This window comes from Medicago sativa, chromosome 7 (assembly GCF_051527215.1).
Source record: "Medicago sativa cultivar Bolivia chromosome 7, Bolivia_mono, whole genome shotgun sequence".
Classification (NCBI taxonomy): Eukaryota; Viridiplantae; Streptophyta; class Magnoliopsida; order Fabales; family Fabaceae; genus Medicago; species Medicago sativa.
Window position 1 is genome coordinate 84167678 of NC_140755.1, and position 72089 is coordinate 84239766.

The window sequence follows — 72089 nt, forward strand, 5'->3', positions numbered from 1 at the left end:
TACATATTTAATCTCCATAGTTCAAATATAGATTTTTAAAATATTTTAATTACTATTTCTAGTTGGCTCTGGTGAAAATTGATCTAGCTTGGTCATTAGTTTAAGTTTTTTAAAATTCATATTGATCGGTTCGATGACAATCGATGAATCCAAGTGGTTGTCCACGGTGTTCTGGTACGGCGAAGGATGAGTCTTCACGGTGGAGATGAAAGGTGTTTGCAGGCACGTTAACACTCCAACGCTTAAGTCAGAATCTGAAAGAGGTGATTAAGTGCAGAATGTGCTAAAAGTGAAGTGTAGTGAGGAAGAATCACACTTATATAGGTGCGAAAGCGCATAACTACCTCCGTGAAATGTGGCATGAATAGAGCGTCTACGTCGTTGTCCGCGTAGAGATTAGCGTCCTCCCTCGTTGTGCTTCCTCTTGTTCCTTTAAGTGTGGGCCATATTGTGGGTTTCCAGCCGATCTGGAACAAATATGTTTGAGAAACTGAACACCAAGGGTGGATTTAACACTAGTATTTTGGGGAAGAATAATTTTTCTTCCTTTAATGTTAGCAAAATATCCTACATTACTCGGATGGTTGACGACCTGATTAAAATATTATGACCATTTATGTATCTGTAATAAATATATAAAAAAGATACCTCCTTTGTTATTGAATTTTTTTCTTCTATCTTTACCATTCGTTTAAAATATTTATCATTTCTTTTATAATTAATACTAAATTGAATGTTGTATTACAATTGTAAAGACTTATGGCAATTAATGGTAAAGCTCTCGGTCAAAATTTTTAACACAACTACATTTCTAGGGTTGCATTCAAACCTTGGACCACAAAAAATCATTTACCATCTCATTCAATTGCTCTTGGCAATTTCTTTTTTTCTCCTTGATTCATAAAAATAACTTCAATCAAAATTTATCTATCTACAACAACAACAATCAAACTTTATCACACTAAGTGATATGATCTATATGGATCAAACAAACAATAATATTCCATCATTTACCATATTTATATCAAACTCGTTAGTATCTAGATCTTTCATAATAATTTTTCTTATAGTTTTTCTATGTATTCTTGTCTCTAGTGATTTGACTACCCTCAAGCTGATCAATTCTCCTTTCAACGTAATAAACATGTCTTATATATCTACCCGAAGTCTAGTTTCCACCATATTTTTTATTATATATGCTAAAATAATACATGGTATTGCGCGGTTTTTGGATTATTTTTTAATATGTTAGTGATTTTTATTTGGATTGATTTGGATATTAGGACAAGTTTTTTTTTTTTTTAAGCAAAGGACAAGTTGTTTTAATATAATCTAAGACACGATGACATGCAATTTACAAACTTGAACCCAGCTAGCTTATAAGCTGGAGAAATCAACAAACCATTACATTATTATAGTGTTCTCTCTGGTGATTTCTATTATACACATATAGTTTAAATATAGCAAATGACACTGGACATTTTGACCTGAATACATCACACATTTGAAAGATTACCAAATTTTTAATTACGACCGTCATGAATTGCCTCAGCATACTCAAAATGGAACAAATAGTGATCACCTTTAACGCACATATTTACATATTCATGACACAAACCACTAAATAATATTGATGCTAGCAAGAAACCCTTGTGTAAGAAAGAAACAGATCCAAAATAGTGTTGGATTCACACAACATCAAAACAATATAAAAATGAAAAACAAAATAATTTTTCCTTTATATGACGAAGTGTTCGAGGTTTGATGAAAGAGGCTTTACCATTGTTTCGTTTATTATAAAAAAAGTTGCAGAGAAAGGGGAAGGGTGGCAGAGGCAGAACCATTGTAAGACTGTGTTTGTTTAGCGTCATGAATAATAAATTATTGCACGGTTTCTTGACCAACCCTTTGGATTGTTCCCTCTTTTTTTATTGCTTTCTAACATCATATTTCATTCATCCTTTACTGCGTCCCACCTTTCCATGCATATCATCACATGCACTTGCTTCCCAAAATCATAGAATTAAAGCTTCTCCTAATAATTTCATTTTAAAAAAATTGTTCATCTTTGATTTGCATTCATACCATATCAACATTCATGATTACTCTTTTTTCCTTTTACCTTTTTTTATGGTGATTTCTTTGATTACAACAACCATCTTAAATTTTTTGGTTATAGTTAACTCAACTTTACAAAAAGTTTGTAAGGCAAGAGATACTATTAATTGACAAATACTAAGGTATAGTAGGTCTTTGTCCACAAAAAAAAGGTGTAGTAGGTCGGCACTTCACAATGACCTCACAAGTATAGGGGGAAGATGAGGAGATAGTTGACATCAAACAAGCATAATTGAACCGATGAATGTTGTAGTGAAGTTGATAAGTCGACACCAGTAGTTACTCATTCCGGTCACATTTATAAGCAAAAAACACCTTTTTAGATACATTGAATACTTAATGTATGCAGTCACATTTATAGGTCAGATACATTAATTATTCAATGTACCTAAAAAGCTACCTTTTGCTTATAGGTCAGGTACATCTTCATTTGTTAACCTCCTATGCTTAAAACCACTAGTTTTAGTAAAAAAAGAAATAATAATATCGTGATCTTTGACATTAATAACAAATTAGTTCTTTACCTCTTCTTTGTTACAAATTGGTCATTTAAGTTTTTTGTTACAAATTGGTCTTTTAAGTCATAAGATGGTTACATTGTTAGCTATTTTTTCAACCAACTTAGTTAAAATGTGTTCATGGATCTTTTTATATTGAGGTGGTAGGTTCAAAAGTGTTTATGACATCAAAATTGATTACGAACACATGTTTTCTTCTTCTTGTTTTTGAATTCAAGTATAATTTTACTAATAAATATTCAATCAATAGTATTATAAATCCAGTAAACAATCAATTTTGTTTCAAGTTAAGACTCAATAATACACATGTGAACTCATGTTTTGATAACGGTGAATTTGGACAAACCAACTTAATGTTAAATGTCTACATAAACATTTTTTTAACCGATTTTGATGAAAATAAAATAATTATGCATATATTTTATAAGTTAAAAGGACTAATTTATGACAAAAAATTAAATAACTGATTTGTTATAATCATATAATTTAAAGGATATTTGACCTAAAAAATAATAGACGTGAACGTGGCTTTTCATGTAGTTTATATTATTTTTATAAATACTATTTCAAACAATGTAAATAGGGTTAGATATTTACATTCTGAAGTCTACTTCTAAAATGAAAATAAATTCAAGCTATCAAAATCTAAGTATGTCTTCTAGTGTCTTTTTGTATTTTACGTTTCAAGGGATATGGGACAAGCCCGTAGTCCTGTCCCATTTTCTTTCTTTCTCAATTTACCTTTGGTCATTTATATTCTAGACTTTAATTTCTTTGCGAATTTACCTCCATTTTTGTGTCCTTATAAGCTTTACAGTTAACACGGTTAACATAAATAATTATTTAAGCATATACTACCTCCGTCCCGGTATAATTGACCTACTTTGGTTTTTCACACAGATTAAGAAAAGTGTATAAATAAAGGGGAAAGTGGAATATATTGTATTGGGAATGATAAAAGTAGTATTATTTAGTGTTATATTGTATTGGGAATGATGAAAGTTGTATTGAAAATTGAAATGGGTCAGTTATTTTGGGACACTTTTTTTTAGAAAATGGGTCAGTTATTCCGGGACGGAGGGAGTACCTTTTACTTATAAACACGGTTTATGATCATGCTTGATCAAATGTGTGACTCTCGATAGAACCAATAACATCTAAGATTAAACATGTAGACCGTGATTTGCATGACCTAATAATAGATGATCAACAAATCTTACATAGACGTTGATATCATATTAGAAAGTGAAGGATATATATTTTCTAGTTATAATTTTTGTTTTTACGGTGTATCATCCAATCACTACCACAATTTTGGCTTTTAATAGCACATGTTTAATAGCGCTTCTCGATAAATGCTATTGAAAATGCAACTCATAGACATGTTATAGCACTTTTCAGAAAGCGCTAAGAAAAACATGTTAAAAACTAGGTTAGATAGCGCTTTTCTATAAACGCTATTATTTTGATTCGCACTAATAGCGCTTTTCAGGAAACGCTATTGTTCGAGAGGGTATAGATAGTGTTTTATTGTTTGGGCTTTATGAAAATTAAAAAGGGTGGCCCCACAGAACAGAGTTCTTTTCTTTGTAAAATAACAAAAAAAGAACATCGTGCTTTTCTCACGCTTTTCTCCTCCGTCAACGGACATTGTGCACAAAACCCTTTTCTCCTCCATCACCGACGAATTGCTTCCTGCTTCTCCTCCATCACCGAACTCCTTCAACAACCTCTCAATCGTGTAATCTTCTTATCAATCGTCGTCTGACTCTCCGGTACTGTTCTTTTACTGTTCACTCGCTTTTATTTTGAGCGTATAATGATTGTGTTTTGTGTTGAACTGTATAAGGATTTTGTTCACTGGTTTCATAAAAGATGAAGCTTTGAACTGAATTATGGGCCTAAAGATTCGATTTTTTTCGGATTCAGCATTTTTTGGGTGAAATACAAACATGGGTCGAACTGTTTTTTTTTTTTTTTGAAATGAAGGTTGTTTTGTGATGGGTTTTGTAATTGAAATTAGGGTTAAGCCTTGCGTGTTTTGGTTTAGCTAAAACTGATATCTTCTTTGAGTAATTTATTTTGTTTATTTGTTGATTTTCAATTTTATTTGATTTCATGAAATTGTATGGCGTAGATTTTAGATTATTTTTTGTTATTTTTCTTAAAGTAATTGAAATTGTAGTCTATGACTCTTGTAGCATCAATACAAAATATGATCTCACTTCAAGAGTAAGATCGATAGGATAGTGTGCCATTGACATGTCATTTAGGTTGAGTGTTTTATGTTTTCATGTATTTGAAGTAGTACACCATTAGATACTTTGTTTGATGCTTGAATATCATATAATTCTGGATGGAGAGTTAGAGGTTTTTTTTATTGGGAATACAATCTATAGGATTCTGATTGGCCATGTTTTGCTTAAAATAGGAAATTTGAAATTACAACTTATAGAATGTGGAAGCTCAGGCCTAAGACAGCTGAAACCCAATGTACGTACATAAGAATTTTTCAGCTTAAACTAGTGTTACTAGTATTGTGTAATTTTTTGTTATTCACATGTGTAAGCATCTCTAATAATTACTTTTATAATGAATACTTGCCACTTCATTGTTGGCGTCTCTTCTCAAATAACAATAAGTTGTGTGATTGTTGTCCAACAATCACATTAGTTATCCAATACATATGTCTTCATTGAACCAAGAGTCTCTTCATTTAAGATTCCAATCATCTTCCCCTTCATTTATTTGCTTTTGATTTTACTACTTTGTCTGCAATCTGATTTGGATTTTGTGAATATGCTTTTATTTAATTTGTGGCTTTTGTGACAAATTGACATGAGCATGGTATATGGGCCTCGCATGGGGATGATGTGAATGGAACGTTGGGAGCGTGCAAGGAAGCTTGGTTCAAAACCCCAGTAGGAAATCGATAGTTGGTAAAGTTAAAAAAAAAAAAATTCCTTGTTGGACACGCACATTTAGAATAATCGTGTTTATTGTTCCTGAAAACTACAAACAAATTTATTCAAAAAGTAATAAAAATACAACCAAATTGCAATCTCTTGTTGTAGCTTATAGCATGACTTATTTGCTTTGGTTTTGGTTAGGGAAATCAGCTTTTGGATGTGTCCTTTTTTATCGATATTGTGTTTTGTCATGTGACTCTAGTCTTGTTCTTATATAGTATTATCACTATTTGTTTTGTTAATTGGTTGTTCTGTTCCCATGATGTCAAGTGAGTGTGAGTATTTTAAGGATTGATTTGTTGAGCGAATATTGGCAGGACTTAGTAACCTCTATGTGTTTAGCTTGTATCAATTTTGGGTTTTGTAGATTTAATTTCAAATTGCTCAACCCTTTTTTTTAAAGTAAAATTGCTCTACCTTGTCAGCTTAGTTTTATAACTACACTATGCCACTTTCTTTGGGCATAAGATATTTATTGATGATGGAAAGTATGAATGTTTTGACCAGGTCTTAGTAGTGATGATCTAACTTATATTTGATATTTTATATTGTACGGTGTCCTTGTATATAATACATGCTATGGACAACTAATTATATAAATTATAGATGAGTGTCATCATGAAATTTATTAAAGTAATATATGGAAGAAAGAAAACAAGTCGTTGCTTTTCTTATATATTATATATGTCTATCCAATTTTCATTCTATGTTGCTAAGTGTATAAACAAGCACCAGATGCCATATTATTATCAACATATATACTCTATCCTTCATTATAAAGAAGGTTCACCACATCAATACATCTCCGATTTTGTCATCTCTCTTATGTTCTGTTTCTGTTTGCTTTTTTCTTTCTTTCTTTGGTTTGGTATTGGACATAGTTACATAATTTGTGTACTACGTAGAGAACCGCGAACCAATTTGCAAGTACCGAATTCAGGTACTTCAGCGTATTGGTATGCGTCAATTCCCGTCGAATTTGCCTATTTATGGACAACTTTCATCTATAGTTTCTCAAATCTTCTGATGTGAGACTTAGCTTGTGGGTCATTTTATCCTATACCATTGGGCTTATATTTGTTTAGCATTGGTGTTACAGAAGTGAGTTTGTGTTCCTTGATGCCCATTTATTTTCTCGTCCCTAATTATAAGCAAAAATTGGTTGTCTTTAATATTTTCCAATTAGTTTTAGCTGTTTTGTTCTACCGTAACGAGTTTATACCGGACTATATCCAGCTATTTGTGTACTTTCATGTTTGTTAACCATTGATTGATACTCACGCTTATATATTTTTCCATTTACATTCTTCTTTTTTCCCAGATTTGAGTGAATGTTACTTGTGGTTATAGGGCAATAATCTGTATTGTTTCATGATTTGCACAACAGCAAATTGGTCACAAAAAAGATCACCTTGAATTGGTTCATTGGCTGATGTTCGACTTATCTCACCCTACCGCTCAATCGCACTTTTGGTGAATGTATTTCTAAAGGTATACATTCTTAATTCTCTTTCAGTCGTTAATCAACACAAAGTTATGCCATATGATATGATATCATTCTTGGTTATATTTAGCTAAACACTAGATTAGTTGTTGGAATTTTTATATTGGAACTGGATAGTTTGACAGGTTAATAGACAAACAATGAATTAAATAATGTTTGAATGTTTTGTATTGTATTGTTTGTCAACTGAGATTCTTTTGATTTTAAGTTGATTTTATATGCACTTGAGTACTCTTTGAGTTATTTTTCATTCCATACGACACAGGAGAATATGCTGGAGGTAGATCGATTGAGTAAACGTTGGATCGCTTGTCATGAGTTCTCTCATGTTTGGTGTTTTTTGTGTGGTAGTGGCTACTTTTCATATATATATATATATATATATATATATATATATATAATCTGTTTATTATGTAAGGACCTTGTTAGAAATTTCTTGAAATATTGTAAATTATGAACCAACTAGACAATATGAATTGAAAATCAAGGAATAGAAATAGCATGCCTTTTAGCTTCTGAACAAGCTTAGTTTCATATTATTTTTTTTTGAACAAAACTTAGTTGCATATGTTGGTCTCCTTCATGAAGTACACGTGCCTTTTTTTTTTTTGTTAGCCTTTTACTTTGTGTCACTTGGAGAGTTCTTCACTATATTTGAATATTATATTGCTTAAGCATAACTAAACTTTAGGCTTTTAGACATTTACTTCCAAATTTTTATGACTTGTACATGCAGAACCTATCTATGACTTTTTTTATTGGAGAAGTTTGTGAATCAATTGACTTTGACTAAGCCTGGGTGATTAAGTCTATCTAAGGTTTATCTGGTTTAGGAGTTTTCCGCTAACTGGGATCTTGGTTTCTTGCGAGTTTGCAGGTTGTTGTGATGCGCTTGTTTCTGCAGTTGGTTCCGGTTATTTTAACTCAAGGTCTGTTTTTCGCTTTTGTTTCTGCCCATGATCAGATTAGATCACATCTGCTTCATTATCAGTTGGAAGGTTTTTGAATGTAAGCTAGCCCCCTGTTTCAATTTTTGTTCTATTAGTTTTGTTGTTCTACAAATCTGAATCATTTTGCATTTGTTGGTATGCCCTTTGTTTCTTGCCTATAGATGGTTTGATGTTATAAGGTTTTCACACATCATTGTAACTTTGTGAATTTTTTAATGGGTAATTTTAATTTAGTTATATATTTTTACTTGTTTTGATTAATAATATTATGACATTTGTAATTAAGTTTATGATCAATTTGTAATGATATTATCATGAATGCAATTTGCTATATTTATATTTCAGTATTTTATTATAGCATTTTAACTGTAGATTTAATTATAGGGTTTTTGGTTGTTGATTTAAATATAATAATAAAAAAAAACACAACTTTTATTAGCGCTTTCAGTAGAACGCTAAGAAATGCCAGTTTGAGTAGAAAGGATACAATAGCGCTTTTTAGAAAGTGCTAAGAAATGGCTGTTAGAAAAGGACTTTAATAACACCAGAATAAGGCTATATTAGCGCTTTTCTGAAAGCGCTATTGAAGCATTGATATTTAATAGCGTTTTAAAAGCGCTATTATAGGGTTCTGACCTATAATAGCGGGGGCTTTCTTAGCGTTTCAAAAGCGCTATTAAACGCAAAATTGAATGCTATAAAAGGGGGTATTTTGTAGTAGTGAATAAGGGAATCTCAAAACATCCCATCATTCCCTAGACGTGTGACTAAAGTAGTTTTTTTTTTTTTTGTTACAATGTGACTAAAATAGTTTGATAAAAAACATTTAATTAAGTTGTTTACTCAAAGACACTCGATGTATATCCGGTCGGGGGTATATGTGGTAATGACACAAGTGATTACATTGTTAATTAAGTTAATCAAAACAAATAAATGTGGTGGCAAAAACGATCCATTTAATTTCCTTTTTACCCAAAACTACTATAATGGGTTGATGTGGAAAAGAGTGACACAAATTTAAGGAAGAAAGATTACCAATTCTGACCATAATTTGGCTACACATGCACAAGGCAAGTATACCTCAACGGAACATAAAAGCTACATTGTCAGAATACAAGCTACATGGTCAAAGGAACTATGTTTTTGTTTGTCTCTTTGAGCTTGGTAGATGATTATAATGTTCCTGAAAACAAGCGCTCTGTTAGAAGGGCTATTAAAATTAATAATTCTAATAGCCCACATAAAGCATGTTCATGATAGAAAAATGTGAGTGTCGTGCATGTTGCAAAAGCTCAAATGTTTCAGGTGAATATTGGAGAAAACAAGATCATATTTACTTCTACTAGTGTCAACTCCACATAGCAACTAATAGAGTAAAATTGAAATAGATTTTAAGGCAACATTAACATAGAATACCAACCACACATTGAAAACCACATAGACTTGAGAGTAAATATAACAGTAGTCACACAAAATGTAATTCAGATTGAAAGGCACACCACAAAAGATATCATTTATATTGCACATTACAGTTCTTCAGGAAAAAAATATATTTTAGTTCGTTTTTTCGATTACAATTTATTAGATAAAGAGATAATTACAAAGAGTACGTACTTAAACCACAAATCAGGAAAAGTACAAGGGATATTCGCCCGGCAAAAAAACAAACACCCTACATCAAGAACTAAGACAATGAGAGGGTTCGAAAATCATTCGTAATACAAACAAGGACCCCTAATGTCCTAGCAATAAATTATCTCTAAGAGGTGAGTTTGATTGCTTATACAATCTCCTCAGCCTCCTAAGTTTTGGAAGAAAAAATAACCTCAATCCGAGCATCTCAATTTTTTTTAAATTGTTGCATGCCAAATGAGTGTAAGCATGTTTCGATGTTCTTTAACCAAAGAAGAGGATGGAGAATAGTCAAGGAGTGAAACAATATTACTTGGTAAAATCACACTCGTTCCAATCCATTTTAAATTTGCGTATCAAATCCTTCCAACAAAGCTACATCTACAAAATAAGTGATCTTCCACCTCTTGAATACTCGAACACCACACACAATCCGAAGTCACACCAACGAACAAAGCTCTTCTATGATATAAGCTTGAATGAGTAAGTCTATCTAAAATTAATTGTCAAGGGTAAAATGAACTCTTATGGGAGCCAAACTAATCCAAATTTCACTTGGTCCTCTTCTAAACTTTTCGGATCCTGTTTTTTTTTTGAGAGAAAAACTTTTCGGATCCTATTAAATATCAATGTTCATCGATGGGTTAATATTTAGACTTTTTACGTGTAAACCAATGAAAAATCTTTTTTGACACAAAAATTAAAATCAGCAGCATATTTTTAATCGAGTGAGTTTTGCATTTTATATATTTTCTCTCCTGTTGTGTCAAACATCAACACTTATTCAAATATATTTCAAAAAATGAAGATGAGGAACAATCGAAAAAATGAAGATGATCTAAACCAAAATGAAGATGAAGAACAATCGAATTACTTTTATTTTAAAAAATAAGGAACTCAAATATTATATATGGAGACACCAAAATCAATATACGTCAATTCATATGTAAAATTTAACCATATTTACGTGTACTCTTTAAAATTTGGATCTAAGCGGCTGCACCATGCAACTTTGTAAAATTCTTGGATCAATATTATTTCACACGTTTATCCAATTTTAGATTTTATGTACATCAAAAGATTGATAGTATTCTATTATACATTGTTATTGCACATCTTGTCTAGTTTCTCTCTATCAATAAAAGTTTTTCTTATAAAAAAATTGATAGAACTCTTTTGTATTATTTTATAAGGTGAGGCCTAGGTTGCCTTTGAAATCTCATGGGTAATTTACCCAAACCAATCAAAAATAGCCATGTGTTATTATTTTATTTTGCAAAAATTTAGCATGTATTCTATTATTTGCATATTCACCCCATTTTAAATTAATGATATTTTACAATTAAACCATCACAATAATGGCTTTGCATAAATCATTAAAAATAAAAAAAAAACACACCTGGGAATCGAACCAGGGTGCTCTCACTTACATGAACCATACTCCCAAACCACTTGACCAATACATCTTTTATTGATCAAAATGGAATGCAAAATATATATTATTAGTGAGCAATATTTTTTTTTGAAGTGTCTTATAACCTAGCTTTAGTAAAAAATAAAAATCATTTTATATGTGTATATTTATGAAATAGAAAATCTTTCTTAAAAAAAATGAATTCATTCATTTGATTTTTTGTATTTTAAATATTATTCTTTTATATAAATTCGTACTTTTATCTAGATTCGATGAACTACAACAATGTTTCATTTGTGATCAACCGAATTGTGATTTATTTAAGGTCCTATCTTTCGTTTGGATCAAATAAATTATTTAAACGTATTAAATGAAAATTGTCAGAATAAATATAATGTTTCTATTAAATATTTTTGCATTTTATATGTAAAGAAATATGTTAAATATTTGCATTGCGCTCCTTGATGTTAAATATTTGCATTGCGCTCCTTGATGAATATTTTTGCATTTTATATGTAAAGAAATATAATGTTTCTATTAAATATATTAAACTGTCGTTTTGGTATTTTAAGGGAATGATTTGTCAATTATACCCTTTGTTAGTTAATCTTATCTTTTTTCAATAAAACTAATTAATGTTATATATTTGAAAAACTAAAGTTTGGTTTTTTAACAAAGTTTGTTTGTTTTTTTAAAACAAAGTTTGTTCCTTAATGTCTTAAAATTTAAACAAAACTTTGTTACCTATAATAATGGTTCCATGAATAGTTAAAATCCGGCTAAACTGCACTTTTGGTCCCTTAACTATTTAGGTAGTATCGTTTTGGTCCCTTAATTAAAATTCGATTTATTTTGGTCCCTTAACTTCTCTCCGTTACACATTTTGGTCCTTTCTGTAACGCCCTCCTTTTTATTTAATTATTTTTATTAAGTTAGAGTCTATTTATGTGATTTATTTATTTATATGAGGTGTTAGTATTTTATTATGTGGCATTATTCTATTATTTATTAGAATATGAGAATTATTAGAGTAAGTAGATTTGGAGGTAGTTTTGAGATTAGACGTCTTTTTATGATTTAGTCGATTTATTTTGATGAGTGATATTTTGTTATGTTATATGTTGGTATTTACTAGAATAATATTTGTGAGAGATATATTTAATTTATAAATAAATAAGATTATGAGGATTATTAGTGTGAGTGGAATTGGGGGTTAGAATAGAAAGAAGAATAAGTTGTTGGGCCTAAATAGATTTGGGAAGAATATTTTAGTATTATAAATAGAGAAGCTTAGGTTAGAAAGAGTTTACCTTAAACCGCTTTTTGGAAAAGAGGAGAACAAGAAAGAAGAGAAGAGAATAGAGAAGTCAAGAGAAGAGGAGAAGACCTTAGGAAAGAAGAACGCTGCTGCTGATTCAGGAATTAATCTAAGGTGAAGGTGAGACTATCTTGCATTAATATTAAGTTGTTAAATCATTAGATTACATCTAACAAGTTTGGGGAGAGTTTGTGAGATTAAGAGGATTAGGGTTTATGAGCGATTTTGATGATTAGATGATGAAGAACTGTAGAATTGAGGAGAGAATCATGAACAGACCTTAGATATCCCATAGGGATGTTGTTAGAAGTAGTTGATGGTTAGAAACATGAGAGTAGATGAAAAGTTGAGATTTTTAGGATTCTGGCCGTACTGACCTTCATCGCTCGCAACTGCGAGCAAACCAACTCCCTTATAAGATTTATATTCCCCTCCCTTATAAGATGCTTGAATTACAACCACCTCCCTTAATAATTAAATATGCACTACACTTTAATCTTTTTTAACATAAATAAATATTTTTATGATATATATTGATTTTGAACAACCATTTAAGAAATATTAATTCATTTCTTTATAATTTAAATGTCAATGATAATTAAATTTAAATATTTTTCTATTGATTTTATAATTTAGAGTATAAAATTAACTTTTAAATAACCATGCTTTATTGTCTTTAGTAATTTTTTACATATTTTAATTTTAGTTTTGGTTGTTTCATATTTTATAATAGGGTTTAAAACTATATGTTAATGAAATTGTGAATAAAAAATAGTGAAAAATATGTATTCAGATTTTTATTATATTAAAATAGACCCGCAATACTATTTTTTTTCAAAGTGTGTTAAATTATTATTTTTTGCTAGATTATTAGAAATAAAAAAAAATATTGAGGGAGTAAAATGTAGATTTTAACATAAGAGGGGAGAGGAATGTAATTCAAACTTCTCTTAGGGGAGGGGAGTGAAAAGTTTTCTAATATGTTTTGAATAAGAGGGGAGGGGAGTGTATATTTTAACATAAAAGGGGAGGGGAGTGTAATTCAAGCATCTTTGAGGGGAGGGGAATGTAATTTACTCAAAAGAATAATATTTAAAATATAAAAAATCAAATGAATGAATTCATTTTTTTTAAGAAAGATTTTCTATTTCATAAATATACACATATAAAATGATTTTTATTTTTTACTAAAGCTAGGTTATAAGACACTTGAAAAAAAAATATTGCTTACTAATAATATATATTTTGCATTCCATTTAGATTTTAGATTAATAAAAGATGTATTGGTCAAGTGGTTTGGGAGTATGGTTCAAGTAAGTTAAGAGCACGCTGGTTCGATTCCTCCAGGTGTGATTTTTTTTTAATTTTTAATGATTTATGCATGGTTCAGCTTAACTGGAATGAATGCATGGTTATTGGCATTAAATTCCCAGATATTGCGGTTTCAAATGTTCATGAACCCATGTTTGAATGGTTGAAGAAGATGAATGAAAGATGAACCAAGATTAGAAAAACAAAAAAAAAAGGTTTGGAGAATGATTGGATTGGAGGGGAAATTTAATTAATGCGATGGGTTAAATTGTAAAATATCATTAATTTAAAATGGGGTGAATATGCAAATAATAAAATACATGCTAAATTTTTGCAAAATAAAATAATAACACATGGCTATTTTTGATTGGTTTGGGTAAATTACCCATGAGTTTTCAAAGGTAATTTAGAAAAAACCATTTTATAAATAATATAAGTAATTTTATCAATTTATACAATTCAAAAAATAAATTATAAAAAATTATTTGATATCAAAAAAAATATTAAAATTTAAAATAAAAACAAAAACGGAAATTATTTTTCAAAGTGTAAAACCTGCTATAAAGTTTTTTTTGGATAAATTATAAAATTTATTTAAATTACTAAAAGTAATAAATATTTTAAAATTTGTTTGTTATTACTTTAAAAAAGTATTTTGTTAATATTTTTTTTTTTTGGTAAATAGAGATATATTTCATTAACCAAAACAGAAATTACAAACTTCATAGAATCAAGAAACAAAAAACCAAGGAAACTTTAGGCATGTTATGTAAAAAAAAAAATCAAGAAATGCCTACAACCTTACAAACTGAACACTAGTAAAACAAGGCACTAATGTGGAAAATAAAAAGGAAAATTCTATGGTGAAGTCATGAAAATGACTTTTCTGGTGAAGTTAACACTATAACATCAAAATTGTAGTGAGTAACACCCACTGTTTGTACAGTGGCATCAAAAGTTCAGTCCCTATAGTATCATCAATTCATCAGATTAACAAGACTACATTTGATCTAATTATATCCTACCTTGTTTTAAGTGTAACACCCCACAAAGTGTAACACTTAAGACTATCATATAATATCATCAACTCTGTTTGCATGTTAAAGATGCCAACGAAAAAAGAGTACATGTAAGTCCAAGATGTTGCAAGCATTACTAGATGAATTACTATTGATCATTAATCAGTAATCAACAATTTAAAAATGAATCAAACATTAAGATCAAAATTAACTTTTCCAAAAAAATCAGTTTCTTGACTGCACCATAGATGCTCCCAAATAAAAAAAACACCGCACAAAGATGAGAAAGAAACAAAACATCATGCTAAGACGGTAAAATCACAAAAACATATGGAGGAGAAGGAGGAGTGGTGAGGCTAAGCATTGGCGAAGAAAGAGGTTAGCAACACAATTAATGACATCTAGCCTTCTTCAAAAAAAACATAATGACATCTAGGGTTGCAAGTCAACTAGTGCATCTTGTAACAAAGAAACTCGATAAAAAATATGTATGTAAATTTGGTTGGTCGCTCACATATTATGATAGTAAATAGTTGGTTTAATATTATTGTCAATAATACGAAACCTACATGATCAAACACATAAAAACATATAAATGAGAGAATAAATAAATGAGTAAGACTCGTTATGATTTAGTGATACGCTTCTTTTAACGATGCACTTGAACGAATTAGAGAAACGCACTACACCATAACTTATTGTGTGCATAACTAATTCTATCTATACATATAACTCCTATGTTGAAGTAATCGTCACTCACACATTTTAGAAACCCTAGCCCGCATTAGTACAATGTGAGTTTTCTCAAAGCTTTCGATCGTTCAGCTAGCACTGTTGAAAAAAGCAACTTTCGCTTCAATGTGGACTAACTAACAATTTAAGAATATACTCTCACACTGCCTGATTTTCCTTTGACTATGGCTCAAAATGAGGAGGGTAGGAAATAATAAAGGACTCTTACGTAATTTCATTTCTTAATAACATTAATCTCCACCTCTTCATAATAACCCCATTTCCAGCAAAGCTTAATACTGTACTCCACGTACTTTATTTTTATATATAAAATACCTAATAGTATTAATATTTTACCTAGGTTTCAGTTTCATTTCAAGTTTCAACAAAACATATTTTGTTATTTCTTCAATAGTGCATTGGAATGGAAGATAAGATGCAACATGACCCCCCCAACAACACTCCAACCCAACATGGTTCCGAGAAAACTGAACCGGTTAGGTCAAGGTGGACACCAAAACCAGAACAAATTCTCATACTTGAGTCCATCTTCAACAGTGGCATGGTGAATCCCCCAAAAGAAGAAACTATCAAAATAAGAAAACTTCTTGAGAAATTCGGCAACGTCGGTGATGCTAACGTCTTCTACTGGTTCCAAAACCGCCGGTCTAGATCTCGCCGCCGACAACGCCAGATGCAGCAGGCCACACTTGATCAGCAAAGAAATCAGATGGCTATGATGCAGCCTCAGCAAGTTGTTAACGATGGTGCAAGTGCAATTCCTTGTGATATGGTTCAAACCAACCCAACCATGGTTTTTGGTGGTTCCTCCTCTTGTTTAAATGATTCTTCTGGTTCTTCCTCTTCATCATGTGGTGGTGTTCTTAGTGGTCAACAAGGCATGGATGGTTTGTTTTCAGTTTCTTCTCAAATGGGTTTTCTTGGAGTTGATCAAACTTTAGCTGCACCATCACTTTTGTGCCCTCCTCTTTCTCCTAATTTCAACTATCACTCTGGTAATTGGCTGCATGTCTTTTATTTATTTATTATTTATTTTATCACTAAAAAAATTATTTTAAAATCCATGGAGCAATCCAATTCATACTAAAATCACAAGAGATTTGTTCAAAATCATTTAGAATCTCCACAAATAATTTTGTATTATTTCATTTAGAATCTCCACAAATAATTTTGTATTATTCAAAAAAGCTAACTTAAAATTATTTTTTCAATATTTTTTTATCAACACACAAGATATAGTCCAACATATTAACATCAAAGCCTAATCCAATTTAGATAAATTTCAAACTCAGTAGAAATTTGTTTATTATATGCATGGTTGTGTTTCTCAATTTTATTTTATTTTTTATGAGGTTTTTTAAAAAAATAAAAAAAAAATAAGATTAGAGAAGGCATATACAAAGGTAAAAGATCATAATTAACAATTTCATTGGATATCTACAATGAAATTTACATATATCAAATCAATTGCAGAATTTCGACTTTGAACCAAATTTTACATATGTGAATGGAAGATCCAATCATATGTGTCAACTACGATCAATCATTTTTTATGAGATTTGAACACGTATTTTTTTTCCATAAATTGCAAATCTGATGTTACAGATTTTTTTTTTTATTAGTGTTATTAATGCATATTTGAATTCATAGTTGGTTTTTCACAAAAATAAAATAAAATAATTCATCCATGCACTTAGTTTAAAAAAAGTTCATGTTTATGGAATGATTGATTAGGTTACAGGATGGGTACAGAATAAAGTGGGTAGCTTTTCCTTGATTTGACAGTTCCGCGTTTGAATTGTTGCATGAAAGTTGTTCTTTCCGGAAAAACATGAACGCTACTTTCCGGCTGCAGTTTCTGTTCCTTCCTTTTTATTCTCTCACTTTTTTCGACTTTCTTCAATAGTAATACTTCTGCTTCTGCACAAAAATTTCCAAACCCTAGATTATGTTTTTTTTTTTTAATCATAAATCATCTCATCTGATTGTTGGTGCCCTCTTTGGAAATTATTCACCATACATCACTAGTTTTTACCAACATTTATATAAAATTATTCAACTTTGCCGTTAAAAAAAATTACAAGTTCTTCTTATAATTAAAAAAGAGAGAGAAACACCTTGTGCAAAATCAATAGATCCACCAACTTAATTGAAAATTTACAAGAAGTTTATTTGTAATTAACTAATCAAGAGCCAAATTTCAGACTTTACCCCAAAATAAAATCTGCTATATATGTTAACCGCGACGACATTTTTTTTAACTCTTCAGTTCTCATGAGAAGTGAGTTTCGACAATCTAAAGTTTGTTCGAGACATAAGTAAAGTATTGCCAAGAATTGTTAATCAAATTTGGACTCTCCTCAAACGTTCGTGCTTGAAAAAGTTCATTAATCACTTTAACTTAATTGTTTGGTTATCTACGATGGGTTGAAAGGAACCTATAATTTTCATATCTGTACAATTGACTTCTTAATGATAACGTGGTCATCAAAGAAAACTTGCTTTGTTCATTACATGCGTTACATACTGTTTTCTTGCATTTTTTTCAGTGATTGTGATATGAAATTCAGGAGTAAATTGAGATTCAAAACGTTTGCTAAAACATTAATGAGATCAGCTTCTTTTATGCTTTAATATTTTTGTATTTGACCAATGTGTATGGTGATGTTCTAATAAATAAAAAATTGGTCAAGTTCTAACAATATTTGGTATTATTAAGGATATGGAGGTGCTAGTACTGTAACAGGATTGGCAACAGTGTTTATCAATGGGATTGCAACAGAAATTCAAGCAGGGCCACTAGACATCAAAACAGTGTTTGGAGAAGATGTGATGTTAGTTCATTCCTCTGGTGTGCCAGTTCCTACAAATGAACATGGCATCTTGATTCAGAGCTTGCAACATGGTGAAAGCTACTTTCTGGTACTTGGCACATACCATCATACATTTTCAAAACAATTTGTTTCTATTCTAAATATTGTGTTGTCACATCTTTATCATTGTTCTTCATTTTCTTTTCTCTCCTTATGGTTACTTATTTGAAAATTAATTCACACACATGTGCACATATGTGTACTACTTAAAAATAAAATTTAATTAGTATAATCCGTTGTGTACAATTATTTTGCACATGTATCCAATGAAGCGTTGCCACATCAATTAGAATATGAAAACACATGGATTTTCATATTCATTAATTGATATAGCAACAGATCACTTGATGCATGTGTAAAATAATTTTACATTTACAAAACATATTAATTAAACTCTTAAAAATATCGATCAAATCGTATGCACTATAAATGTAAAACAATTTTACATGTATATCAATAAAAATCTACTATTGTGCCATATCATTTCACTTGAATATGGTTATTTAAAAATTATTTTATAATGATACATGAAAAGACGATGGTGTTTTTCATTGGATATCAGTGTAAAATGTCTAAAAAATAAAGTGTAAAACTCTTTTACACTAACAATGGGGGAAAACATTATATAGTTATTGTATATAAACATGTTATATGAAAACATTAACTTCAAAATGTTTTCGGAGTGAAAACATTGAACTAAAGCTAGTTAGGATTTATCTACTCCTGTATTTTAATCATGTCAAATAAAAAATAATCTACTCCTATATTTTAATTCACTTAATATAATATTTTTCACTTACATTATTTTGAATTCCTACTACTCCAGTAATTAAGGAGTTTTTTTGTGTATCATGATTATCAAACTTTGGTTTACAGGTATCAAAGTCAGCACAAGTTTGAATAGACCAGGCTATAATGCTGGAGTGGAAGCTTCCTCTCTTTTTACCTATTATTACCAATGTCGTAATTTCATATATGCGGTCAAAATAATAAATATGTAGCTATGTGTGATAGATTTTAAGAAGTTTATATCTATATATCTTAGCAAATATGTATACTGTTTGTTCTTATATATCTTGGTCGTCCTAGTACAAAAACATGTACTTTTGAAACTCAAGTTGTTCAATCTATATATATTTCATTCAGTTTCTTCGATATATGCATATATATCTTATATTTTTCTTATTATTTTGTTTCAAAATGTTGCATTGATAGGTATAAGCAACCCATCATTTTTAGAAAAATAGTTGGTTCGGTCAACAACAAAGAATGCGATATTTTACTAAGAATAGTTCCTATCCTTTTTTCTTTTACCGTTCCTATAATATAGAAATCTGCACATGAATGCGATATTTTGAGTTTTTTACTCCCCCATGGTTGTCCATCTTGTCTTGTAATGGGTTTGAGACTTTGAATATTCCTTGTACTTTTTTTAATACATATCTGCTTAGCGTTTAAAAATATATATTAACCCTAAACCACTAAGTGCAACAATTAAACATAAATTTCATGGATTGCAAGTAGTAATCCAACTAATCATGTATCAATTCATAAGGTCAGAAAATATTAATTCACAAAACTTGATTAACTTGATTTAAAGATTTATTTTCTAAGCATCACAAATTTTCTTCATTGGCTGTTTAATTAGAGAGTGAAATACAAGTAGTGCATCACCTCAAATACAAAAGAGTATTGTCAACAAAAAAAAAAAAAGGCTACAACCACCATACAAGAGAAGCAAAAGAAAGTAAACCATCGGAGAGAAACCACATATGATAAAATCACAAATCACTCGAACAACTCCACACTAAAACATAACCCACCTAAGTTAAACAAGAGGCGCAAGAAAAAGAAGGAATATAAATCAAACCTATAGGAGCCCCTAGCCCATTATAGCAAGCAAGATAAGAGCATCCACAATATAGCTCTCCATTTTTTTGTACTTAAATGGATCACACGTGTATACATCACTTATTTATAATTTTTTAATAATAGTACGTAATAAAATTCATTCTTTCCATCACAACACTTCACACAAAATTCTTAAATGTGATCCACTAATAACTTTATATCATATATCAATAACTCTTTATCATCACATTTTAATATTTTAATATATAAATATGTGGGGCCCACAAAGAGAGGGTTTAATACGAGACACTCTTCTCATTAAGTACTCTTTTGAATGTCTCCACAATGGGGGTATCTATGAGGTACCAATGCTAATTGACATAAGACATCCCTATTGTGGATGGTCTAAGAGTTTCACCACCAACTCGTACCATGTCCAGAAGGTGCCTTTTGACCTAACAGAAAAACCTTCTATAGTGGAAAATTGAATATGATCTACCAATTTCTCAACACTTACAACCTTATCGAAGAAGATATAGTCAACATTCCAGACTTTTCAAATATTTTCATCACCGCATGCTGAATCGGTGCTAATCATTTCCTATGGCGATGATTAGAGCTAATCAAAACTAAAACTAATTTTGGTTTATGAAAATTTCATGACGAAAAAATCACCCCAAATGAGGCTTTCATTAATTTTATTTGTTTACAATAAAAACATAAATGATAGATAAGGCATAATCTTAAACAAAAAAAATTATATATAATAAAAAGATCACATGCATGGAAATGTTACTTTTCACATATATCCTTGAAGGAATCATAGAAAGAGCGACAAATAATTGGTGTGGGGAATTAACAAACAAAAGTGCAAGGAATATTTGAATTAGTCTATGGTTGGGTTGGGAACATATCAAACTCTCTTTGACTAGTGTTGTCTATCTTTTTCCCATCTATATGTATTCTTTTCTCAATGAGCAAAATAGGGGAAGCCTGACAAATGTTAACCATCATAGAGACAGCTATTTGTCTCTCTTTTAACAAGACTCCGTACCTTCATTGAACCTTCACTTCCAAGAAAACCATTTTTTAAGGCATAAATGGTCTTTTGTGAATATTGCTTATTCACACAAGAGTTATAAGCTGTTTACCACGAGGAAATCATTCACACAACCTGTAACAAAAGAATATAAAATGAGAAAATCTATGCAAATATATATATGAGTAGGCAAACTAAAAGAATTTTATTTTCGAAATAATTCTTTTGAGGAATAGTTTGGATATAGTTGTACAACCAGTGATTAGATTTTCTTTTTTTGCAAATTAAACTTGGTAGGTTCGCTAAGGTTAGAGTTGGGTTTGAGTACCCTTGCACTCTAATTAGACGGAATCTTCTCTTCTCTTTCAAACAAATATATATATATATATATATATATTGCGTTTGTAATGATAATTATCCAGTATCCACCATCGATGACACCTTGCAAGAGAAAATTAACAAGTATTTTCCATAAAATATTAAAAAAAAAATCTTCTAGTACATAATCTATTTTATTGAAGGGACAGCTTTTTTGTTAACCCTTTGTCTTTTGGTTTCAAGGGGAACAAGACTCTCATACTCTAAGATTCGATCATGAGATAAATACAGTCTAATAAAAAAAATTAAAAATTGCTTCGTTTTGTCAAAAAAATAATGTATGTTTTCTATTCCCCCACCATTTATGGGAAAGCCTTTACATTTATTATTGGGCTAGACTACTTCAATCATGTCTTTTTTAATTAGAGAAAGAAAAAAAAAAGCTCTTTTAACTTCTCAAATTGATCTTTTTTCAACTGTTGTTGGCCTATCGGCAGTTAACTGATGCTCGACACTTTTTAAATGGGTTAAACCGATTTAAAAAAAGTGATTGAATCCCTCTAAAAAGTGGCTATTGTTGTACCAACAACGGTTGAAAAAAGAGCAATTTAAGACCAATGATAGCCGTAATAATACTAGTTACTAACATGGTCTTTTTACTTCTTAAAAAAACATAGTCTTTTTATTGAAGAGTTATTATAAGATGGTCATTTAATAAATCTCTAAATTTGTACAATTGATCAGGTCGTAACTTTCGTTCAGTAATTTTGTTTAAACCCCGAATGAAACGTAACTACTAATCAATTTTGAAGAAAAAAATGTGAGCAATTTTTGGAGGTCTATTGAGCAATCATCCTATAATAATGAATTGCCTTCACTAATTCTATTGGGCTTGGGCCTCCATACAAATATGGAGTACTAGAGCTCACATGCACGCTGTTTTACTTTCAGTTTCGTTTTTTATATTATACATCCTTTTTTTAGTCATGAAAAAAATTACATGTTAAAGGTAGTTATTGAATTAGTTCAACATAAGTAGTGAATTCTATAAATAAGGGGTTCACTGTATCTCATGATCATCTTATTTAGAACTTATATTCTCAAGAGGAACTACCATTTTTTTGATGTTATATTCGCACTTCTTTTGCCTCTGAACTGTCAGGTTTTTGAATGAAAATTTATAGGTCAAAACTGGTTTTAAATAAGCAAAACTCCGCACATTGCATGCCAAGGGCGCAAGGAACCATGCACAGGGAGCATGTTTTCATGTACAATGTGCATGAGCCATATAGCAAAACATTTCCCAAACCATGAGCAACTCACTCCAAAACATATCTATAATTTCTTCAAATGCATAGAAAAAGACACCAAAACATAGTTAAAAACATCATGTAGTGAGGCATCATCACTTCCCATTCAGCAGTTTCTTCGATAGGCATGTCTCAGGCCCTCCAGCATATCCACAACGGATCAACATGTTGTGCATGTTCCTCCTCGATGAAAACATCCCAATTTGCAGGCCTCGACGGATTTCTCTCAATAGGTGGTGTCATTCGCATACAACGTTGCGTTGGTCCAATTTTTGTGGTAAACTTCACGAGGCCATCCAAAAGAAATATGAGCCCTATGAAAGTTAACACATTCTGCAATGACATCATCTAGTTCCACTCCAAGGAACTCAATCAACCATTCAGCCCTTTCATCTTTCGTCATGGACACATGATTGAGAAGTCTAACTTGCATGGACAATATAAAACGCATGACATCTCATCGAGAGTGATGGTCATTTCACCATAATTTAAAATGGAGCAATTATATTGTGTAGAGCTTCAAAGTGAAGCCCAATTTAGATAGATCTTGTCCCAATCCTTTTTTTTCTTGAATAGTAAAGATTTTTTTTTATTGATAATAGATGACAATAAATACAAGTGGTAATAAAGGAAAATGCTATTTATCTAGAAAAATAGCATCAAGAATTTTTCAAGACACATGTGGCAAGTTTTAATTGCATGATTTATTTGTCCACTTCCTATTTTTCAGCCACACCTCCTTGAATTGTGGCAAATAGTGCATTGTGATTGGTTGTTTTTTATTCTTGAAGAATTCTTGATGTTTTTTTCCTAGAGATATAGCATTGCTCGGTAATAAATCCGCGTAGCATAATGAAATTACTTTTTTTTTGTACAAAAAAAATCCTAATACATATACAAAAATTCCTTCGTAAAAATATCCTAATACATATACAAAAATTCAACCACCAATGTCACCTTAATTAACATACAATTTAAATCAGCTTACAATTTTGTTATAAGTGCATGGCTACTACGTGCATTTTTCTTTGGATAAATAAGGAGTACTCATTCTGTAATTAACTTGATACTCCCACCGACCAATATAACCAATGCAAATTAGACGGATGTTTGTAATAATTGTGTTGGATTTCAATAATATCGCAGAAATTCAATTGGTTGACATGTCTATTAAAATTATACAGATATTAGATTCGATGTTCTATATAGTAATACGGACTTATTTTCAGGTCATTATTTAAATAAAGGGTATAGTACTAACTCCATAGATAAAGTTGACTAGAAACATCTTGGTCATATCCTTGTTGGGAATTTCAATATGTGCACGTGGATTGGTAATATAATACTCTCTCTGTCTCTATATATAAGCACCATTTTATTAGAGATAAAGGGTGCCTATATATAAAGACGGAGGTAGTAGTATTTAATTGATGCTGGCCTGACGAGGAAAGATAGAACTCCATTACACACAATGACCAAAAACTATACTGCAGTACCAATCCAATAATATGGTGCAGAAAATCGCAATATATTACAACATTGATAGCAGTAGATAACAATTATGTAGTAAAATTGAGAGCAAGCATAGCATACTAAATGAGTAAAATCACAACGTGTATGGCATCAACCTTAACAAGAAATTAAATGCGAGATTATCAAACACTTCTAAATCAAAGAAATAAAAAGGGATAAAAGAAAGGAATTTTGCTCTTTTGGCCTCCAAAGCGGTTCAGTTTGTAACTCTCGATTTTTCCTTAAAAAAAAATAAAAAAAAAACTCGATTTTTTTTTTTTTTTTTTTGTGTTTACAAGTCATTTGGTAGATACCTATCGAACATTGTTTAGACTTTTTGAGCAAATAGGGAGGCCAATAGAGCAATTATCAAAAGAAAGACCCCTTAAAAGTGACTAAGCCCACACTAATGAAAAGATCGAACATGAGAAAAAAGGCCCAATGTTTTAAATCTTACTTTAGAGGCGTACTAGCGGAGTTAATGCTGAATTGACAAATACCAGCAGTCACATTGAATTGAACTCTAATATCACGTTTTTCATGATGAATGAACGTAAATACAAAGATTTATCTTTCACAATCAAACCGACTTTCTAAAAAAACTTAGAACCTTACAAATCATTTCCACTTCTAATACCACCTTTTTTTGTATGAATTGTTAAAGCTTACAAGTTTGGATAATGTATTGCACCAAGAGAAGAGTATGGGTAATGTAGTAATTAGGTATATCATCAAACTATTTAAGCACCCTTCTCATTTTTCATGGAAAATTGTTAATGCAATTAATGTGTCTATTTTATGTGTTAATATTAGCAAATTGTCCTTTGTTTGTATCTTTTCATATTTCAAGACAAGTTAATAGTATTAATTAAGGGTATGTTTAGGAAAAAATAATGAATGCATCAAGTAATTTAAAAAAGGGTTTATATTTAGAGACATATTTTTAATCAAAAAAGTGTTTAAATATAGGGACGGAGGAAGTACATATATACAAAAAAAGTTAACTAATTGCGATTGGCACACATAGTTAGACACTTAGCTCATGACTTGGGTTCTTGTAGATAATTTCAAAGTTAGTAGGTCATAGTAGTAAATTTCATTGTAATATCTAAATATTTTCTGAAAAGAAATAAAAATGGTATTAAAGCACATAAGTGTTTCTTTCATATTTCCTCCTCACCAAATTTTTGTTGTGTACCATTTGTGCCTAATTCTTCTTTATTTCGGTAACAATAACAATCATCAACTGATCTATGTCACGTTTTCCAGAAAATGGTACCACCCCTTCTCCAATTTTCGTGTGCTTGCCATGCCTAATATACCCTTTATTCCTCTTCAAGCACAATTTCAAATCTCATTTACTATTAGACTATTAACATGACTGACATGATTGATAATGATATGTGAAAACAAGGAGTGTGTCCGATTTGTATATGAGGCCGAGAAATACATAGTCGGACATAACCCGAAATCAATAATATTTGGACACACACATATGATAAAATTTAAAAGAAAAAAAAATTTAGTTATATGACTTAATATCATTTTTCTTTTAAATTTTATAACTCGTGTGCGTCCAAAATACTATTATTTAAGGTTTAGTCTATGTAAGAGTTGCCCTATGAGGCCAAACACTTGGTTATACGTAAGCACGTGTCTAAAAATTATGCATCATCACATTTATTTTTGAGTGTACATAATTTATTTTAGATGCACATACATCATACATGCATACTTGTATTTTTGACACAACATGCATACTTATTTTTTTTGACACAACATTCGATCAAAAAAAATCTTAATTTTTGACACAACATTCGATCAAAAAAAATCTTAATTAGAGCAAATGTTCAATATAAATTGTCATAATCTAGTATTCCCTCAATCTCTCATAAGTCCCATGTTAGAATATTTCTGTCTAAAATTATGTAACTTTTAGAGTATCAAAACTTACTAACATTTTCAAACAATACTCTCATTTATATTTGACAATGGTTGGCAGAGTCTCTCCAGCTTGACTGTGATTCTATGCTGGTGATTCAAGTTTTTTCTTTACACTCTATTCTTCTTTGACAACTTACAAATAGAGGGGAGTATTGTCTTTCATTGGTCTGTTTTTATATTTGTAGGAATGTAACTTTTGTGCTGATAGATTTGGCTGCCAAAACTTGCTATCCAAGGTTTCTTTGGTGGAACACCATCCCAAAATGTTAGTTGTGATTAGTGATGATTTTTGGTGCAATAGGATAGGGGAGGGGTCCCTAGTTATGACTTTCTATAATTCTGTGGCAAGGGTTTTGATTTGTTTCCTCTCACTCTTCTGTTCTTTTCTCCTTCTAATTTTTTTTTTTGGTATGCTAGCTACATAATATAATTGTTGATATCTATCATTAATTTGAACACATTTTATTATACTAAAAGTTAACAAAATTAATAATTTTTTAAGAAGTAATTACCTTTATGAACATCTATAATAAGATTAAAGTAGTACTTGTTCATGTTAGAGTTAGCCAAAAACAAATTTGCATTAAAGATGTAAAAGTAAATTAATTGAACAAATATAGACACAAAACAATTGCCTTAAGCCAGTAGCATGTCAAATATGGTCAAACATATAAACAGCAAAGAAATAGCCAAAAGAAAAAGCACAAAAACCAATGACATGATTCAGCACTGAGAAGAGTAATTCAAAGGCAGGTTAGTTGGTTGATTTATGTAATAAAGAAGTGTACATCCATCCATCCAAGTCATAAAACTTTGGCTTCTGTTTAACAAAATGCCAAAAGTACCACAGCATAACAAACAAGGCCCCTAGTATTCTGCTATATGAGAAACAGTCCAAAACCAGGAGTTTATACAATTATTATACTTCTTTAAATCTTTAATTCTCATAACTACTCCTAAGTCATCATCACTTTCATAACAGACACACACTCTCTCTCTCTCTTCTTAACTAATGCCTATTTTTTTCTTCAATTCATTTTTTCACTTTTTACTTTTTGCCTTTTATGGAACAAACTGTACACAAGGGAATACACTACAGCAGACTCATTTTCACCCAACACAAACGGTTCCCTTGCATCTGACTACCCTCACTTTCCTAACCCATGATCTTCCTGTATCAACCATTTAGCTTTGTATAGCTCCTACTCCAAGAAAATCAATGAATGGTAGTAACATGTTTATCTTAACACCAACATTTTCACTTTCACCAGAAATTGAGATATTGGACCTATTGGTGGTAACTGACTCAGATACTGATACTTCAGAGTTTGAATCTGAAAAATTGGACTGGTCCACCACCACATCTATTAGCTTTAGCTTTTCCACTTGTTCATTCTTCTTACAAGCTCCAAAATACTTGTCAAAATTCACATCCCTAGTTGCCACCACACTTTCTCTAGATTTGTCTGCAATTACACATCACATAATGTAACATATGTTATGTAAACAATTCAGTTTGGACATGAGAAAACTAATAGTAACTAATTTCGTGGTTTAGAATCATGACGCACCACCTCGTCATGATTCTAAACATGCACTTATAGTATATACAAAAACATCACAATTGTAAATGCGACGGCATCGGCCCATTTGCCTACATTTTACCGCAATATAAATATTCGTAGCGGAATCATAACCGCAACTTAAAACCATGTTTTATACTATTATAAGCCTAATGAGAGATTATTAAATATTGCATACCCATTAGTGATCCATAGCCTTGATGATTCTCAACTGGAACAACTAGTTTATCAAACAGTTGAGGACTTAGTTTAGCTGAAGAAGGAGTGAGTGAGAGATTAGTGGAAGTTGAGACATTTCCATCAATGGTGCTTGAGATAGTTGAATCACTAGCTGCATTGTTTGAAAGACTTAATTTTAAATCCTTTGAAAGACTTTCAACAACAACTGGCTTTCTCCTTCTATACACAGTACACTGTTCCCTATGTCTTCTAGCCATGATCACATGCCAATGATTCTTCACTGCATTATCTGTCCTCCCTGGAAAAAGTCTAGCAATTATAGCCCATTTGTTACCATACATTTTATGAGCAGCTAAAAGTCTCTCTTCTTCCTCCTCAGAAAAGGTTTTTTTGTTGATTCTTGGGTCTAGCTGATTGAACCACCTCAATCTACAACTTTTTCCTGCAATTAAAATTGAACAAAAAAATATTAAAATACATGCAAGGTTTTATTCCTTCCTCACATTACAGAAATGGAAATCAAGCACAAATTTTTTCACACCCCAATTTATAAATATTAAAAAAAGTATTGAACTTTAGAAATACTACTTAAAAAAAAATATTGTAAAATCACATTGATATGTTGATTTTGTTGAAGTTAAAAAATGCAACTTTTGTTAATATCATCACTTTGAGACACAACAGGATTATGCTAAGCTCTTACTAAATCCAAACATGCATTTACTCTAGAATTCATCTAAACATAAACTTTAATATTTTGTTAAAAATGGGGAGAGGATGAATCACCTGATCTTCCTTCAAGATGTTCTGCAATCAAGTTCCAATTTTGAGGACCATATTCAGCAACAAGCTCCTTAAGTTTAGCATCTTCTATTGGTCTCCAATGACCTCTAGAACAAAGCTTGGAGTATCCAACTTTCACAGAAACAGAGCTTTTATCTTCTACTTCATTACCAAGTTTCAAAGACAAGTTTTTTCCTTGAACCTCAAAGCACCCATCTTCTACTTTGGACTTAAACATTGAGGGTCTCAAAATCTGAAGACCCTTTTCAGGGTTTGTCAAAGGAAGAGCTTTGGAATCAACAAGATGAGTTGAAGGAATAGGAGCTAAAGGAAAAAGACTCATATTGATATCACCATTGTTGAACTTTTGTGAAGTCATGGTGGAGAGACTCAAGTAAAAACAAAACTGAAAAAAAAGTTTAACTTTAAGATCAGAAACTGGTTATTGTTATTCTAACTTGTATCTATCACCTAGGAAGTTACAAAATGCTAGAAGAGGAAAAAGAGGCATGAAAATGAAACAAAAAGGGATTTTTTGTTACTCTATTACATGAAAAATGAAGCATGTGAGAATGAAAAGAGTGAAAGATTTAATAGCATTGTTGTATATTCCATCTCTCACTGATTCACCCGTGAGTGAAAACTGAATCACAGAAGAGAGAGAAGAGTTAGGAATAAAGAAAAGAGGAAAGGAAGAAGAGAGAACTAAAGCACAGAGTTTCAACTTTCACAAGGTGGGGTTGAGTTATTATAATTTATAAGAATGAAAAGAAAACAGGAACGTTTTAAAGGAGAGAAAATAAATAGGAAATTGAATGAGGTTTTTTCAACCTTGGTGAGAGAGTTAGGAGGTAGCAAAAGGTACATAAAAGATTCGAGCCCACACAATTATGTTCACTATGTTTCACTTGAAGAGAGAGAGGAAATGAGATCAGGAGATAAATGGATTATGTGTAGTTATAGATCTTGACCGTTAGATTAAGAGATTAATAGTTGAAATCGTCAATTTTAGTGGACTCGTTTAACTTCTTCAAAAAATAATTAAAATCGTTTATAATTAATTTATGATTGTGACGAATTAAAGTTCAAATGAAAAAAATGTATGTGTTTAAAGATCGTAATGGAGGAAACATATGTAAACAACAAAAGAAAAAATATATTCAAAGAGGATTTCATAAATTTTAGTATTGTTCAAACTAGTTAAAATTAACAATGCCCAACACATTTATTGCATATGTAAATTTGTAATAACTTAATACATGTTTAAATTTGTGACGAGTTTGACAAAATTTTGATGACATAGCATGTATTTGGCATGGTGTAGAGTTGGTGAAAGTGCGACAGAAATTTGTGTTAAGGTGAAAGTTACTTTTGGAGCTTCTCTTTTTTTACATCTATAAACCATGAGTTTGAAAAACACACCGTCAAACCAAACCGATTGATAGTAGTTTTATGAAGTTCAATTGTAATGAGTAATCTTCATTTTAACAAAACCTATATTTTAGAGCCTCGCAAAATTAAGTTGTCACTAAAAGATTTTGTCTAGCTCATTCACAATTTAAATATACACTTTTTAGTGTTAACTCTTCGGTTGCTAAAAATATGAATCATGTTAATCGAATATTTAGTCGAGAGCTAAAAATTGTTCCACCCAACAATCTTTGATAATGTGCTCTCCCTAACTCCACCTCACTAGTGTAAAATTAAACAATAAAAGTAGTGTTGAATGGGGCTTTGGTTTGTGTCTCTGGAAAAGTGTTGGTTGATGTACACAGTACATACAGTTCGAGAACCGCTCGTGTGGGTTGTCACAAAAACAAAACAAAACAAATGCATGGTGTTTTGGGTATTACTGTTTTTTTATTTTCTTCTTTTCTTGCTGGATGTGCTTGCACACACACTCACTCGGGGTTTGGGCAGAAAAACAGAATCTGTTTGTCTTTTTGTTTAGTCCTTTTTTTGCTTTTTCAAAGGGAACGGAAAACATATGATTTTGAAAGCTAACAAACAAAGTTAAAACCATCCATCAATCTCACCACCTGTCCCTCACGTCTTTCTACAATCTTTTTTTACCCCTCAACCAATATCTTCTCTTTAAAATAAATTACTTAACATGCATTTAACATTTTTCATATACTTTGTATTAACATTGACACTTAATTAACTCATGAATATTGGCTTCTACAAGAGAAATGATATTTTGACAACCACTTTTTGACAACTTTTGGACAACTTTCTCTCTCATACTCACATGATATTGTTATCCTCTCTCTTCTTTTTTCTCTCTCCATTGTTTTTGACCAATAAGAAATGAGAAAAACAAGGTTGTCAACAAAGTTGTCATCAAATGGATGTCAAAATATCATTACTCCTTCTACAATGTCGTTGGTTCAGTTTCAGTTGTCGATGTGATGACTTCTTCGATAAATGATTTGTATGCATCTATGTATGTGTTCTTTGAACCTTTAGATTTGTTGAAGATTTATTCTGACTATGACGAGCGGTTGGAATCAAACTCTTTATTCTGACTATGACGAGCGGTTGGAATCAAACTCATCTAAACTTTTTGCACTTTGAATTGAAAGTCTAACCTACATTTTGGAAAAGGTAACTTGATATTTGCATTGGTTCAAAGGGACATTGAAACTAGATATGTTTGTTATAAATTACGATAATTTTGTGCGCAAATGTAAACTAAAATATACTATAACATTATGTTTTCTTGGACTTTTTTATAAAATGGCTGCACTTAGCTTCTTTCTTCCAAATTAAAATAGATGATCACGTGCTAATGGAAATTTCTGACCAAATTAACTATTCTAATAATGCCGTAAGCTTGTACTTTAATGCCGTCGGTTGAGACTAAAATTATAAAAAGTTTATATATGTACCAAACAATCAAACAGAACCTATTCAAACTATACAATAATAATATAAAACTCATTGTACATATCGAGCCACTTAGATATAAACTTATTATATTGAACTCTTGTGTGACATATATTCTTGATATGCAATTAAACAAAAAAAACATGTATTCTTTCTTGATATGTATGAAACTCAATTTAGCTGCACGCGCATGCACGAAGGGCTTGTAGTAGGTAGCATTACAACAAGTTGATACATGCTTTTAATCATGCAAATTAAGATAAAAAAATAAATACATTATTAGATTATGCTGGAATTATTGAATCGATCGCTTTGAAGTAAGGAATATATCACATAATTAATGATGTTATTTTTCTATGGTTATGTGCATGTAACAAGGTATACATGTAACAAAACAAATCCATCAACTGATTCGATCATTCTCTTTTTTATTAATAAATAATTTTGTAAGCTATCAATGAATTTGACCCTTTCCCAATTTCAAACTTCTCTTGAGTGAAAAAAAAATGAAAAGGTCAATCAAAATAAAAAGATCTTTGTTTATTTTAATTAACATAATTACAAACTGTTCCTTTTCCTTCTTGTTAGTATCCCTAGCTTTTAGTTGTTTTCTTTTCTCCCTTTCATGATGTTTATGGCGTGCATGTGATTTAGTATAATCGTGTTTATTAATTAGGGAGACGCCTTTGGTAATTACAATTTCTTGGTTAAGACTTAAGAGTAAAAACATGTTTGTTTAACCAACCATAATTATAATATATATGACCTCAAGTATATGCATTTTAATATATGTCCACGGTTAAGGTTTTTGAATCTACTACTCCATTCGTCTCAAATTAAGTGTTTCTTATGAGCTTTACACGGTTATTAAAAAATTAATTACTAGTGTTGAATCAATGGTAAAAAAATGTTCCATTTACAAAAACACTATTGTTAATTATAGTTAGTAGAGTAATTAGATGATTAAAATGCAATTTATATCAATTATTAGGATAAAAGAATTATAAAGGTTGTATTTGATATTATAAAATGGACAAATAATTTGAGATAAAGAAAAATAAAAAAGATAACACATATATTAAGACGGATGGAGTATGAGATATATTCTCGTGAGGCCGCGGCGTGAGACATTCAGAAATCGAACCCAATTTTTGTTAGGTTACCTGCACATGTTGATAAAGTTTTTAATCTTAAACCAAGATCTTCTACTAATTAATTAGAACTCATTTATCAAATCCAAATTTTTTATTGAAGTTAACTCGTGGTTCTCCATATTTTGAATGAGACTTGGTGGTTCTCCATATGAGAATAATTTTTCCATAACATTTGAGATAAGCATTGAGATGAGAATAGGAGGATAAGACAAGAGAAGCTAGCTGTAAAAGTAAAACCACACGAAATGCATGAGGCTGAAACAAACACAGTTAAAAAGGTCAAATTCAAAGGAAAACCTTTATTATTTTCTGAGGTAAAAAAGAAAGTACGAAATGATGGGTTTTACTACTTCTTTCTTTGACCAAAAGAAGAGATCTTATTGCATCTTGTGTAGGAGACATTAACACCATTTGTTACCCATTCTTACTTGCTTTGTTTCGTTGTTATAAAAACGTACTCTCTTTTAGGGCTGGACAACATTTCAGAAAACCGCCCAAACCGCCCGTTTCGAATGACCCGTGTGCAAGCGGGTCGGTTTAGGCGGGTCGCTCGGGTAATTCGGATTAGCAAAAACGGACTTGGATGGGTGCTAACGGTCGGTTGCGGTTGGGTAATATAAACCCACGACAATCCATATCCGACCGACTAACACTTCATAGAATAGATAATTATTACTTCTTGTATGTATTGTCCCATCCTAATGAAAAATGTCAGGTTATTAATTTTTTTTAGAGCTGTACACTGAGACCCCCACATGCTAAAACTCCTTTTTCTCATGACTTTATTCTTTTCACAGATCACAGTATCATTTTCCCAACAACCACTTTTCTATTTTCTCTCTTCTCTTCTAGACTACCCTTCTCTTTCTTCTCTCTTCCAAACTCCTTCCTGTTTTCCTTCTTCCCCACAGTTCTTCCTTTTCTTCTCCAAACTCTATCATATGCATACCCATTCTTTTGTTGCTTCAACCCAGAGAAATAAATGCAACTTTTGTATCAAATCTGTTCAATTAAAGCTTGTAGATTTATACAAGATTCAACATTTGATTCAAAGAAGAAGATAATCTTCAGCCACAAGTAGATTTGACATGAGTTTCACAATCTTTTATGTTATTGTTTGTTGTATAAGTTTGTTTTTTTGAATCAAATGTTGGTTGTATAGGTTAAAATTCAATGTTTTGAAGTTTATTTGGTTTGTAATTTTGTATGAATATTGCTACTGGATGATAAGCTTAATCAATGGTAAATTTTAGAATTTTTGTAAATGACTTTGAAATTTAGCTTCCATGATGTTTTGTGATTTTTTTCCTTCATACCCGTGTCCACCGACCGCATAAACCGCATTCCGACGAACCCGTCAACCGCCGTAACCGAGCGTTCGCATGGACGGAAACGGACTATATTCTACCAACCGCGGTTACCTTTCGTTTGGGGTTCTCGGACCGAATTCCGACCGAACCCGACCGTTGTCCACCGCTACTCTCTTTGCATTGCCACTTACACACATTTCTTGTTTCTGCGTTCTGTTTGGCTCACCCATGTCCCAATCCCATCATCTCAAGATTCCTTCCATTTCTTTGCAAACCAACAAAATTATCGCACGTGATATGTCATTTATCAAGTTCCAACCCCACTATGCCACGTATCTCTATATGGTCGACGTTACTAACGTTAATTATGTACGTGTGTGTGATCAACATAAATAAAACGTACAGCATACAACATTATCATCTGTCGAGAATCAGTTTTAAATTGTCGTTTTCATTGTAAGTTTGTAACCTCATCAACTCTATCAATGAAATCATTATATTTCCAAAACTTAAATTGACCCGTCTACCATAACACTATAGTATGACAAAATGTGTAAGGGCAATATAAATAGAAAAAAACGAAATTAATCTCTAATTTTATTTTATTTTAAAATAATGGATCTCATCAATGTCTTTTTTTTTTTTATCTCTTGCATACACGAAATCTTTTTTTTTCTTTAGTGGTCTAATCCACGTGTCTTCAATGTGTACTATTTTTTTTTTTGGTCAAGATCAATGTGTACTATTTAGCATTCTGTAAATAGATTTTGGATATCCCTTATACTTTCATAATGCATTTTGCTCATAGAAAAACTCAAAATAAACGAGCTTTGCTAGTTATTTTCCGTCCTTTTTGACTCTGGTTCTACAGCAAAAAAAAAAAAAAAAAACAATTTTGAAATCGAGTTTAAGAACCTTTTTTGCAACTTGCATCCATTTTTGAAAGAGTTGTCGGCTTAAAAAATTCTAAAATTGTCTGTGGTTTAATCCTCTTGCCTTCGATGTCTACGATTTAATACTATGTAAATAGGTTTTGATTAGCTGTGAGACATACATTAATTTCACTCAATAAGAGAATAAATGTTAGAGAGAGTGTTGAAAATAGAGTGTCACTAGCATTTCGACTAGTGCTCGCAACACTCTCTCAAATACTCACTTCCTTATTGATTTAAATCATAGTTGGGTTTCACACTTTAGAAATGGGTTCCAAGTGGTGGGACATACATTAATCTCACTCAATAAGAGAGTAAGTGTTAAAGAGAGTGTTGCAAAAAGGGTGTCTCTAGCATTCTTCAACCCAACAAATGAGCCTAAACTTGGCAAAAATGGGTCAACCCTAATTTGTCTATGCTAACGTTTAATGGCACAAGACCACTTTGACCGAATTTTTTATTCAACATAATTGAATCGTGTCGAAAAAATGAGCTTTCGGTTTGTTTTCTTACGGCCTAACTCATGCTAGAATTTTGAACTCATCAATCTTACCTAATAGGTAGTATCGCCTATTTTATGTATGTTTGGTATCACGATATCATGCTTCTGACGTACCCACTGTGATGTTAAATGGAGGCTTGATATTATCAATTTGCCTTAATGATGGAATTGAGGAAGGTCTTATAAGTAGTGTTATTTATTCCATATAATTAACTCATAAGTTAAATGAATTCTTAAAATAAAATAATAATAAATTAAATTAATTATTAACATAAAAAAATAACATTTAATAGGGAATATTAACATTTTAATTGTTTTTTTTTCGAAGATGAACATTTTAATTGGAGAAACGATATTTTGACAACCACTTTTTGACAACTTTTGGACAATTTTCTCTCTCATACTCACATGATGTTGTTATCCTCTCTCTTCCTTTTTCTCTCTCCATTGTTTTTGACCAATAAGAAGTGAGAAAAACAAGGTTGTCAACAAAGTTGTCATCAAATGGATGTCAAAATATCATTACTCTTTTAATTGTTAGTATACATGTTGATCACTAAAAAAATTGTTTTTCTATTGATCTGGTGTTGTAAGCCCCACAAGCCAAAAGAGGTAATTGGGATTGAAAGATAAAGGAAGAGAAAGTAGCTTAATTTATGGTAGCATGATGAGAGTGGGTTAAGTGTATAAAAAATAATGATGATAATAATTGACTGGAAGAAGGTGAAGAAACAGAGTGAAAAAGAAAGTTGGGGGAGAAGATAACAGAGAAAAGATCCTATCAGAAAAGAAAGATCTCGTTTTCATTGGCCCAAATCTGTATAACAGAAAAATCCACCAAAAAAATCAAACGCATTAATTTTTTACCGTTAACTAACTCTTTGAACTATCAAGTTTGAACAGAAATGTGCAAAATTGGTTTGGTTTGGGTTTGGTTGCAGAATGCACACGCGTGAGGGATCAGAAATGAAACAGTGCTGACACAGAAACGGTTTCAGTTTCAAGTATACGAACCCACGAGGGGCACAATAGTTACAAAGGTGAAGTGAAGACGTTTCATGGTTCAAGTATGTTAAGTTCATTGTTTTGATTTTATAAACAAAATACTTTTTCTAAATTTACTTATAAACATAATTAACTAACCTTACAAACATAATTAAACTAACTTTTTTTAATATTTGTAAAGGAAGATAATTTGGTGAATTTCATCAACCGGTTTCGCTTTATCTTGTGGGGAATGGTGGTATCTGGAGAGATATCATTTCTCCAGATATAATTGTGTTTGTCCGAAAAACATTGGGTTGTTGTTCTTATTTACCATATTTGTTATTAAGCGGTTAGTTAAACAATTATACTAATAAATTCAATGGACATGAAGCTGACATTTCATTTGGTGAATTTCATCAACCGGTTTCGCTTTATCTAGCATTATCTTTACTAAAATTGATGGATTAATTTTTTTGACGTGGAAATAATTTCATTAGAATATTTTGTCAAAACAAAAAATCACTAAAATATGTTTGAAATTAAATTGAAGGTCACAACAGCAAAAATACAAGATGAGGAATTTTAGAGTTACTTGGAGAGTAAATTGATAGACAATCAATTTTAGATACCTATAAAGTGTCACTTTGCAAATTTAGGAGAACAACTTCTTTTTGAGTAGACTGTTATTTTGATCTGAAAATGTATGGACTGATGTCACTACGATCTCTTAACATATTGAAATTACAAGAATATCTATAAATGTGTACATTGTTAATAATTTAATGGATTAAAGTGATTAATATAATAGACATTTTTTGTTACAAGTACTTAGTGTGTCCCAATTCTCCCAATTATGGTTCAGTTGGGTTGGTTCTAACTAAGTTTCAAATCCTGCAACAACAAAACATTTTACTCCTCTCAAAAAACTAAACATAATCGATAACATGAATCAAATGATGTCATAAAGATATATCATTTTAAATGTTAGGCTAAATTGAATTTTTGATCCCTTAACTATTTAGGTAGTATTGCTTTGATCCCTTAATTAAAATTCGATTTATTTTGGTCCCTTAACTTATCTCCATTACACATTTTGTCCTTTCCGTTCATTTTCATTCAAAAACGTTAGGTTTTCTTCATCTTCTTCTCCTCTTTTTCATCTTCATATCATCTCCATCAACCTTCAACAACAAGAATCCCAGAAAATTTCCAGAAGAAAATGAAGAAAACCTAACGTTTTTGAATTAAAACTAACGGAAAGGACCAAAATGTATAACAGAGAGAAGTTAAGCGACCAAAATAAATCGAATTTTAATTAAGGGACCAAAGCGATACTACCTTAATAGTTAAGGGACCAAAAAGACAATTTAGCCTAAATGTTACAACCACAAAAATATTTTTTATTTGTTTTTGTTTCTGTATTAACTTAATATATCATCATTGGTTGTTGTCGGCCATCACTTCGACCAATACTCTACCTCCTCCAATCATTTATGTGATCACTTTCAACCAATGGTAACTATTATTGTGACCATCGTCGATCACTACTATTCTGAGTTTCCGACAACTACTTAGAGATTACCACTCCAGCAATCGATCATCATCAATTTGATCATTTCTCTCCACCAATAACTACTGATCAAACAATTCTAACTACTACGCAGGGGCGGATACATTAAGAGGTTATGTGGGGCTAAAGCCCCACGTCCAATTTCCCTATTTTTTTATTATAAAAGGGTAATAGTTATTTTGGTCCCTGAATGTGTAACAAGTAGTCAAAATAGTCTTTTAATGTATTAAAATTTTAAAATAGTCTATAATTTTGCACTTTGTTAGTCAAAATAGCCTTGAAGTGACAATAAGTAAGTATATTAAAAGACTAATATGACAATTTCCACAAATTATTTTAAGGGTTAATATGTGTTCACCCCCTGTAATTTGGGCGAGTTCCGGTTTTTCCCCTATAAAAAATTTTGTTAAGATTCCGACCATGAATTTTGAAGATTCCGTCGAAATCACCCCTGGTCGAATCTGGCACACGCCAGGTGCTGACGTGGCGCGCCACGTCACCTTTTTATGATGATGTGGCACTATGACTGTATAATTATTTTTATTTTTATTTTTTTAATTAAAAAAAATTTAATTTTTTTTTATTTTTTTTTAAAAGAATAAAAAAAACGAAAAAAATTCTTAACAAATAGAAAAAAATTCTGAAAAAATAAAAAAATACCGAAAAAATTTAAAAAATTTGGAAAAATTAATAAAAATGAAAACAAAAATCTGGAAAATTTTAAAAATAAAATATAAAATCTGGAAAAATTAAAAAAATGAAAAATTTCTAGAAAAAATTAATAAATTTCGAAAAATTCATATTTAAAAATTCATATTTAAAATCTGTATAATTATTTTTTATTTTTTATTTTTTTTGCTCAAAAAAATATGAATTTTAGAAAAAAATATTTAAATAGTAGAAGTTCAAATAGTAGAACAAATATGAATTATGTTTGACTCAAATACCATTGAAACTAGTAGACACTAACATACAAAATGTTTTGAGCAGTTTGTATGTTTTTCGAAAAAAATATGAATTATGTTTGACTCAAATACCATATTTTTTTTTCGAAAATTTAGTTTTTGTAAATATGATTAATATTTTTTCAAAAATTTCAAGATTGGTCATTTTCAAAAATTTGAAGATTAATCATATTTATAAAACCCATGTCCGAATAACAGGATATAATGTATATTGATTGACACCGGTATATAAATCATGTTATACGGTTGAATGACAAGTACTTTCCGAAAAAAAAATATGAATTTTTTTTCATTTTTCCGGTATTGAAAAAAATCTGGAAATATGAATTTTTCGAAATTTATTAATTTTTTCCAAAATGTTTTCATTTTTTTAATTTTTCCAGATTTTATTTTTTATTTTTAAAATTTTCCAGATTTTTGTTTTCATTTTTATTAATTTTTCCAAAATTTTTAATTTTTTCGGTACTTTTTTATTTTTTCAGAATTTTTTCCATTTTTTTTATTTGTTAAGAATTTTTTTTATTCTTTTAAAAAAAATTAAAAAAAAAACATTTTTAAAAAAGTTTTTTTAAAAATTTTTTTGTAAAAATATATTTTTTTAATTAAAAAAATATTTTTTTATTAAAAAAATCAAAAATGCCATGTGTACCATATTAAAAAATAAAAAATAAAAATAATTATACAGTCAGCATGTCACGTCAGCACCTGGCGTGTGCCAGATTCGACCGGGGGTGATTTCGACGGAATCTTCAAATTTCAGGGTCGGAATCTTAACAAAAATTTTTACAGGGGGAAAACCGGAACTCGCCCAAATTACAGGGGGTGAACACATATTAACCCTTATTTTAATGTTAGGGACTATTTTGACTGGAAAATTGCACAATCAATGACTATTTTAAAATTTTGATACATTGAGAGACTATTATGGTTACTCCTTATAACTAGAATAAGTATTATCCCTTATAAATAAAAGGGTTAATTATGTTTTTGGTCCCTACAAAATTGCGACCTTGTAAGTTTAGTCCTTACTTAATTTTAATAGCATTTTTAATCCCTACAAAAAATTTCTGCACTCAATATTAGTCCTTATTCAATCCAAATTTGTTTAATTTATGCTTAAACTCTTAATTTTTTCAACAATTTTTTACAGGCATGTTAAGAACGTTATTAAAAGGTCCTCCGAAAAAAATATCGCAAAAATTTGATTTCTACGTCCATATTTTTGTTACTTATATCTTAAACTTTTGTCATTTTAAAAAATTCATATTTAATTTATTTCATGTTAAAAAATTATAGATTTTAGTAAATGAACCTGTCATAGTGTTCTAAACTTGTATAAAAAGAATCGTTAAAAAATTTAAGAGTTTAAGGATAATTAAACAAAATTTATTTTAGCAAGGACTAAAATTATAAGTAAATTTTTTTTTGTAGGGATTAAAAAAGCTATTAAAATTAAGTAAGGACTAAACTTAGAAGGTCGCAATTTTATAGGGACCAAAAACATATTTAACCCTAAATAAAACACAATAGGTTAAGAATAATACCAACAAGTCAACAATCTTCTGCCAAACTTGTGGAAACAAATAAGTGCAATACATTTGCAATGATTTATAAGTTTATTTGCTTTTGCTTTTGTCGGTAGCAAGTGCAAGTGTTAACAACTTAGCCAACTTTTAACCCCACATGCACCAAATATCTGGATCCGCCCATGCTACTATGCCACTTCACCTACATTCGATCATCAATCCGATCACTTCCGATCACCACTGCAACACTACTACAATGCTTGATCTTTTTTACGGTTTAAAAGTATTAATTTGTTTTGTAAAAAAATAGTTTTAATTTGTACGTCACATTTAATTTCATGATATGGACTAATTTTTGCTTATATACCACGTTGGAGGGAATACATACTACATAGAATAATCAATTTTAAGGGATCAGCAGCGATTTCTATTTCTAGTGTTACAAAAACGACCAAGATTGTCAATTTATTCATTCTTGTTATTCTCAATACTAACTAATCGCGTTTCCAAGGATTAATTAGCACTTGCTCCATCATATATAAAATTAGAAATCTAATCTCTATTGGATTAATGGACACGTTCAAAGCATCAATGTTTTCAATTTTCACAGCTAAGTACAAAACTTCAAATAAAATATTAGCCGGAGTTCATTTCGAATGAAAACAAACATACCTGTAAGAGTGAACCATCAAATTCATCCTTGAATTTTCACGGGTCAGCCAAATTCGTCCCTCAATTATGCGAAATATCAATTTAGTCCCTGAATTTTTCAGACGTCCATCAAAAAGGTCCCCCCGTCCAAGTGCTCTGTTAGCCATGCTGATCTGTCGCCCTGCATGTTGTGTTGTCTTGTACACGTGGCAAAAAAGAAGCCACATGTTCAAGGACTAATTTGATGGAAGTGGAAAAATTCTAGTTTTACTTTTCAGTTTTATTTTTTTATGTCATTCCAATTTTGCCCCTGTATTACCCATGCCTCCTTCCTCATATTTCACTCAGAAACATCAAAAACGTCCTTGACCATTCTCCTTCCCGCTAAAACTTTCTCCATTCTCACCTCTGCAAAATCATCAGCATCTCCGGCGATTCTCACGTTTTTGAAGTTTATGTGTTCGTCTATGGTTAAAGGTAACACCTTTCCTCTAGTATATCAAGTTTTTGTGTTCGTATTCACTCCTTTTTTTGTCCGTTTTTTTTGTTTTTTTGTTTTAAGTTTTTATCATTTTGTTTATGTGATCGTTGATGCTTGCTTTGTTCTTTGTTTGTGTTTGTTGCGTTTTTGAGACAGTTGTTTTGTACACATATGCTTCAAGGATCAATTTGAAATCTGATTAAACAATTCAGGGACTTATTTGATGGTTTTTAATATAACTTAGGGATCTATTTGATAGATAGAGAAATAATTCAGGGACTAATTTGATGGAAATATTATTACAGAAAGGTTACATTCCTCAATCATCTTCAACCTCTTTTCATTAGAACTTTACACATGCCTAGAACAATACAATACCGTGTTATAACTTTTTACAGTATTGGATTTTCTAACAACACAAATTCTATGACACCAACGTCCAAGCACTCTCACATCACCATTAAACTTGAAGCTTGAAGATGAAACTCGACTTTCATAACTGTTTTTTCCCATATTCTCACCCACATCATTTCAGATCCAATTTCAATAGTTTTGCTTCAAGAAATTTTGAGGATTTTGACTTTCAGATTCAATGCGAAAAAGTTAGGGTTTGAAGTTTTCTGAATTGGGGAAGAACTGAACCACTTATTACTAGAAGAAATTTTGCTGATTTTGGAGTGTAGATTGCAGATTGTGTAATTGGGGTTCCAATTTTATACAATTAGGGAAGAAAGAGCTGTTGGAGAAGAAAAGAGCCGTTTGGGAAGAAAGCCAAAACATTTTCTGCAAATCAATCAGTTTAGTAAATGTTTGTTATTATCGGGCAAATTAGTCCCTGTCTACGTGGCATCTGACATGTGAGAGGTTAACAGCCCGTTAACGCTCCGTTTGAACAGGAGGACTAACTTGATTGACATTTAACAAATTCAAGGATTAAATTGATATTTCACATAATTGAGGGATGAATTTGACTGACCCGTGAAAATTCAGGGACGAATTTGATAATTCACTCATTCCTATAACTATAACGACAAGCTCTTGGCACAAGGGGAACGTTGATCTTGTTTCTTGACTGATTGATGTTTTATTAAAAAGAAACGTTGAAGTTTTTTTATTAATAGATGGATAATAACGTAATTCTCTAAATCCATAAGTGTGATTCATATACTAAAAGGCTACACTTGAACGAAAATATGTAAAAGTTTTAGAAATCTGACTGAAACATAATTCAAGATGATCTAAATAAAAAGAACTTGAAAATGACAAGGTTTTGAAGGTTAGAAAGATAGCAAGACAAAGAACGGAGAAAGAAAGCTAATATATCAAAGGTGGTTAGGGCAAATCAACTATAGTTATTTATAGAGTAATTGTGCTATCAACAAGAAAGAAGATCAATCAAAATTTTAGCCAGGAAACCATAAATTATCGTTTGGGTAATTCGTTCGAGGAGCTTAATAACTCACTTAGTCGTTGGCGAGTCAGACAAAAGTAGCTTAATAACCATTTGTAAATTTCATATAGATAAATTTAATCAATCAAACAACTTATTTTATTTGCATTTCACCTATGTTTAACCGCCTTTAACTTTTCATCAACATTTTAGTTCTCGAAAATCATTTGCATCATTTAAGACTCTTTGCGTTTCTTCAAAAAAAAAAAAATTAACACTCTTTGGAGTAGTTAAGAAGCCCACAATGTGATATAGAGTGTCTTTCTTGACGTAGTCGTTTGAAGATAAAGAAAATCATTATTGATAGCTATTATTTGAATCATCGACTAACTTTTAATTTCACCGACAATTGGAGAATCAAATGTGTGTTATGTTGCTATAAATACAAGGTTTGGTCTTCTTTATATTGTAGTCACCAAAAACTCTTAATTTACTCTATTAAGAAGCGAAATTTCAAAGCATGCAAGACAAAGAAAGACTTGCCTATTATATTATTATTATACAAAGGTAATTTGCAATGGGAGAGCCGTTAAATAGTACGAAGCGTTCTCGTATCAAATTTCACGAAGTGCAATCGTATCCTCAAGTGTGCAACTTCCCCTCATTTTTGTTGTTGAAAAAAAAATGGTGGATATTGAATTAAAGAAATAAAAATACAACACCCTAATAGAGATATCCTCAATAATGCTCTAGCCTCATGCCACTAATGAAGTCGGCAAGTACAAGAGATTTTAGAAATCAATTTCATTCTTTTGTATACCTATTTTAACAAATCAATTGAAGAAAATGTGCTAGCTAGGGAGAAGCTGGCAAGATAGGTATATAGAGGTGCTAAAAAATCAAACCATGATTGAATTTATGCTTCTACAAAGTTGTTTAAAGAATGAAAATGCTTCTACAACATTTCCCTTTCCAAGAACTATTTACAATGTTGTTAACAAGTGGTCTATATGTGTTTTAAAGTCATATAGTTGATCCGTTTATTTGTGCTTACATGCTAGCCTGCCCTTTAAAGATGTACTTGTTTGATAAGAAATGATCTATGCACACAATTTTCAAACATAGACACCAAAAATAATACAGATGGTATACATTTTGTCCTTCTTTAAATATTTTCAGTTCACTTCTCGATGTCTCTGCTCATTCATCGAGTGTATATTGGTGTACAATGTCTACACTATGTTGGACAAACTTGTATACCAATAACATCTCTTATATATACAAATTCCCACAAAATACAATTGTCACTCTCCAAATCTAGTAGGTGTTTTTTGTCTTTCCATAGGCTTCATTCACTAGAGATCATTCTAATTGATGCATTGTTAGATATTAAACATAAATACTAAGTCCAATCATAATTCGAACTTTAATTTGTTACATGATAAGGATGTAACATCTTCCTCTACTTGATTCAATCCCTATTAGTAAGAGAAATAATATTTGTACATCAATTTTGTAACAACTTTTGTACAACTTTCTATCTCACACTTACATGATGTTCTTTTCCTCTCTCTTCATTTTTCTCTCTCCATTGTTTTTGACCAATAAAAAGAGAGAACAACAAAGTTGTCATCAAAATTATCTTTAAATGGATGTACATATATCACTACTCTATTAGTAAACCTACCATATCACTAAACTAAAACAACAACTAAATCGACAAGGGTCTTTATGGGTGTTAGTGACAACTTTTTGAGATCAGTTGAAGTTTGATTCTTGTGTTTTGTTGAAAAGGAACACGTGGCGCAGCCTTTATTGACAAGAGAAGGGCATTGTTTTGTTGTATCTATATATGTATACGTATATATCCACGTGCATGTGCTTTTCACGCCTGATCTCATAATAGTACCTAACCAAATGACAAAATTTTCCTAAACAACAAAGATATCCACTCAACAAATTCTGCCTAATTAGTTTTAACTAACGACATGTCCCTAATCATGGGTCCCATTTCTAATTATGCACGTGAATAGAATTAGAGAAAATCATTAACTTGCTCTCGTGCACTACGTAGGCTCTGTTTGGTAAGGCCACCAAAAGAGCTTATAGCTTATAAGCTCATTTGACAAAATAAGCTCTGTTTGGTAACTTTTTTTACAATGAGCTTATAGCTTATTTCACGAATTTCAACGAGCTTATAAGCTATTTTTTAGAAGCTATTCCAAGTAGCGTTTGAGCTTATAGCTTATAGCTTATCATATTTTCTTCCACTTTTACCCTTATTATTTTATTTGAATACCAGTTTTACCCTTATATTTAAATGACAATGTAATTATTATTATTTGGCAACGGCACATGACGTCATGGTTAATATTTTTGTTTGTACTGGGCATGGTTATTATTTTCTTACATACTTATTGTTTAATATTGTCAAAAAATTCGTGTCAGTCCCTTACACTTATTGTTTAATATTTTTGGAAGAAAATAATCACGTTTATGAAAGGTTTTGTTTAATTTTTTTTATGAAGTATAAAAACTGAAATAAAATAAATTTTAATTAAAACAATAGAAAATTTATTAATTTAAAAATAATATATGAAAGAAATATTGAATTAATATATTAAATTATTAAATTTTAAATATTTTTAATATCAATTGATATAAATTTTATTTCCTTCAAAAAAAATTGATATAAATTTTATTATCAATTAAGAATACCCTTTTATGTAATTTTACATTTATCAGCTAGTTGAACCGCTATTTTTACCAAACACTTTAATTAGCTTATCAGCTATCAGTCATCAGCTATAAGCTATCAGCTAGTTTATCAGCTAAAAGCTATCAGCTAGCTTATCAGCTAGCTTATCAGCTATCCGCTATTTTTACCAAACAGAGCCGTAATGATATTAGTTTCTGTCTATTTCACTGTATTCATTTTCTTCAAATCAACAGTTCTGATCTTTACAAAGACGGTAATTAAGAACTAATTTTGATGTGTTTTTTCAACTATTAACTATAATAAATAAATAGTTGAAATTGTTTTGTAATGATTATTTGTAATAACTTCTTCTACAAGTTAAAATAAGTTTTTGAACCTCTTTTTTTTTCTTCTGAAATTTCTTTGTCAAATTTTTCACAAGTATTTTTTTCTTCCTTCCCTCAATTAAAATCAAGTGTAGTTTTTAATGAAAAGGCATATCCTTCTTTGATATTGAAAAGACAGAACACTCTGCTTGATCTTTTTTTTATCTTATACTTGATATTTATGTTATCCAAGTAGATCCCATGGCATTTATGTACGGTTGTATTGCATTGATTTTCCTTGAAGTAAATTTTCTCTCTTTATATAAATTGATACTCCCTTTGTCCCATAACATAGTCTTTTGTTCATTTTCACACATATTAAGAAAAATGTATAAGTGAAAGAGAGAGAAAAGTGGGTTTGAGTGTCTTTGTTAAGTATTGGTGCATTCACCATTATCATAAATGCAAAATGGAGGATGTTGAATTAGAAATGATAAAAGTAGAAATTATAGTGTATAATTGAAAAAAAGTAATTAATATTGCATTAAAAAATGAAATGCATTAGTTATTTCAAGACAATATTTTATTGCAAATGACAGAGTAATTATTAATTTGTGCATATATTAAGATACCTACATTGCTAATCTAAACAAAAAAAAAGACAGGTATTGGATGCAAAGGTTTTGTGTTCTAGCCCACATAGCCTCTCCTTGGAATAAGGTAAATGAAAATCTATTTATAAGTGATATTTGTGCCCGAAATTTTTTCTCTCCCTTAGACTAAAGCATCATCCCTTCATCCTAAACATTTTTTTATATAAAAATAAAATAACATAAGATTAACCTAACTATGTAGAAATGCTATGATTTTGATTATATATAATTCAATGAAGTTAAGCTAATCAATAAACACAGTGCATTGTTAAATAGTCTTCTAATTGTGGCAATAGTAAAAAACAGTCTTCATCCACCCCTTTTCTTTCTTTCTACATGAAAATATATAATGAATCAAAAAAGCATAACTTAATAACATAATTGTCAATCAGCTGCACATAAATTGTCACTGCAAAGCACATCAAAGATAATTGTCCCAAGCGTCATATCTATTAGAAATATAACTCCCATGTTTGAGCCCTTTTGTTATTCTTTCTATTTGTTTATACGGGACCTTACTTTTTTTCACTTTTCCTTTCAAATCTTTTTTTATTACTTATGCCTGATCACTCGCGGTGATTATTGACTTTATGCATATCCACCAAAAGGGAGAAGGAACCCAGCACAACAAACAAAAAAAGGAACGTAAATTTAGACTTAATGATCTTCATGACATTGCATTTGGACCTCAATCTTAGTAGTGGACATCTTAATCATAGTTACCATTTTTACTCTATTTCCTTGTGCCCCCCACAATAAACGAAAATAAAGGAAATATAACAGAACAAAAGACCTTGTTTTGACAGCACTTGGATCTCAATGCCGGATTGAAATTTTAAACTTCCATCATGTGGCTTTTCAAAGAGGAACAACTTCATTAATTATGTTTAGTTTAGAAATCTTTCTCTACAAGCAACACAAATTATTTTACTGTTCCATGTTATTTATTAGTTTGACAAGTACTCCCTAAATAGCCATATAGAATGAGTAAATAGCCATTTTGGTTTCTGAGTATAAGAGGAGCTATCGCTATTGTCCCTAAATGTATCAAAATTAAAAATACAATAAAATAAAATAAAAACATAGTGTCTCTTTTGTTACTAGTTTTAAGGACTACATTGACCGGCGAAAAACAAATTCAAAGACTAAATTGACTATCTTAAAATAGATTTAACGAACAAAATGACTAAGAGACATATATGAATATTTTACGATTTAATTTTGATACACTCAAATATCATCGAGTTGCACTCTCGGAAACTAAAATAAAATTGTGGTTTTCCAATTTAATATTATTCTGCCCAGACCAACCAATCCTAAGTGTAGAATTCTGATGATCTGGTGCATTAGCATTAGTATTCTAACATTTTATTTTTTTTTAGATAGACGAAATGACAAAGTCATTATAAACCCACACACATAAGTGAAGGTATCGGAGTTCGAACCCCAGTCATGACATCCGGCCTAACAATTTCGGCATTTTACCAGTTGAACTAGGATTTCTGGATATTCTAACACTTATTTTATACAAGCTAAAACGGTTGCTAGATAAACCTTAAATTATAAGTACCCACCTAGTACGTCCCATTAAATCCCCTAATACCCCCGTATCTTTAAAGAGTTTTTTTTCCACAATCTATCATGTCGTTTGTTTTAGATCTTATTCAAGGGGCTTCGTGGATTTCGATCCATAATATTTTGAGGTCAATTTATATACTTTTTTTTTTGGACAAATAATATACTTTTCTGAAAGGAAAACTAAAAAAGTTAGAAATATGGGTTTTAAGCAAAGAGTTGTGTTATATGTACAATCAAAATTCAACAACTGATGCAACACCCTTTGACATTGTGAGGAGCACGCAAATCAAAATCATTAAAAAAATATTAAAATCATTAAAGAGTTGTTGGTTGTACCAAAATGATGTTCATATATCATTCCTCTTAAGCAAAATCGGTTTTAAACCGGTTTGAATCCATTTCTCAAACAGAACGAATTGTCCAAAACAATGGTTTGGTTTTCATTTTACAACCCTATATCACAAAATGGTTTGGTTAACCATGCCTTAATTATAATTATAATTTAATAATTGATATAATAATATAGCATTTTAATTGTTAATTAAGGTTAATTGATAAAATCCATCATAACAAACTTTTCCATTATCCTCTAAAAAAAAATCTGAATACATTGCTCGCAAGCTTCCTGGTGTCTTCCTATACTCTATGGTTCATCTTGTGCCCCAACGTCATAACCTTCCAAATCAATATCACCCCCATCAGTCACAAACTCATTGTCCGGATCTTCATCGTCCCCTTCTTTGAACCTTGGAGTTGTTGGACCACCGTGTGACTATGGACATAAAATTTGATTCAATTAGGCCCACTACGTTATTCATAGATGACATTGATCATCATAATACCAACAAAAAAAATAGAAAATAACTTAATTAACAACGAAAATTAGAGAACAACATAAAAGTCATCTTTAATATCGTCAATAATACTAGTAAATTAAATTGAATGACAAATTAAGATTATTTTTATTCATGAGGGTGGTATGGTAAAAGATATCACCTGATTATTTTTAAGAACAACTGTTAAAACAAAAAGGATTATAAGCAGTTGCATAAGAGCTTTGGACATTATGATGTTGAAGATAAAGAAAGAAGAGAGCGTTACAAGATAATCACCAAGGATGAAGCTGTGGAATTCAATTTCAGGAGATTCCTTGTGGAGATGCTGCTTATATAGAAATCTCTGCGGTCAGAATAATTATTGGTCTTAATAGTATTACTACTTTCTAAAATAAGTGTGTTATTTAGCAAAAAAAAGAAACAATTTTTTTTTATGTAACGTAACTAATTTGTTTCAATTTCATTATCAAATTAATTTGATGTGCACTACATTTAAGTTATTATATTTCATTTCACTACCGTTAGCACTTGTAACAATTGATGGCAGAAAAAACCGACGATAGTTTTTAAGGTGGTTGCATATTGTGGCGGTTATGATTGCAATTTTAAAGAACAGCAAAACAACGGATTATGACTAGCAGTTTCATGATGTTTTAGCGGCAGTTCAAAACAGCTGTAAAATGAATCTAGTTCGATCATGGATGTAACAATTTTTTTTGTCAAACTATACGTGTGTTATAGTTAAACTTTAGATTATCATGGCTTATTCCTTTAAGAACCTGATTATCCCTATTCTAAAAATAGGTTCGATTTATTCAAAAAACAATTTCGATGTACTAGTTTGCTGTCTAAAAAAACACATTTTTGTAGTTGGTTTATGACCGGTGAAGCTCCATCGATGTAGGACAGACATTAAATATTTGTTTGTGTCAATTAGGGGCATGAAAACGTAATCATCAGAATTGTTATTATCTAGAATTTGTTTGGCTCATTTTCGACTTTGTTTCCTTTAGCTAATCTGTTTTTAACTTTGTGTTTTGGTTTCGACAATTATTTTAATGTATGTTGGGTTTTGCTATGATAATATTAATTTTAAATAGTTTATGGGAGCATATTTCAGTTTGTAAGGACGTTGCGATACGTAAAAGTTTTGGTTAGAATCCAGGATTTCTCCTTTATTCATCGTAAGGGATGAATTTAAAAAAATGTTATATATAGCAAATAGTTATCATGCAAAATCGCCCCGACTTTGTATTCCACTTGGTTTGTATTGCTAACTTCCGCATGTTTTTCGCCAACATGCCTTGATTTCCACAAAGCTCTCTTTTTTCATTGGCTAATTTTTTTTTCTTTCGCTATGCTTTTGGGATAATTTTATTTGCTTGATACAGCAATGATCATGAATTTATAGTCATTATACTACTTGGTCGTAACAAAAAAAAAATTGAACAAATTGATACCATAGAATTAAATTTTGGCTAAGCCTCTCATCTAAGAGAAACACTCACTTTTCAACCCTGGTTATAACTTCCATTCTCTTATTTGGTAAATTCAAATAAAATGGAGACCTACATAGATTTCATCCAATGAAAGAGTGAATCTTAGAGAAAGTGGTGGAAAGACACTCTTCATAACACACCTCCAAACAACTATTTTTTTGTGAACTAGGTATCTGTGTGCAACTACATATATTAATCATTTGAGTTGGATAAGACCGCAATAGGTGGCAATTGGCAAAGTTTTCCCTCAAAAGATTTAACATTGATGCATTCATGTGACTAGATTCAAACTCACAACATATGGTTAAGTTGAAAGAGAATCATTATCATCTTATCAAGTGTTCTTGGGTGTTTATAACTCATATGACCGGAGATATAGAGGATCTATAAAGAAATTAAGAAATTGAACCAAAACTATTCAGAGGATTTGCAAAGAATTTAAGAATATTAAAAATAAAATTGAAAGAAATTAAGAAACTACACCAAAACTATATGTAAGTATGAGCGTTCATGACTTCAAGTGACTAGTTCAATCTGGTGAGTCAAACCAATCCAAACCTATCTGTATTTTACCCAAATTGTTCAAGTTTGTGTTCGATTTGAATCAAATCGTTCAATTCAAAAGTGGTATGTTCAAATAACAAGTTTATGATTTTCAACTCGTGAACCCATATATTCAACCCATTCAAAAAAGAATGTTAATTTTTTACAATATAATTTAAGATTCTTGTGTGTCAATCTTGAATTGTTTCAAGTAAGTTTAAGTGTTCAAATTTTAACCAGTAAAGTTTAGTCTAAATATTCGATTTTTCATGGGATAGAATGTAATTTAATTATATATATTTTTTAAAATGTCTAATGACCCGATGCCCAATCCAAATCAACTCATTTATTGGATTGAGTCGGTTCGAGTTTGACATTAATTACGGGGATTTAATTCAACTTAAACCAATTAAGTTTGATTGGGTCAGACAACATATTTAACCAACACCGTTCCAACCTAACCTCTGAAGACGCTACATATAAGCTCACATACGTATATATTTATCCCTAAAACCCATTTTTTTAACAAGGAAAATCCTAAACCCCATTGTTCGCTGTTCAACCAGAGACAAAACCAACACAAATTCTTCCCCTCAAGGCCTCAACGAAAAAATAAAGATGCAAGTTAGATGTGTGATGTAACGCCCAAATTCTATTAAAGCAATAAAACATGCGAATATAACAAATATTCAAGAATTAGACGTTACGTCTCAACTAAACAACAACTTGCATGCATATATATATATATATATATATATATATATATCTCAACAATCGCAGCGGACATATAAATCATACATCCCCATATCAAATCAATACATATGCCATGGTCAATACATCATCATAAGAAAATTCTCCAACCTCAACAATTAGTACATCTCAAATAAATAAAATAAGTCCAACACAACTAAAAGACACTAACTCAACCTAATCAGAGCCCTAACTATAACTCCAAAATGATAGCGGAGGCTAACTCCAGCTATCCAAGCACTCACCGCAAGCGGACTACTCCTGCACAGTGTCTACCCATCTATACAGACAGGTAGGCGGTTAAAACCACTGGAGGTTAGTATGACATCAATCATAATCAATATAAATAACTTGATATAGATAAAACAATTCAATTCTCAATTATTCATCATGAACATTTAACCTCCACATCCACATTCATATAATAACCTCAATCATTGCAAGTATATAATCATTTAGCACACTCATCATCAACATTCATCATTTAATACAACAATCAAGATTCATACAATGTGATATGCCAAAACTCGACACGTACATGCATGTGGTACCAAATCACCTCAAGTGAGATAGATGTGTGACAGCGACACCACCACAAACACAAAGGCTCCAATGTCTGATGTAATGTCCATCTTTCTTGTAAGTTTTTATGTTTCAGTTGGATGGTGAATTCGTGTTCATGATATTGTCCATCTCTACTTCATTGGCTTGAGTTTAGATGTTCTGGTTTTTTATTTTATTAATTTCAACCAAATGTTTGGGGATATTGGGCCTAGGGTTTTCAGTATTTTGAGTGAATTGACATTTTTTTTGTAAGAGTTTGCATATTAAATCTAAGTCACATGGTTGATTTGGAACACCCACAAGAAATCTACAGCAAAAAAAAAAAAAGAAAAAAAAAACTTTTGAAAGGGCTACTGTTTACATATGCTTTAGAATTGATTAAAGATAGCAAAAATAGAGTCATATAGTTGTTTCATTAAAAGATTGTATGCGTGTGATTTGGCAATTTGGATAGGCTACAAGTTTGAAAAGGAAGAACTCTAGAATTCACGGTAAGATTTAACTTTTTATCCGTATGTTAAATCTCCTATTGTAATGAACTTGCATCTATATTTGCATTTTGTGATTTTTTCTCTCTCTTCAATTTGTTCTATCAATTGTTTATAGTCAAACTAATGAGCATTCAAGAAAAGTTAAAAAAGAGCAATGCATGAAATTTTACAAAATCTTATCTAATGGAACAACATTAATTGCATATATTTATTCACATTAAATAGTGCTTGAAGCAAACCGATAGATTTCTTTACTCTCATGGATGAAATTGGTGTACAGACCATGTTAACGTTCTGGATGAAAGTTAGTATAACCCTGATGAAATATCATGCTATGTCAAAATTAGAAAAGGTATTACTGTGTAAGGGATGATTAGTGATTGCATCCACCTAATGAGATGATCTTGTTGGTGGAGCCACTTGCAATGTTTATCTGATTTATGTATCATAATGAGACATAGAAAAATCTAAAATACATATGAAAACTCAGTAGAAATCTTAAGTAGGATGTTTGGTGAAATTGTATGCACTTTTATTTTATTCTCACAGAAAATTGTAAGACCTTGAAACTTCAACCGTTGAGAAATTGAGAATTCAGAGAATTGGAAACAAAAGAGCCATAAAGCTTTGATAGAGAAAATGATTCGTATAGAAACATTTTGATAGAAGACGAGAAATGAGTGCACACTAGTCCTTATTTATAGGACTTAATGTGTATAATTTGTCCATGACTATTACATAAGAATTTCGCAAAAATATTTTCATGGGAAGTAACACTACAATTAGCAGCTAATTTGGTGTAATTGTGAAGTTTCATTAGAAAATGTCAACCAAAATCCCCTGCCACAGGAACAAAGTCCCATCAGATGCAAGACATTTTAGTAAAAATATGATGAAGAAATGAAGTATAATATGAAAGTGACTCATCATAAGTGCTTTTTAGAAGCGAATTTCAGACCATTTCAATGATAATCACTTAAACTCATTTGGCTTTACTTTGCTTCTAATGAGAGGAACACCAATTTTTCTATAATTTTAGTTTTAGATAAACTCGTACAAGTTTACAAGTAGATCATTTATCTAATTAAAACGAGCTAAGGTAAATGGCATAGATATCTAACTACAAAGTGGATTCATTAACCACTTATTTCACATATATCTCATTAGTCACTTATTTACATATTTACAAAACGGCATAAGTACATAGATTTTTGTAAAAGAAGTGATTATTGAATCCACTTTGTGGTTAATGTGATACACTAAATAGTTAATGGTTAATCATATATTTCTTTGGTTAAAGAATTAATTAATCAAAGTGATTAATGATAGTATGTTCCATTTACACGCCTCTATTGATAGATAGATCTAAAAGTATCTAACTAAACTATTGCGACTCCAAAACCAATTGTTCACTGCTCCACCAGAGACATTACAACACCAAAACAAGGAAGGACTTCAACACAGATTTCCCTCATGTCTGATGTAAGTCCATCTCTCTTTTTAAGTTATTACATTAGATTAGATGTTTCAGTTGAATGATGAATTTGTATTATTCATGATATTACCTATCTCTACTTCATTTACTACTTGATTTTAGATGTTTCAATTTGGCTGCTTTTTTTTTAATATCAACTGAATGTTTGGGGATATTGAAACTAGGTGTTTCTGTATTTATTGATTTCAACCAAATCTAAATTGGTTTGCATTGATTTTCTTTGCTAAGTATAACAAAAAGAAATATGACTATCAAGATTCAGATCATATGGTTGACTTTCTATCTGATCAAAAAAATTACATGGTTGACTTGGAACAGCCAGTGTCCTGATGGGTTTTTTTCACAGTGATTAGTTCGATGAAATCCAATGATATAAGTGTTGACTTTTGCCTTTACACTATTTTTTTTTTTTTTTAAATTCTTGATACTTTTATGAGTATGTTTGGATCAGGACTCTGGAATCACAGGGCCACAATGATTTTGTTGACTTTCGTAAAAAATTACATGGCTCAATGTGATTATGCAATCTTACTGCGAATCCAACATGCAATATCGACTCAAATTCCATTTACATGTATTGTTCGGTTTCAGACTTTTTTTTTGTCCTCTGAACATGTAACTTCGCATTGTTTGTGTGTTGAGGATGAGCTGAATGTTTTCTCTAACTCTATTCTTACATTCTTTCGTTGTGTTTTTTACATTAGGTGAAAGAGGAAAAAAAGACACAACAAGATATAGTTGAAAAAGATGATAATGGAGACACATCTTATATCAATGGACAATACAATATGCCGAATTGCATTGAAATCTTGTTAACTCTTAAGGACAAACGTCTTTTGGATGGACAAGAATTTAGCTTTGCTTTAGAATTGATTAAAGATGGCAAAAATAGAGTCATAGTTGATTCTTTGAAATATTGCTTTGATGATTTGGCGACTTGGATAATCTTCAATTTTAAGAAGGATCGCTTCAAGAAGTTATTTTAAGATTTTTCTTTTCATTCGGATGTTAAACCTCTTGTTCTAATGTGTGTGTGAATTTCACTATCATCGAACACTTTGAAATTATGAAAACAATCATATCCTATTGCAATGAATTTTTATTTGCATTTTGTGTTTTTTTCCCCCTTAAATTTGTTCTATCAATGGCTTATAGCCAAACTATTGAACATTCTAGAAAAGATAAAAAAAGAGTAATGATGAATGAAATTTGTTACTAGAAACTTTTAACATTCTGGATGAAAATTACTACTCCAATCTGTTTAGGATGAAATATTTTGCTATATCGAAATTAGAAAAGGAATTACTTGGTAAGGGATGATTACATCCACCTATGAAATGGTATGGTTAGAGCCACTTGATATGTTTACCAGGTTTATGCGAATAATGAGACAAATAGAAAAATGTAAAATAAATTTGAAAATTCAGGAAAAATCTTGATTAGGACGTTGGGTATATATAGTTAAAATTTATTAACATAGGAAATTTTAAGACCTTTAAGCTTTTACCTTGTATGTGGAACACTTATAATTAGTGTGTTATATTGGTAGGAACGCATGCCCAACGCAATATCATGTTGTTATACAACTTTGACAAGTTATTCACGTCTGTTTTTGTTGGTTGGCTTGACATGGCGTATACTACATTCTTTAATTTGTGTAATTGAAGAAATGAAAAATGTGATACATTCACATGTATATAATCTGTCTCCAAGAGGTTGAAGGATAGTGATATATGTTGGACTCCACTTGTGTGACATAGTGAAATCTATGTTATATAACATTACCCAATTGGGGTGTGGCATGTGGATTTTGTCCTCCTAACCTTTTAAATCGGTTAAATAGAAAAGCGATTTTAAAAGACTTTTGTCTTTTCTGAAAAAATAAAATTTTTATTTTTATTTTTAGTTTCATTATTATCCTCTAGGACTGTATTACTGGCTCTGATACCAGGTTGGCGGCAGAATCACCAGCGAAATTTTCTCGAACTTGATTTATCATTTGTTCGATTTTATATAAACCTTGAAATGGTTTTAAGAGCGTTTTAGCTCTTTCTCTTTGTATAATTGTAAGATTTTCTAAGTCTTCTGTTTCTTTTAGAAAATCATCAATGTATTCTATATGATATTTTACTAAGTCTTGAGCACAAAAAAGAATTTGTTTTAATACAATTCTTTCATTATAAAAGTTTATATCAAAAACTATTTTTTCTAATATCTTTTTAAAGAGTTCTACTTCTGTCTTAACATCTAATCCGGGCATTATTGATTAGTCGTGGAGTTTTCCAAATTTTTGGCCTCTTTTAAGAGTGATTCGATTTGTGTTAAAACTTGGAAAGGTTCCAAAAGAATTTTTGCTCTTGTTTTTTGGATCTCGGTGAGATTATTTTCTTGAATTTCTTCTAATAGATCTTCAATTAAATCTATATGAACCCTTGTTATAATTTGGGCCTTATAACCAATTTGTTTGAATGTTATTAAATCATAATACCATTCAATATCACTGACTATGGTTTTTAGTCTCTCTTTTAAAATTTCTAATTCTGTTTTAATTGTTAACCCAAGCATTATATGTTTGAACTTTCTAGAATTTTTTCTAAAGATTGTTCAAATTCAACTAGTTTTTGAGATGGCCATAACAGAGTTGTGGCTCTTTCTTTTTGTATAATAGAAACATTTTCTGTTTCTTCTAATTCTTTTATTACTTCATCTACATATGAAATTTGTAGAATCATTAAATCATGAATTCCCCAAATTGCATTCTTCATTTCTATTTTAAAGAAATTTTCTTCTATTTTGTTAACTAGGATATCTAGTTTTATTCTGAATAATTTAGTTCATTTTTTATTGTTATTCCTGGCATTATAATTTTTTATTAATTTTTAAAAGTTCAGTTTTTATCTCTGATAAATTTTTATCAAATTTTATACTGTCTAGTGAAGTTCTTGGTGGTAGAAACCTTGGTTCACTAGTATTTTCCTCTTGTTCTAAGAGAGGTGTTCGTTCTATTGTCATAATAGACTTTGATCTTTTTAGTGGTTTTAGAATTGGCGATTCTAGTTTTACTAATGGTGCAAATAGTTCATCTATTTGTATTTTTTCTCTTCCACTAAACTCTACACTATAACGAGAGTTACTTAGTGCATAATTCATTTTATAACTTATGCTAAAAGGATGGTTTCCTGGTCTCATAAGATTTTGATCTTTGAGTTTGTAATGGATTACTAAAGATCTATTTAGATCTATATCATTTAGACTTAAGCCTATTTGTAAATTTATATCGAATTTTATTTTTCCACCTTTTAGATTTCCTTCACCTTTGGTTATTAGTGAATGTTTTTTGTTCAACCTAGCATCTTCTATAAGAAGTTCTAGTTCTGAATTTATTCCTTTCATAAAAGTACTTTTTATGATTATTTGGATATTCGATATATGAATATATCCTATCTTCTGTCTTTTTTCTAACGATAAGTGTTTTAATCTTTCGTTTATTTGTTCTTCATCAATCATGGATATTACAACAGATCCATCTGTTGATTCCATTGGTATGGGAACTTCTCCTATCATCATTCCATATTTTAAAATGTTTTCTCTAGATAGTTTTTCTTTTATTAAAGAAAAAATACTTTTTTGTTTAAAGTTTTCTTCTGGTTTTAAGGTAAAATCTACTTTTTTCTATATGATCTATCAATACATCTGCCATAAAACCAGATGAATTTTCTTTTATCATACTATATTCCATTATGAAATGTAAAAATTATAAAGTATTTAAAATATTTAAAATCATACCTGACTTTGTCTTGGATTTTTTGATAATTCTGATCTTTCGATCCTTTGGATTTGAAATAATCTTTCGATTATTGATATTGAGAATTAAAATCTTTTGATTTGGTTATGATAACCTCAAATCCTGCGAAGCCCTTTCCCACAATGTTTTTCATAAACTAAGGTACTTACTTCATTGATTTAAGTCGTACTTACAAGTGAGCATCGAGGCTCTTATTTATAGAAGGAAAGGACTTACAAGTGGTTCACCTGTCCTTATCCATGACAGCAAAAAAGAAAAACAATTGAAACACGCAAAGAAAAAGAAAACGCATTATCACCTAAAGTGATAATATTCTTATCTCTAAGTGGACCCCATCTGACTCAGATGATAAGGTTTCACTATTACATCATGATAATTATATGATGCGTGTCTAGGCTTTTTCTGTAGCCTTATCTTTTGTTGCTGAAGTTGTCGGTATTTTGTCTTCTTCTGCCGACACTTTGTCTTTTGCACACCATTTACAGATATGCCCTTTGTAGGTTGAGAAGTATTGGCAACATTCCTGTTGTACTTCGTCTGGAATTCTGTGGAGACCATTTTCGAATCCTGAGAATAATTCTTCGAATTGAAGTGTTTGTTTGAGGTGCTCTGTAGAGACCTTTTTCTTTGAGTCGCAGACCATGAAACAATAATCTGAGACATATAAGACTTTACAATTGGTAATGGATGACCCATATTTGATTAGATAGTCATAAAAACGCTTCATTTGTTGAACAAATGAGATTAATGTCCATCCAACACTTGTTGCATTTGGTTCTAGATAGGTTTTGTTTGAGATACCTATCTTTATAGCTGTTCTTGGTCTTACAGCCATCTGATTATTTTCTTCTTCGAACCATGGATATGTTTGTTCGAATTGGAGAAATATTTCTCTTCCTTTGGCAAGGAAGTCATTAAATCTTTTTGTTGTATCACCGATCTCTTTTGGAAGATCAGCAAGTTCTTGAAATCTATAACCTTCTTTTTCCTCAAGATATACAGTCTTGAGCATTCCATAGTCATAGAATTCTTTAAGTAATTCCTTGGATATTCCTGGAACTGTATTAGCTTTTACCCCATGTTTGGTATTAACTGGATAAAAACATTCAATTGCTAGTTCTTCCTTGAAGTTGGCTAGCCATCTCCACTTTCCCATGAAATCATCAATGGTCTTTATCTTGTTTTTTTCTTTTTGGAGGTTTATAATTGATCCTACTGAAACCTTCTTTTTAGATTCCATTTTTGATGGTTGGCCAATATCCTTTGCTATGGCCATTTCCTTGTAGGAGGCCTTGTAGGCTTCTTTTGCTTTCTCCATTGTTGGATAAGCTTTGTGTCTGACATTTTTGCCATTGATGTGGAGGCTTGCAATTGCCCAATTGTTGTAGATGCCTTTCATTGGACCATCAAAAATGACATACACATTCTTTTCTGGTTGTAGATCGACAACATCGCTTGGTTGGTCTAAACCATTTTTTGACTCTTCATCTTCTTGTTCAATCTTGTCAGCCCATGACTTTTTCGGATTTTCTTCTGGCATAGAACCTGCTGAAGATGTTGATGAAAAGCTTTGTTGTTCATTCAAAGTCTTTTTTGTTGATTCTTCTGTTGTTGTTGTTGTTGTTTCAACATTTATAATCTTGGTTAGACTTTCGATCATTTTAATCATCTCCCCCCTCTCTGAAGAGAGTTGTTTTAGCTTTTGGCTATGAATTTCAATCTGTTCATCTTTTTGCTTCAAGCTATTGTAGAGAACTTTTAGAGCTTGCTCCATTCTCTTGTCAAAGTATCTGCAAAACAATTGTTTTCTGATTTTATTAGTTGAATATAAGGATAGAATTGTTGGATGCGCATTTGCCATCTAACAAGTCTTCCTTGTTTATGATCAACTTTTAAATTGTAGCGCCAAAATCCGCTAGCATAAGTTGAATCAGTTCTTAGTAAAAATCTTGATGGAATTAAATCCATTCTCCATTTTTCTAAAACATTTAAACAAGAAAGGGTTTCTTTCTCATTGATATGATATCTTGTTTCAGCATCTTTAAAAGAGCCTGAAACATACTTGCATAAAACAAGATCTTTATCCTTAATTCGGATATTATTACTTGAATAATCAAGTTTTGAATCAATTGAAACTGATGTTTTATCTGATCGCCCGTTAGGGATATCTGATTTTAACTGTGGGGTTGCGCCCACAATGCTATAGGATTGTTGTGGGGTTTCATCCTCAACATATCCATTGAGATTTAATCCCAATTTTTGTTTACCATTAGGTGGAGCTCTCATAACTCCAGCCCAAGTAAACTGGTTTGCATCAACATTTACAACCAAAAAATCATTTTCTGTTGGGTTGTATAGTTGTGGTAAATTTTTTAATTTTTCTTTTAAAGATTTTACAGCCTCAGTATCTTTTTGTGTCCATGACCATGACACTTTTTCAGATATCTTCTTCTGTAAAATTTTTCTATCATTCGCTAAGTCTTGGAGAAATCCTTCGTTAGCAACATAATTTAAACATCCCAAAAATCTTTGGATTTGTTTTCTATCTGCTAATTGATCAGGGAAAAGTAAAAATTTTTCTTGAACATGTGGTGATAGATCGAGTTTTCCTCCTTCTCTTATGATAAGACCAAGGAATTCGATTTCTTGTTTCAAAAGTACTGACTTTTTTCTGGATAAAATAATACCTCTTTCTTTTATTCTGTTTAAAACAGTCGTAACATCTTTGATATGTTGTTCTTTACCTCCTTTAGTAAAAATAAGAATATCATCAATGTATACAAAGCAAATATGATCAAGACCTTTAAGAGTATTGTCCATAAATCTTTGGTATATTGATGGTGCTTGTTTTAAACCAAATGGTAAAACATTCCATTCGAAATGTCCTTCTGGACAACTGAAAGCTGTTAAAGGTTTAGTTTCTTCTGATAACCTTAACTGCCAGTACCCAGATTTTGCATCTAAAGATGAAAACCAATTACATCCTCTTATTTTTTCAAAAATGTAATCTTTTCTTGGTAACTTATATGAGTCACTTATAGTTTCCTCATTAAGTTTTTTATAATTGATCACCATTCGAGTTTTTCCTCTTTTTATTTCATTGTGTTTTCTGACATAAAAAGCTGGCGCTGAATGTGGACTAATTGAAGGACTTATTAATCCTTTTTCTAATAGTTCTGCTATTTCTTTTTTAAATTCTTCCTCATCTTCTCCTGAGTAAGGGATCTTGTATAAGGCCTTGACTTCCTTTTTAGGATCTTTAAGTTTTACAACAATTAAATCTTGTATTTTGTTTACTATATTATCCAATGGATTTTCAGAACAAACTTGATCTAGATGATGTTCTAGATTTTGTTCAGTTGTTAAGTAAAACTTTCTTTTATCCCACATACATCTAAGTATGTTAAGATTTTCTGAAATTGCCTTTAAAATTTCATTTTTTGTTATAATGTTTGTTGTAACAAATTCACTTTCTTTTGGATTATTGACATCAAACCAATTTAATGTTATAGTGTCAATTTTTTGAATAAAAGGGTTATATAACTTTAAAAAGTTATTTCCTATTATCAGATCTATTCCAGAGTCATGTTCATAAATTGATTTTACGTAGAAGTATTTATGTTCAATTTTTATAAAAACATATTTTAAAACAAACCAAATTTGGTGTTTTTTCTTATCAGCAAAGATAATTTCTTTTGGTTTTTGTAGTCTAATCCAACCTTCCTTTATTATGGATCTCCTACCAAAACATAAAGTAGCTCCAGTATCAATATAACCCATAATTTTCTTTTTATTCAATGTTATTTGAATAAACGTTGCATTAGGGTTTCCATTTTTTAAAATTTTCCTACTCATTCTTCAATTTCTTCTTCAGTAGTATATTCAAAAATACTACTTTCGTCAGAATCTATATCTGATTCTATTGGTTCAAAACCTACTTCCCAAATTAATTTCAAGGTTTCTTTTTTAGAATCTTTCTTTTTAGGACATTCATTTGCATAATGTCCTTCTTCATTACACAACCAACATGTGCATGTTTTCTTTCCTTTAGGACATGAATTCTTTTTAGGATACTTTTTATTCCTCCTAAAGTATTTTTGTTTATTAAATTTCTTAGGAAATTTCCTTTTTCTTTTATATTCAGAATGATTAATTTTCCTAAAAACTTTTTTCTTTTTCTTTCTTCTAAGTTTACTACAACCGTAATTTCCTACTTTATTTTGAATTCTATCACAGCAAACATTTATTTTTGCTTCTCTTTTAGCAGTTTTTTCCATGCATTTTTCGGATATCCACTTCCTTAATGCAGTTATTCTTGTTCCTAGTGTATCTTCTAAACCTACAAATATTTCTAGGTGTTGTTGGATTTCTTTTTCCATTATTGTCCCTACGGATGATGGAAGTTTATTGTAAAATAATCCTAAAAGATTGTATTGTAATCTTTTTTGGGGATTTATTGCATAATAATATTTGCTAAACTCACATATAAATGGTTCAACATAACACATATCACAGATTCTTAGATTAAAGATTCTATGGATGTTTGTATTCATTAGGTCTGCTTCTGCTTCTGGCGCATCAAAACCTACGAATTCTTTTTTCAGAATTGAATAGACATGATTTATAACTTCTTCGGTTGTTGATGGAAGTTCTGAGTCTGATTGTTCAGACATAAAGCTCCAAGCATTTCCTATGGTTTTTGTTTTTAAATAATTGAAAATACTTTTTGAACTTAGTTTTCCTAATGTAGGATCTAATTGGATTGTTACCATGTGATCATGATACCAACTTCTTAGTTCTTTTTTAGTATCCTCACTACAATCAATGTTTAAAACATTATCTTCTTTGTGACGATTTATTGTAGGTATATATTTAGATGGTATTTGTTTGAATTTTCTTTCATCCATTTTCTTTTGAATGATTTGTTGGTCGATAAATTCTTCTTTACCGTCTTGACGTCCTCTCTTACGTCCTTGTTCTGATGTTTCAGGTTGTTCATTAGTTTTCACAAGTCCTACTTGTGGTTCTTCTTCCATACTAAAAGAACTATCTGAATCAAAGTCGTAGACAAATTTGTATCCGTCATCAGATTCTTCGGTCATTTGGTTTTTTCTATTAATGTCTAAAGAAGCCATTAATGTTTGCAATTCATTTAGCTGGTTTGCTATTTCTTCTTCTGTTTCGTCCATATTAAGGTAATGGCGCAAAAAAGTTAATTTCTTTCTCTGATTTTTCAATTTTTTCTGAAATTTCTACCATGTCTCCCCCCTCTTTTTTGACAAAAGTTTGTAATTCTTCTAGGGTTAAACATTTGTCTCTAATGAGTAAAAGTTTTAGTAAATCAATTAGATCATCTATCTTTAGACAAATTTTTTCATCTAATAATTTTTGTTTTTCTTCTAGATCAGATAATTTTTCTTCAAGCTTTTCTTCAAACTTGTTTCCTAGTAGAACTTCTACTAATTTATCCAACTGTTTCTGAAGTGCTGTTAGATTTTCACAAATATCTTGCATTTTTTCACTTACACCTTTATTAGCCATGTATAAACTTTTGTATTTTAAGGCTTAAAAGATTTGCAAAATTTTCATACTCCCAGTATGTAGAGTAATTATCTTCAAATATTAGAAACCAATATGCTGTTTCTCTTAACCAATTAATTTGGTTTCTCATTCTAATTATATTATTACAATTGGGTTCTAATATGAATGGTTGGGGTATTACTTTCCCAAATGGGTTTATAAGACCTTCCATAAATTATTTAATTTTAGATATTATCCAAATTATTTTATTTTGTTTTAGATTTTTAAAGCCAGTTTTTATGAAAACTGGTTTAAAAGATTTCTGATATGTGTCAAAATTTGATTTGCCAATGGTACAATGGTACCTATTGTTTTATCTTGGTTTTTGGGTGTCAAACATTGATTACGTTTGAACCTTTTAAACCGGTGATATCTTATTTTTTCTTGGGAAGGGAAAAAGTAAGCAAAACCCTTGAGAATCGAGGTCCGGGAGTTGTTTTCGCTACGGGAAGGTGTTAGGCACCCATAACGACTATAGTATCCTATAGGAACCGTCTTTAATTTCTACGCGCGCGCTTTATTTTTAAATGCTATTTGAAATGTTTATTTAAACCTAAGAGTGTTCTAAGTGAAGAATTTGAGGGAGAAGAATGTTTTTGGATTTTTATTTTAGTTGAATTGAAGGAATTTTGTTCCTTGCCTACGTACCCGATTAAGGGATCAAATCCACCGTAGTTCTCTCTCAAAAAATGTTTTTGTTTTTGTTGGTTGATTTTAAGTTTGAAAATGAAATTTTGAAGAATAGAAAGAGGCCTCAAGGGCATGAGATTATGAAATTGTGAGGTTGAATTAGTCATTTGCAAAATGGGGTCTAAGTATTATTAAGATTCATTAAGATTTTGATTAAGAAAATAAAAGGAAAATTCAATGGGGTTTTGACCCCAAGGTTTATTATGAAAAATGTTTGAGTGAAGTTTGTTCAAGTTTTTTTTGGGAAAATGATTTTTCTAAGTATAGAGCCTAAACATTCATCTAAACATACAATCCTAAACATACATCTAAACATGCATATTCTAACTATATAGCTAAAGTGGTGTGTGTGCGTGTGTCGGTGCTTGTGTCGGTGTACATCATTAGAGTCCATTGTCCTTTACATCATACCCTAGATACATTCTATGGCCTCTTTGCCAAGAAATTAAAAGCATGGAAGTAAAATATTACAAGAACTCCTAAATCTTTACATTCTAATTTTTGCATGAAATTGAAACTTAAAGTGCAAGAAATTGAATGGAGAGGAAGATGAAGTGGGAATGCTTATGATGTATGAAACATGAAACAAAAAGTCAGTAGCACAAGATATAAAACAAGTCAAAGCTATCATAACAAAAGTAAGAAAATTAACATAAAAAAACAAGCAAAAACAATGTAAAATAGGCCTAAAGATTCATCAATAATGCAAGGCTTGAACAAGACCTATAATCCTCATATTTTAACAAGTTCCCAAAAAGTTTTATTTCAGTCCCAACACAAGAATTAAGAGGACCTATCAAGCCAAGCCTCCTAACATATTTTTAGGCATATTTTCCACTTAATTTCCACAAACAATTTATTTACATGACTTATAACACAAGATACTAACAAATCACACTCCAAAACAGTAAAGAGCAACTCTAAATCAGGGGTATACGCATTGCAAACTCTCATGCCAAGGATCAATATACCATAGCAAGACTTTGGGATCAAGAATATGCAAAATTTCCATAAGAAATTATCAAAAAGTGACACAAAGCCACAAGAAATCTCCCTATATATTCTTATCAATTTTCAACATACCAAAATATCATGAGAAACCAATTTCAAGCATCAAAAATAATTGCAAGAGAGTTCACAATTTTTTGGAGGTTTTAACAAGGCTTTAACAAAATTAAAAGTACTAAACTAATCAAGAAATCAACATTTTCACCAATATTTTTCTAGCCAATATTAACAGGTAAAAAATCACCAAGAATCAACAAAAATATCAAGAAAAGCACTAGGAAAATTTTTTAGGAATTTTTTAAAACAATTTTGAGTGCACAAGGGTGTAAGAATCAATTTACAGTGTGGAAATAGCGCGAAACTTCCTAAAAAACGAAAACAGTAGGCAGATAAGGCCCAAGCCCAGTCAAAAATGAAAAGATGGGTCAACAGGAGGTACAGGGATCGTTGGATCGATCCAGTTGGATCAGATCCAAGATCCAACCATCAAAACACACGGAGGAGCATGGTAAGGTCGTAGGCATGAGCACATAGGATTAAAATGGACTATAAGCTTTAACACACAGAAAACGTAAGTCAAACACAACTCCTTCTTCTTCCTATCTTCTTCTTCGTTCCAGCCAAAACAACACACCACCTACTCCTTATTTCTTCTCCTTTCTTCATTCTCTTAATCATAATTTTCAAAATTAAAGCCCCAAATTCCAAAGGATCTAACAAATTAACATCAAGAAATGCAAAAAAAGGAACGATGTTTCTCTGCTCTTCCTCAATCATTTTCAGTTCAGATTTTTCCCACAAATAGCTTCAATTCACGCATTCAATGGAAGAAAGGGGAAAGAAATTACCTCAAACTCTTCTCCACTTTGAATTCGCAGATCGCAGCTTTGTTTACGGTGAATTTGCGAATTCACGTTCGAATCCGTTCCTCTTCTTCGATTCACAGCTTCTCTTCCTCCCCTGGATCAGTTTTTGTTCTTCATAGCATTGGACTTGATTCCAGTTTGTTGCTGCTTGTCGCGTTATGGTTTACGGTCGGAACAAATCACCGTTCGAAGACAACGATTGTGGCGGCGGTGAAAAGAATTTGGGACGAATTTGTTGTTTTGCGAATTGATTGTGAGTGAATCAATGGATTGGAGGTTGATGATGATGGATATTGATGGAATGGTGATGAAGGTTTTGGAAATTGGTGGTGGAATGTGAAAGAAGGAAGCTGTTGTGGTGGTTTTTGTGGTGGAAAGTGATGAATATTGGTAGTTTTGTGGTGGTTTAGGTTAGTTAGGGTGGTGGTTGAAGGTGAGAAGAGTTAGTTAGGGTGGTTAGTTAGGGTGGAGAGAGAGTTGGTTATGGAGGAGGAGTGGTGGAGAATTGCCACGTGAGAAGAGAAAGAAGGAGGAAAAGAGAAAAGGGTTTTTGTGATTTTTGTGAAAAAAATGTTTGGTGAATGAATGAATTGACCCTTTGACCAATTTATAGGCTAAGTCTTTGACCTTGGACCAATAGGATAGAGACATGTGGCACTAGACTTGTAACAAACTCTTAAGGACCAATAGCATTTGGACACATGGCACTTGGACTCTAACAAACTTAAAAGGGATTAAAACGTAAATAACAAAAGTGCGCGGACTAAAATGAAAATTAAAACTAAAATTGAATTGAAAAAGTAAATTGAAAATTAACGTAAAAATGAGACGATTAAAAACAACAAAGCAGATTAAAACGAATCAGAAATATTATGTGAAATGACCAAAACGCCCCTAGGGACTAAAACGACTAAAAACGACTCAAATGCAATTTTAAAATGATTTTTTAACAAGGGATTAAAGCAAGAACTCATACAAGCAAAATTAAAAAACTCAGAGACAATTTTTAGAATTTTAAACAGGGTTTTAACACATGAAAAGACTAAAATGCCCCTAGGGGCAAAACTGACTCAAAATGACTTCAAATGCAATTTTAAAATGGATTTTGACATGGAATGAAACAGAGACTTATTCTAACCAAATGAAAAGACTCAAACAAATTTTTAAAAGACTGAAAAGAAATTTTGTCACATGAAATGACTAAAATGCCCCTAGGGGCTAAACTGACTAAAAAATGACTCAACTGATGTTTTCTGAAATGAATTTTGACATGAGGTTGAAACAAGGACTTATACAACCCAATTTAAAAAACCCAAACAATTTTCAAAGATTAAAATGAGTTGAATGCAGGAAATGACTAAAATACCCTTTTTCATGGATTTTGCAAATAAAATTGAAATAAAATGCAGAGAAAGATGCAATTGATCAGAGACAGTTCAAATGACTTATAATGCAAGAAAAGAAGAATTGAGTTAGTATTTTTAGGTCCAAAATTAGGGTATAACAGCTGCCCCTATTTAAGTTTCTTTGTCCGGAGAGTCAAGAGACGAAGTCTTAGAGTTGACGGGACGAAGATACTTAAATATTAACATTTGCACTGCTTTTGGACATAAAAATACGTTTTCAGATTTTCAAAAACATGAATGCCATGCAACATTTCATTTATGAATGCAAGACAATCGAACCGGAATCTACAGGCTGTGTCACACCACCAAGGGATTTATAGACATCAAGGTAGAAAGAACGGGCAACAAATAGACAGGTACAAGCTGTTCTTTGGATCGAACTTGCCACTTGACCGAGAGATACAAACAAGAGACAGGTACAAACTGTTCTTTGGATCGAACTTGCCACTTGACCGAGAGAATACAAACAAAAGATACGTACAAGCTGTTTTTTGGATCGAACTTGCCACTTGACCAAGGAAATACAAACAAAAGATAGGTACAAGCTGTTCTTTGGATCGAACTTGCCACTTGACCAAGGAAATACAAATAGGAAATGAATACAAGCTGTTCTTTGGATCGAACTTGCCACTTGATCGGAGATACGAACAAAGGGTAGATACAAGCTGTTCTTTGGATCGAACTTGCCACTTGATCAATACCACAACATGTAAGTTGGTGCAAACTGTTCTTTGGATCGAACTTGCCGTTTGACCGATAACGAAACATAAGCAAAGGGTACAAACTGTTCTTTGGATCGAACTTGCCGTTTGACCGGAAACATAGACATATAAGCAGGTACAAGTGGTTCTTTTTGGATTGAACCTTGCACTTGACCAGTAACAAGATACAAATTGAAAGTCTGGTTTAACAAGATACCAATTGAGGGTAAATTGTCATTGACTTGATTTGAAAATAGACATGACCACTTTTGTTGGCCCAAAAGTACTTTGACATTGATTTGGATTGAATTGAAAGTTGAATTTGACATTGACATTGACATTGGCTTGGAAATTGAAATTGACATTGACATTGACATTGGCATTGACATTGACATTGACATTGACATTGACATTGACATTGGCATTGGATTGACATTGACATTGGCATTGACATTGGCATTCGACATTAACATTGACATTGACATTGACATTGACATTGGCATTTGACATTAACATTGACATTGACATTGGCATTTGACATTAACATTGACATTGATATTGACATTGACATTGGCATTTGACATTAACATTGACATTGACATTGGCATTTGACATTAACATTGACATTGACATTGACATTGGCATTTGACATTAACATTGACATTGGCATTTGACATTAACATTGACATTGACATTGGATATTGACATTTGACAGTTGGATATGCAACATGTATGCATGGTATAGCAAAATTATTGGATGTATGAGCACATAAAATGCATGATTATGCATGTATGAATGCTTGAAATGCATGATTGTTTGGCAATTTGGCAGAGAAGTTTCACAAAGGCAGACAAGACATTGGAAGATTGGGCACGTAGTGGCTCGTGCTGCGACATATTCACAGGGGAAAACCTCTTTAGAGAGACCGTCGTTTGAGAGACGTATCAAAACCATGGCTGAGGGCAATAAAACTTGTAAAGAAGGGACCCTTGGAAGATTCCTGGATACAGGTCGCCGTTGCTAGGCGTGTCAGTGCTAGGTAAACATTGGATGTTCGCATCTGTGGTCAATGCTTTTTCAATATTTCATTCTTTCCTTTTTCATTTTCAAACCCCACTTTTGCCTGAACCGCCCTTTCGGGTTTTCGATTTGCCGGGGAGTAAAGATTCTTTTCATTGCCCCATTTTTGCCTGAATCGCCTTCATAGGTTGTCAATCAGCGGGGTGCTCATTTTTGCCTAAGTCGCCCTTTCGGGTTTTCAACTTAGCGAGCTTTTTATTTTCATTTTTCATTCATTTTTTTTTCATTTTTTTTTTCATTTTCATTCTGTTTTTTCATTCTTGCCATTGACCACAGATCATCCTGGGGAGTAACCTGCTTGTAACATGTATTGAAATAGACATCGACATTCATTTATTCATGCATGTTTCATTGAAATGTACCCTGTTGCTCAGGTTTGCTTTCAAAATAGACAGAAAAAGGATTTTTCAATTTTCAAAAGATGTTTGTTTCAGACATCGACATTATCAAATAGAAAGAAAATATTTTGTATATAGTATTGAAAGTAGAAAGAAAAAAATAGAGTTTCAAACAATAGCACAGGCTCAAATTGATGTAGAAGAGTGAGAGTCAGCCAAAGGCATGACTTCACGGATTTACAAAGCTTGGAAAATGGTAATTTTATTGGTTGGTGATACATTGAACACGATGACCGCTACATTTCATAGAAATTTTGAATCCACAAGTACAGAAACTTCTGATGAAAGATGATCATTGACAGTTGCAGATGTCCCAAGGGGTGATGGTGATTTGCCAGATATAGTTACTTGTCTTTTATTGACCTCATTTTTGCATGAACCGCCCTTTCGGGTTTTCGGCTCATCGAGGCGCTCATTCTTGCCTGAGTTGCGTACAATCTCAGCGAGCTCTTTCATATTCATTTTTTTTTGTCCCTAACTTTTGCCTGGATCGCCCTTTCGGGTTTTCGATCCACCGGGAAGCGCATTTTTGCCTAGGCCGCCCTTTCGGGTTTTCGACCTACCACGCTGTTCTTTTCTTTCTAGACAAAGTATTTCTTGACTATATCGGCATTAACAGGATTTGGGAGTTCAACACCATCCATGTGTGTAAGAATCAAAGCACCACCAGAGAAAGCCTTCTTGACAACATAAGGACCTTCATAGTTAGGTGTCCACTTGCCCCTTGGGTCGGGTTGCTGACTTATCCTTCTTTTCAATACAAGTTCGCCTTCCTTGAATTCTCGAGGTCGGACTTTCTTGTCAAAAGCATTCTTCATTCGCACTTGGTACAACTGTCCATGAGCCATAGCATCCATACGTTTCTCTTCAATCAGATTCAATTGATCATACCGACTTTGACACCATTCAGCCTCAGTTAATTTTGCTTCCATGATCACTCGAAGAGAGGGAATCTCCACTTCCAGATGGAGAACTGCTTCCATACCATATACCAAAGAGAAAGGAGTTGCCCCGGTTGAACTGCGCACCGTAGTACGGTAACCATGCAAGGCAAAAGGTAGCATTTCATGCCAGTCTTTGTAAGTAGTGACCATCTTCTGAACAATCTTCTTGATGTTCTTGTTAGCGGCCTCAACTGCACCATTCATCTGGGGTCTATAAGGAGAAGAGTTGTGATGTTCAATTTTGAATTCTTCACATAAAGCTTGCATCATGCTATTGTTCAGATTGGAACCGTTGTCAGTGATGATCTTGTTGGGAACACCATATCGACAGATGATGTTATTCTTGATAAACTTGACAACCACTTGCTTGGTCACATTGGCATAGGAGGCAGCTTCGACCCACTTGGTGAAATAATCAATTGCCACTAGAATGAAACGGTGTCCATTGGAAGCCTTTGGTTCAATTCTTCCGATCATGTCAATGCCCCACATAGAGAAAGGCCATGAGGAAGAGATAACATTGAGAGCGTGTGGAGGCACATGAATCTTGTCAGCATAAATTTGACATTTGTGGCATCTCTTGGCATGTTTGTGGCAGTCACGTTCCATGGTTATCCAGTAATAGCCGGCTCTTAACAGTTTCCTTGACATGGTGTGGCCCGAGGCATGGGTCCCAAAGGTACCATCATGTACATCATGCATCAACTTCTCAGCTTCTTGTTTGTCAACACATCTCAACAAGACCATATCATAGTTCCTCTTGTATAGGATTTCTCCGTCCAGAAGGAATTTGCTAGCCCATCGTCTCAAAGTCTTTTTATCTCTGTTGGAAGCACCAGGTGGATATTCACGATTCTGCAAGAATTGTTTGATGTTGTAATACCAAGGCTTTTTGTCATTCCCATCTTTGTCAGCTTGATC

At 31.4% G+C, this 72089-nt stretch overlaps 2 protein-coding genes and 1 long non-coding RNA gene across 3 annotated transcripts; 1 reads left to right on the top strand and 2 right to left on the bottom strand.

The window, feature by feature from the left end:
• Positions 1–15845: 15845 nt before the first annotated feature.
• On the top strand, positions 15846–19534 carry LOC146909441 (WUSCHEL-related homeobox 11-like). The gene is made up of 3 exons (XM_085727244.1): positions 15846–16501; positions 18226–18428; positions 19256–19534. Exons 1-3 carry the CDS (start codon positions 15910–15912, stop codon positions 19277–19279), a joined length of 819 nt encoding a protein of 272 aa, XP_085583370.1. The 5' UTR covers positions 15846–15909; the 3' UTR covers positions 19280–19534.
• A 7558-nt stretch (positions 19535–27092) lies between these two features.
• Positions 27093–29628, bottom strand: LOC146909442 (uncharacterized). Its single transcript, XM_085724842.1, has 3 exons — positions 28903–29628; positions 28115–28558; positions 27093–27819 (listed from the first exon to the last, which is right to left on the bottom strand). The coding sequence occupies exons 1-3, from the start codon at positions 29276–29278 to the stop codon at positions 27539–27541; spliced, it is 1101 nt and encodes a 366-aa protein (XP_085580968.1). The 5' UTR covers positions 29279–29628; the 3' UTR covers positions 27093–27538.
• A 19406-nt stretch (positions 29629–49034) lies between these two features.
• LOC146909443 (uncharacterized) lies at positions 49035–49652 on the bottom strand. Its single transcript, XR_015018720.1, has 2 exons — positions 49508–49652; positions 49035–49283 (listed from the first exon to the last, which is right to left on the bottom strand). It is a non-coding gene; the product is annotated as an uncharacterized LOC146909443 (long non-coding RNA).
• Between the last annotated feature and the right edge of the window lie 22437 nt (positions 49653–72089).

Coding starts and splice junctions, on each gene's coding strand:
- LOC146909441 (XM_085727244.1), top strand. CDS start 15,910: ATGGAAGATAAGATGCAACATGACCCCCCCAACAACACTCCAACCCAA. Junction 16,502..18,225: donor TAATTTCAACTATCACTCTG/GTAATTGGCTGC, acceptor GGTATTATTAAG/GATATGGAGGTGCTAGTACT. Junction 18,429..19,255: donor ATGGTGAAAGCTACTTTCTG/GTACTTGGCACA, acceptor TTTGGTTTACAG/GTATCAAAGTCAGCACAAGT.
- LOC146909442 (XM_085724842.1), bottom strand. CDS start 29,278: ATGACTTCACAAAAGTTCAACAATGGTGATATCAATATGAGTCTTTTT. Junction 28,559..28,902: donor ACATCTTGAAGGAAGATCAG/GTGATTCATCCT, acceptor TTTTAATTGCAG/GAAAAAGTTGTAGATTGAGG. Junction 27,820..28,114: donor AGGCTATGGATCACTAATGG/GTATGCAATATT, acceptor GTGTAATTGCAG/ACAAATCTAGAGAAAGTGTG.